Source organism: Ammospiza nelsoni, chromosome 8 (genome assembly GCF_027579445.1).
Source record: "Ammospiza nelsoni isolate bAmmNel1 chromosome 8, bAmmNel1.pri, whole genome shotgun sequence".
NCBI classification, from domain to species: Eukaryota; Metazoa; Chordata; class Aves; order Passeriformes; family Passerellidae; genus Ammospiza; species Ammospiza nelsoni.
Window position 1 is genome coordinate 38,859,870 of NC_080640.1, and position 68,526 is coordinate 38,928,395.

At 49.6% G+C, this 68,526-nt stretch overlaps 4 protein-coding genes and 1 long non-coding RNA gene across 6 annotated transcripts in view; 2 read left to right on the forward strand and 3 right to left on the reverse strand.

Annotated features, from left to right (window-relative positions):
* Nucleotides 1-4,861: 4,861 nt before the first annotated feature.
* LOC132076406 (uncharacterized) lies at nt 4,862-6,529 on the reverse strand. The gene is made up of 3 exons (XR_009418905.1): nt 6,321-6,529; nt 5,341-5,476; nt 4,862-5,015 (listed from the first exon to the last, which is right to left on the reverse strand). It is a non-coding gene; the product is annotated as an uncharacterized LOC132076406 (long non-coding RNA).
* LOC132076405 (core histone macro-H2A.2) lies at nt 6,160-28,934 on the forward strand. 2 transcript variants are annotated; one of them, XM_059477467.1, is made up of 9 exons: nt 6,160-6,235; nt 13,139-13,372; nt 20,025-20,131; nt 21,330-21,527; nt 22,749-22,859; nt 23,217-23,316; nt 24,218-24,307; nt 25,980-26,154; nt 28,228-28,934. In XM_059477467.1, the coding sequence occupies exons 2-9, from the start codon at nt 13,201-13,203 to the stop codon at nt 28,391-28,393; spliced, it is 1,119 nt and encodes a 372-aa protein (XP_059333450.1). In that variant the 5' UTR covers nt 6,160-6,235; nt 13,139-13,200; the 3' UTR covers nt 28,394-28,934. The 2 variants fall into 2 exon arrangements, with proteins under 2 accessions (XP_059333450.1, XP_059333449.1); XM_059477466.1 differs by lacking the exon at nt 6,160-6,235 and adding an exon at nt 6,995-7,320.
* A 408-nt stretch (nt 28,935-29,342) lies between these two features.
* AIFM2 (apoptosis inducing factor mitochondria associated 2) lies at nt 29,343-34,507 on the reverse strand. Its single transcript, XM_059477299.1, has 8 exons — nt 34,333-34,507; nt 33,384-33,499; nt 32,607-32,726; nt 32,179-32,271; nt 31,802-31,910; nt 31,465-31,617; nt 30,955-31,155; nt 29,343-29,797 (listed from the first exon to the last, which is right to left on the reverse strand). Exons 1-8 carry the CDS (start codon nt 34,505-34,507, stop codon nt 29,643-29,645), a joined length of 1,122 nt encoding a protein of 373 aa, XP_059333282.1. The 3' UTR covers nt 29,343-29,642.
* Nucleotides 34,508-42,918: 8,411 nt separating this feature from the next.
* Nucleotides 42,919-45,561, reverse strand: CHST3 (carbohydrate sulfotransferase 3). Its single transcript, XM_059477135.1, has 2 exons — nt 45,334-45,561; nt 42,919-45,188 (listed from the first exon to the last, which is right to left on the reverse strand). The coding sequence occupies exons 1-2, from the start codon at nt 45,468-45,470 to the stop codon at nt 43,955-43,957; spliced, it is 1,371 nt and encodes a 456-aa protein (XP_059333118.1). The 5' UTR covers nt 45,471-45,561; the 3' UTR covers nt 42,919-43,954.
* A 20,338-nt stretch (nt 45,562-65,899) lies between these two features.
* Nucleotides 65,900-68,526, forward strand: part of PSAP (prosaposin) — a 23,366-nt gene continuing 20,739 nt past the window's right edge. Inside the window, exon 1 of the mRNA XM_059477302.1 lies at nt 65,900-65,980. Within this exon, the coding sequence (XP_059333285.1) occupies nt 65,926-65,980 (55 nt within the window). The 5' untranslated portion in view covers nt 65,900-65,925. The remainder of the gene's footprint in view (nt 65,981-68,526) is intronic.

Sequence of the window (68,526 nt, forward strand, 5' to 3'; positions counted from 1 at the left end):
GAAAGGGATTCAGGTAAATGATTTCCATCTCTATGAGTGAAAAATAAGTTAGGAATTTTTGTCAGAACAAGAGCTGAGTTTCAGCTACATTTCCTGATTCCATTAATTAATCCAGTGATTTCTATTAAACCATCCCTGTCCTGGAAACCAGAGATACACTTAAAGAACTCCTGAATCTGCTCCTCAGTAGTAAATAAAGCTGAGTTTTGTAAAAGTAGAGTGTTGCTTAAATGTAGCACCTTCAAAGTATTTCTTTCTTCTTGTAAAAGATGAGAATGTTATCTTTAATCACCGAGTACACATTCATCAGATAAAGAAGCCAGTGCTGATATTATCAGAGGTGCTGGTTTATATTGTGATAACAACTGCTATGCAAAGCTGTATTATTACTGTTTTAAATACCTTACCTTAGCATGGTATTTATATTAATTATCTACATTAGGAGAACAAATATGTGAGATTTTAGGAGGAACTTTGTCTGGGAAATGGGTTTTTGGATAACTAAAAGTGGGCTAAAAAGCCAGGGAGGAGGTTATGAAAAATATCTCTGCCTGGGGAGTGGTTGTAGTGTGACATCACATTTAAAGTGTCATCCTGTTGTTTTCCAAGAGGAATGTGATGAATTCCCCGTGCCTTGTGTTGAAGCTTTACTCCTTTGTGTCAATGTTTTAGTGAGGTTTCTATTTTAATTTATAACTTAAATACATACATAGGTAGCTATTCCAGTACAGTCTGCGTTTGTTCCCTACGATGTACATACTCTCTTCTCCTTTTATAAAAATGCCTGTTTACCTGCACATGGTTTGTGTCTTTTGTAAATGACACCACATGCAAATCACAGCCCATAAATTCACTTACAGGTGAATTCACTTCCCCTTTGGGGTGGTTTTAGGTTCCTGTGCTGAGGCAACCACGCCATCTGCTGTTTGCCAGGCAGGCCGGGAACTGTGGAACTGGTGGGAAATGTCCATGGATTTAGGAGAGAAACCTCAAAAATACTGTTACCACTATAAAATTAGTGTGCTTCACTCCTGACCTCCTCTGGGTACAGACAGTGAGCTTGGAGTGAGGCAGAATCCTCAAGAATGTGGGTGTTTAACAGTGAATGATGCATAAAGTTATATAGGAAAACATGTTTTGATGATCCAACTGGGAATGGAGTCTGTGTTTGAAACTTTGGTTTTTATCTTTCCTTAAGGCTTCAAGGTCACTCTTGTTAATAAAGTGATGGTTCCTGGGTATGTATTGCTCTGCCCTGGGAAAGCAGTGAAATCTTGCACTTGCTTAATAAATAAATGTTCTGGAGGCTTGCTCTGTCCTGCCTCAGACAAACCAAAGGTTGAGACCCAAAGGTTGGCTTGGACACAGCTGAGATTTTTTTTTCCTTTAGGGCTATGCATTTAGCAGAAAAAAACAGCTAATGAGGTAAATTTGTTTTAAATCAAACCCAGGAACAATTATGAAAGCAGACAAACGAGCAAGGCTGTGCTGTCCTTACCTGTGAAGCTGCTCTGAAAAGAACTTGGAGCTTAATGGTCTGAGCCCGGGAGAAAATGAGCTTGTCTGTGTCATCAGAGGAGAAAGGAAAGGTGTCACTGCTCCAAAGGACAGCAGAGGGTGTAACAGCACAGGGACAGACATCCTTATCAGCACAGGAGTGATCAATCAGATCCAGGATCCCTTTGCAGCCGGTGACAAGTGGGAAGTGTGATCTGTTCAGCGCAGATCTGGAGGGATCTGGAGTTGAGTGACTCAGTGCTCAAACAGTCCACAGAGTTCTGCAAATGCCAAACCCAGATCATCACATCAGGAGTCCCCAGGCAAGGACTGTGTCACTTCTGCAGCAGAAAGCTGGCCTATAGTAAATGCACATTGTTGCAAGTAGTTTTCTTAAAGAAATGCACAGGGATAGAGGCTTTTCTGCCTTTTAGCGTGGTTACCACACTGATCTGTGGCCAAAAGCATCACTCACAAATGGATGGTTTTATCCATCCAGCTTTCCTCTAACTCAGAAACTGAAATAGGTATTTTAGTAGTTAATGTAAAAATTGCAGTCCTTGGGAAGCACAGAGCACCAAGCCAAGAGCATCAGAGAGTCCTTTCTCAAGCCACCCTCAGTTTCCTTAGCTACAGGTCTTGACCTGCTCTAATTCTTTGGAGAAGCCATTCTATGCTCATGATTCCCACTATTTTCCCTATCCCCTTATGGCTACTCTTTCTGAGTTGTGGAGAGGGATCCTACCATGTATTCCTCTGAAAGAAAGGTTTGTAAATCTCCATTAGACAAAAAAAAAAAAAGAAAAAAAAAAAAAGAAAAAAAAAGAATTTATGTTGATTGAGATTAAACATTCAATTGGTATTTTTACTTATATGGTTAAGGAATAATTAAGACATAATCTTAGCTGCATTTAAGGATAAGTAAAAAGGATTCAAACCTCCTTTTAAAGGATGAAAAGACATCTTTGATATTTTGCTAAGCTAATAAACTATATTTCACTTTTAGAATCAGTTGGTGTTTGGGGAAGAAAGACCTTTCCCCTTGCTTACACACTTTAGCTAACCTGTGACTGCAGCTAATCAGCCCACGTTAAACAACGTGTCAGAATCTGACACACACAAAGACTTTAAACTCTGAAGTACGTGGGATGAGCTAATTTAAGAAAGCACTATTAAAAGAGAGTTCTCCAGAAAGTTAAGATGTAGGGTTTCTGGCTTCTTTAGCCCATTGTACCCAATATGAAAGATGGAGGAAGGGATTAAAAATGGCTAAAAATGGAAAAAATAATTAATTTTCATTATAGATATATAGATTAGTTGCAGAACTCGGTTGTTACAGGTGTTCACTGTGACCATTGTATAGACACACAGGTTATCCTAATGTCAGGGCAGTGCTTACACTGATTTGATCAAGTTCCCTGGATTACATACACACATAAAATGGCGCTTTTGGAGTACTTGGCCCTGAATGCCTGCCAGCCCCAGTGAGAGCAGAGCCCTTTCTCTGGGTTCTGCAGCTATGAAATATTCATTGCAATGTTTGAGCTGTAACAGCTTCTGCCCCAAAATGAGAGTGCCATAAACAGGCTGCTCCCCCATAGCTGGGGAGGCAGGCAGGCAGCAGGCTAGAAATGATCAGGGAGATGTGTTGTTTATTTTGACAAAGTGACAGATTGTATTTGTGCTTGAAAGGCAACAGGCAGATGGTCTTTGCACAACCTAGAGAGGGCAGGCCCTGCTCCTGCTGAGTGGGAAAGCTCTGCTTGACTCCAACACGGCACAAATGAGGGCTAGGACAGTTCTCCCTTAAATAACTCCATCTAAAGGGCACAAATGAGGGTTAGCAACAGTTCCTCCTTGCACAGCTCCATCTGAATGGCACAAATGAGGGTTAGCAACAGTTCCTCCTTGCACAGCTCCATCTAAAGGGCACAAATGAGGGTTAGGAACAGTTCCTCCTTGCACAGCTCCATCTGAATGGCACAAATGAGGGATAGGAACAGTTCCTCCTTGCACAGCTCCATCTGAATGGCACAAATGAGGGATAGGAACAGTTCCTCCTTGCACAGCTCCATCTGAATGGCACAAATGAGGGTTAGCAACAGTTCCTCCTTGCACAGCTCAATCTAAATGGCACAAATGAGGGTTAGCAACAGTCCCTCCTTGCACAGCTCAATCTGAATGGCACAAACGAGGGTTAGCAACAGTTCCTCCCCAAACAGCTCCATCTGAATGGCACAGATGTGTGTTAGGAACAATTCTTCCTTGAATAGCTCTAAATGGCAGGAACATACAGGTGCTGTGATCAGAAGTCTCTTACCTGCTCTAAAAAGCAGCTGGTTCCAAGGGTGCTGTTACTGCACAACAATTCACACCCAGTAACTGCTCCACTGTTGCCTTGCTCAGATCTGCTCTACTCAAAAATTCTTTATTGTGTCACCAAGTGACCCCCAATTTTCCAGAAATATTTGAAACATAAAATATCCATGCAATACTGTATTAGGTTTAGGATATTAAGGTTTACATTTCATATTTAAGTTAAGGATAGGCTGTATCCACTGGAGAAATAAAGAGTGGAATATGAGTTTATGGTGTGAGACTATTAAAAATCACAACAGCACAAAAACTGTTATTAAAACTCAGACATCTATGACAGACTTAAAAAGTGTTACACTGTGAAAATGTTCAGTGTCCTCTCTCGCACTTCTCCAGCACTCCTGCTTCCTTCAGGAGAATGTTGTTTATAAACAAAAAAAACTTGTTATAAACAGAGGGAGTTCTCCTAATGTTGAAAGTTTGCCTCACACAAAGACATTTTTTTTTTTCCTTGAAAAGACCTCCCACATGCTTGTGTTCTTATCACACAGCAACTATTTGATGTTAAACTCTAACAAACTGGGAATGTTTTCAAAAACTTGGGATGCTTATTTTGCCTCATCTCAAATTATTTTAAATTACAAAGCCACGTACCACATGCATGACTGTAAGTGTTTTTGGATGCAGTTATTTGTATCTGGTAATAAAAAAATGTAAATGCTTTTCTTCCTTTTCACATGAGTTTTACATTGTCATTAATTTTTATGCTTAGTGCTTGAAAACCTTCTTGAGTTTCCTCCTACCCTCCCAATATGGTTCAATACACTGACAAGCCTACAGATATCTTCTTCCTTTGATAAATTCCAGCTCTCAGTGGGCAAGATCAAGGTAAGGCTTCCTCTTACATGCAAAATAAGTCAAATTCATACATGAGTTTTATCTCCTATGGTCTCAAGGCATCTTGACCTTGTTTTCAAAAAGCACTGAGGAAGAGAACAGACCCCAAAGAATTAATCCACACCAATGCATTGAGGCTCTTACTCAATGCTTGAAAAGAGAAAAGATATCTTTATTTCCATTTTAACAACAGTCAAAACACAGCTGTGTAAAGGGAACTGCTTTCCCAAGGTCAGAGGAAAACGCAGGTCCTGAGCTCAGGCCCTCTTTCTTCATGAGATGGTGCGATCCACAATTAACATAACCTGGGGAAATATTCCATTGCTTTTTGACCCACCAAATCCCATCCTGTGCAGACATAAAATTGCTTACTTTGGCAGAGCCAAAACCAAGCTCAAGTGCATCTTTTATGATTTTTTACAGTGGCAAAGAGAATGCTGAATGCATGAATGGTTCTTTCTCTCTGTTGTTCCCAGACTCCCTCCTAAAGTAACCCTGCAAGCAAGCAGGAGTGGCCTGTGTTAATAATGTGCACTACAGTAGCACCCAAATGTCTTTATAGCAAAATCAGCGCAACAAAGTGTTTGTATAGGAACGATGATACAAAGCCAGTTGGATGTAGAAATATACCTGAGAGGAGTTAAAGAGGTGTAGCCCTGCACTCTGCTGTTTGCACCAGCCTCTGCTCACGGATTTGGCGCTGCCAAGACTCAAAGCACAATCGCTTATTGCGTCTCTTGGAGCTCGAGCTCTTCAATCCGTGCGGCTGCAGGGAAGGAAAGAAAAACCCTCAGCTTCCATTCGGAAGGGAACTTTGCAGCCCTCACGGACGTGTTCCAAAGCCTGGGAGCGCCCAGAACGCTCCAAGGCAAGACAACACAAAGAGCTGCCGGCACTCTTTGTTAGGGCCGTTCCAAGCCCACTTGGGGATGCTGCAATATTTGGGTTAGAGCACCATAGCGAGGCGCACAGGCCGCCCTGCCAAAGGCACAGAGCTATGGGTGGCTCTCTCTAACAAAAACCAGGCGCTCCTTGGGCTTTAACCCCATCAGCGATTGCCTTGAAACCTCTCCATCCCCGAACTCCTCCACCCCGGGAAAGGATGGCAAGGCTTTCTGCCTTTATGCTCCCGGCTACCGCAAGCCCACAGGGACTGGGGTCGGGGGGGCCCTTTCTGTGCCGGGCGGGGAGGGGGCTCCTGCCCCCACCGCAGCCCTGGGGCCCGGCCGAGGAGGGCGGCAGCCAGGGGAGGGGGGTTGTAGCGGGCCCGGGCTGCAGTGACTCCTCCTAGAGGCGGTATGTGCCGAGCGGGAGGAAACCCCTGCCGCCCCCCTCAGCAGCAGCCGCCATCGCCATTGAAACATACAATACGGGGAGAGCGGCTGAGGCGGAGCGAGGGCGGGGGGAGCCCAAAAGGGAAAGGGGGAGGAAAGGGGAGGGGGGGCAAGGAGAGGAGGAAAAGAGGGGGAGGAAAAAGAGGAAGGGAAGACAAGAAGGAGGAGGCGGCGGCGGCGGGCGCCGGCAGGTGAGGGGAGCGGCGGCGCGGGGGTTCCGGGGGGCGGCGAGGCCCTGCTCCTCTCCTTCCCTCTCTCCTCGGCCGCACGACCCACCTCCTCCTCCTCCTCCTCCTCCTCCTCCTCCTCTTCCCGGCGCCGCTGCCGTTCTCCGGGAGGGCCCGGCCATGGCCGAGGCCGTGAGGGGAAAGGGCGTGAGGGGGGCGGGTGAGGGGCGGCCATAAAGGGAGGGGGGGCGCGAGGTGGTAACGGCGGCGCGCGCGGGGCCGGCCCCGGCTAAGCGGTGTCTGGGGGGAGGGGGCGGTTCTTCCTCGCTCGCTGCCTCCGCTCGGCCGCCGCAGCGCTTCCCGTTCCGGGGCCGTGCGGCCGCCGCCACAGCCGCCCCTCGGCGGGCAGCGGGCGAAGCCCCCGCGGCGGCGGCGGCGCTGGCTGAGGGCGGTGTGAGGGGGGGCGTCAGGGGGGAGCGTTTGCGCGGGAAAGCCGGCGGCCACACCCCCACACACACACACTGCACTGCGCCTCGGGACGCCTGCGCGGCCCGGCTGCTGCCCCCGCCCCTCTCCTGTCGATCAAGAGGCTCTCAGCCAATCACCGCTCTCTCTGCCCGGCCCGGGCTGCGGCAGCGGCCAGTCAGCGGGGAGAATGGGCGGGGCGGCGGTGTCCAGGCAACGGCGAGGCGTGCGCGGGGCGGGGCGGCGGCGCGGGCCGGGCGGGCCGTGAGGGGGCTCGGGGCGGCTCCGGGGCTGAGCGCGGGGTGCCCGGGCCCGGCTGCTCGCAGCGGCTCCAGAGGCTCCCTGTGGGGCCGCACCAGGCCCGTCCTCTCCGGGTCCGTCCTCCCGGCCCCGCAGGGGTGGCCCGATGTTGTTTGTGAGTGGGAGCTGCCTCAGCAGGGACCCCCGGGGTTGGGGGTGCCCTGGAAGCTTTCGCGGGGGACGCGCTCGGTGTGGGCGGTTGTGGAGAAACCCCACCTGCCCCCTGAACAGCACTATGGTCTTAGCAATTCGGTCAGAGAACGAGCCGCTGCTTCAGGTCTTCCGCGTTATTCTTCACAAATATTTCCTTTATAAGTGAGTGTGCAGCCTAAGCTGGATCTAAGGTATGTCTGTGGATTTCTTGTCAACTCTTTACTGTTCTAATAGATCTTCTGCTGGAGATGAGGGGAGTGCAGCTGCGTGGATAGTCCTGAATGTCCTTTCTTTTAGCATTTGGCTGCTGAGTCCGAGTTCTCTCGGTGTTTGGAAGTCACAGAACCATGGAACAATGAGGTTGGCAGAGACCTCTAAGATCTTCGAGTCCAACCTATGTCCTAAAACCTCAACCATAGCACCAAGTGCCATGTCCAGGCGGGTAGTGACAGGGCGAGGGGGTATGATTTAAATCTAAAAAAAGGAGAGATGTGTGTCAGATGTTATGAAGGATTCCCTTAGTTCTTCCCTGTGAAGGTGGTGAGGTCCTGGCACAGGTGCCCAGAGAAGCTGTGGCTGCCCTGGATCCCTGGAAGTGTCCCAGTCCAGGTTGGATGGGGCTTGGAGCACCCTGGGACAGTGGAAGCTGGACTCTTAGGTATTTTCCCAGGAGGCAGAAGGGAAATGTCACTGGCTGCCTTGGGCTCTGAAGAAGGTAAAACTCAACAGAGGAAAGCCCTGCTTGCAGTCATGTTGTAGAGAGCCCTGTGAGATGCTGTAGCTCCTCAATCCCCCGTAGCAACACAGGGATGTTGGAATCATGGCAGAGTGGGGCGTGCTGTGACCAATTAAGGGGCAGGGAAAAGAATTGCTTCCAGTTGCCCAAGCCTGATGTCAGGCAGGCAGGTACAGACACAGCCCTTGTAGCCCAGTGAGGATGGACTTAGCATGAGTGGCACAGGTTTATTTTTAAATGGAGGCTGATATGGACACAGCCCTTGTAGCCCAGTGAGGATGGACTTAGCACGAGTGGCACAGGTTTATTTTTAAACGGAGGCTGTGGTTCATGAGGAGAAACATAGACATGATGAATCTCTGGCAGAGAGGGAACAAGTGTGGGTAGACTTTTCAACTGATAAGCCCTTGAGGCTTGGCTGTGTCCTCAGCAAAGAACAATTAGGGCAGCAGTGCTCAGCTTGTAGCCCTTTACCTGTTGGTTGCAGGTCAGGTGAGTATGGAGGGCTGAGCTCATGTGCCTCTTCCTGCAAGAAAACCAGATCCCTGTCTATGGGATTTCTTTGTCCAGGTCCACAGGCATTTTCTCTGCATGTTTCTTTGTCCAGATCCTGTTGTGACTATGCCAGAGCTTGGCTTTCTACCCAAAACTGCCTCCTGTAGGAGTCAAAACAAGGCAAGAGCACACTGCTGTGTTTATTGCTCCTCAGTGCACCCTGCTCCATGTAAGTTGCAAGGCAGAGACAGTGTTAGCAGAGTTTTGAAACATCTTGTATTTAGGCTCTCGCAACATTCTGCAAATGTAACCCTCAGTGCATTTGGAAAATATTTTGGGATTCCAAGAGCTGGCTTGGCAGCAGGGGAGTAAATAATGGCAGAGGGCTTCCTGTGAGAGAGAAAGGGAAAATAAAGGAGTAGGCAGGGGTGGAAAGTTCAGTGATTGCAACAGAAGGATGAGCCAAAAGTGAGTAATTAAACATTAATTTCTATAATGCAGCAATTAAACATAAATTTATGTAATGCAGCAGCATGGCCCAGAGCAGTGTGGTTAGTTGTATACAAATATGTTTTGATTTTCTACCGTGGAGATCAAGTGTAACAATGGTATTTTCTGTGGATCCAATCCCTTGATGTTTGCCTTTTTCCACTGGGATTTGTTTCTATAGGAAGGAATATATGAGAGGTTAGGTTAATATAATTTTGATACAGGTAGTGTATTCTTTCAGCATGGCTCTCTGCAGGGGTTCAGTGCTGGCCTGAACACGTGGGTGGTGCAGCTGTCCTGCCAGCATTGCAGGAACCTGTTTGTACCCTGCTGCACACATTTATTAAGTTCCACTTCAGAAAGAGTTATTGTTGCTCTGAAGAGAAGGCTGTCCCAGAAATTGGCTCCTCTGATGGCTAGAAGCCCAATTCCCAGCCTAGGTTTGTTATTTGGATGTCAGTTGTTACAAACTGAAAAGGACGTGTTTTAAGGGCTGTTATTATTATGAAATAGAAAGTTCACAAAGGGTTTGTCACAAATTCAAGTTTCATTAAGGAAGGAAGATGAGCAGGTCCAGCCTCCCGCCCTGAGGCAGATGGAGTGCTGCTGGATTTGTGACATTCATTCTCAGATTGTTCTGAAGATTGTTCTGAAGTTGTCCTGCTGAGGATTCTCCCTGTGTGACCAAGCGCGGTGCTGCTCTCTCATCTGCTGCACAGCTTCTGTCAGGGTCACTGCTGTAGGGAACACCTGCTCTGCACCTTCACAGCTTCTGTCAGGGTCACTGCTGTAGGGAACACCTGCTCTGCACCTTCACAGCCTCTGTCAGGGTCACTGCTGTAGGGAACACCTGCTCTGCACCTTCACAGCTTCTGTCAGGGTCACTGCTGTAGGGAACACCTGCTCTGCACCTTCACAGCTTCTGTCACAGTCACTGCTGTAGGGAACACCTGCTCTGCGCCTTCACAGCTTCTGTAAAGTCACTGCTGTAGGGAACACCTGCTCTGCGCCTTCACAGCTTCTGTAAAGTCACTGGTGTAGGGAACACCTGCTCTGCACCTTCACAGCTTCTGTCACAGTCACTGGTGTAGGGAACACCTGCTCTGCACCTTCACAGCTTCTGTAAAGTCACTGCTTAGGGAAGACCTGCTCTGCGCCTTCACAGCTTCTGTAAAGTCACTGCTGTAGGGAACACCTGCTCTGCACCTTCACAGCTTCTGTCAGAGTCACTGCTGTAGGGAACACCTGCTCTGCACCTTCACAGCTTCTGTCACAGTCACTGCTGTAGGGAACACCTGCTCTGCACCTTCACAGCTTCTGTCAGAGTCACTGCTGTAGGGAACACCTGCTCTGCACCTTCACAGCCTCTGTCACAGTCACTGCTGTAGGGAACACCTGCTCTGCACCTTCACAGCCTCTGTCACAGTCACTGCTGTAGGGAACACCTGCTCTGCACCTTCACAGCCTCTGTCAGGGTCACTGCTGTAGGGAACACCTGCTCTGCACCTTCACAGCTTCTGTAAAGTCACTGCTGTAGGGAACACCTGCTCTGCACCTTCACAGCCTCTGTCAGGGTCACTGCTGTAGGGAACACCTGCTCTGCACCTTCACAGCTTCTGTAAAGTCACTGCTGTAGGGAACACCTGCTCTGCACCTTCACAGCTTCTGTAAAGTCACTGCTTAGGGAACACCTGCTCTGCACCTTCACAGCTTCTGTAAAGTCACTGCTTAGGGAACACCTGCTCTGCACCTTCACAGCTTCTGTCAGGGTCACTGCTGTAGGGAACACCTGCTCTGCACCTTCACAGCTTCTGTAAAGTCACTGCTTAGGGAACACCTGCTCTGCGCCTTCACAGCTTCTGTAAAGTCACTGGTGTAGGGAACACCTGCTCTGCACCTTCACAGCTTCTGTCACAGTCACTGGTGTAGGGAACACCTGCTCTGCACCTTCACAGCTTCTGTAAAGTCACTGCTTAGGGAACACCTGCTCTGCGCCTTCACAGCTTCTGTCAGAGTCACTGCTGTAGGGAACACCTGCTCTGCACCTTCACAGCTTCTGTCACAGTCACTGCTGTAGGGAACACCTGCTCTGCACCTTCACAGCCTCTGTCACAGTCACTGCTGTAGGGAACACCTGCTCTGCACCTTCACAGCCTCTGTCACAGTCACTGCTGTAGGGAACACCTGCTCTGCACCTTCACAGCCTCTGTCAGGGTCACTGCTGTAGGGAACACCTGCTCTGCACCTTCACAGCTTCTGTCAGAGTCACTGCTGTAGGGAACACCTGCTCTGCACCTTCACAGCTTCTGTCACAGTCACTGCTTAGGGAACACCTGCTCTGCACCTTCACAGCTTCTGTAAAGTCACTGCTGTAGGGAACACCTGCTCTGCACCTTCACAGCTTCTGTCAGGGTCACTGCTTAGGGAACACCTGCTCTGCACCTTCACAGCATCTCTAAAGACCAGATCATGCCTCCCCACTTCTTTTCACCTTCCCTTGGAACTCTGTGGTTCCAAGCTGGCAGCTGGCAGGGAATTCAGAGTGGGATGATGAGCAATGCCAATTTTGACATGTCTGTGTCTGATAGGTTTCATCTTTCCCAAATTTTCTTATCATGCCCACATGATACATTGCTCATAGAAAGAAAAAAATTGTCTGGCTGATACACAGGGACATGCCAAGGTTTTACAGCTCTCTGCTGATTTTATACCTTTGATATCATAAGTGAAAATATTATTATAAAATGTAGCAGTATCACCTTGATTCACTTTCCAAAGTGTCTCCCTTGTTGTGTTTCCTTGTTTCACGGAGGTGAATGGATGCTGGCAGTGAGGTGGCTGTGCTTTCCTTGGCAGAAATACCATCTCTGGCAGACCTGCTCTGTGTTTGCTTCTGAGGAGTAACCAGGCTCATAATTATGCCTCCGGGGCAGCTATCAAAATGGAGTTAAAACCAAGTTTTGTAAACAGAGTTAAAGCTTTCCCAAACATTATTTGTCTGAGAGTGAGAACTGGAGGTGTAATTGTGACCACATGCAAGCTTTGGAGTGGAGTGGAGTGGCAGAGGTTTGTTCTCTGTTTATCCCTAATCTTGTGGTTGCCAGAAAAATAAGGAGAATACAAGGTTTGTTTGCTTTGCTGCTGGTGTTGCTACACTGACAGTGCAATTCAAAAGCAAAGCTATAGCAAATATTCCAATTATCCTGTGTGGTGTTTGTGAGGGTCCCCAGGACGAGGTGAGAATCTGACTCCATGTTCAGAAGGCTGATTTATTATCATATCATATCATATCATATCATATCATATCATATCATATCATGCCATACTAAAACTATACTAAAGAAAGAGAAAGGATACAGACAGAAGGCTTAACAAAAATGATGATAAAATGAGAGAGTGTGACAGAGATTCCAACACAAGTGGCTGTGGTTGGTCATGGAATTAAAACAATTCACATGGAGCCAATCAAGCATTCACCTGTTGGTAAACAATGTCCAAGCCACATTCCAAAGCAGCAAACACAGGAGAAGCAATCAGATAATTATTGTTTTCATTCCTCTCTGAGGCTTCTCGGCTTCTCAGCTTCCCAGGAGAAAATCCTGGGCAAAGAGGATTTTTCATAAAATATCACGGTGCCAATTCTGCTTTTAATGAGCAATGCCTCCACTTTAACAGGTGTTGAGGGCAGGTTTGGATTTTTCTTCTGGAACAGCAGCAATGCATGAAGATCACAGATTGACAGAATCATGAGGTTGGGAGAGACCTCTAAGATCATCAAATCCAACCTATGCCCTAATACCTCAACCAGACTATAGCACCAAGTGCCATGTCCAGGCTTTTTTTAAACACACCCAGAGATGGTGATTCTGCCACCTCCCTGGGAAGAGCATTCCAGTACTTTATTGTTCTTTTGGTGAAAAATTGCTTCCTGATATCCATCCTAAACCTTCCCTGATGTAGCTGCAGGCTGTGTCCTCTGGTTCTGTCAGAGACCGACCCCACCTGTCTGCAGCCTCCCTTCAGGAAGGTGTTTGAGCAATGAGGTCACCTCTGAGCCTCCTCTTCTCCAGGCTGAACAGCCCCAGCTCCTTCAAAGGTTCCTCACAGGGTTTGTGTGCCCAGCCCCTCGCCAGCCTTGTGTTTGAGCATCCTTCCCAAACGGAGGGGCCAGAACTGGACACAGCACTGCAGGTGTGGCCTCACCGGTACAGGGGCACAATGCCCTCCCTGCTCCTGCTGGCCACACCGCCCTGTTATTTCTCACCAGCCCTCTTGGTTTTCTCTTGCAGCCCCCAGATTTGGAGCAAGGCACCGAGAAGCACCAGCAAATTGAGAAGCACCAGGCTGCAGGATGTCGGGGCGGAGCGGGAAGAAGAAGATGTCCAAGCTGTCGCGCTCGAGCAGGGCCGGGGTGATCTTCCCCGTGGGCAGGATGATGCGCTACCTGAAGAAAGGCACCTACAAGTACCGCATCGGGGTGGGGGCGCCCGTCTACATGGCTGCTGTCATTGAGTACCTGGCAGGTAAAGGAAAACCTGCTCCTGCAGGGCTGCTCCCTCACAGGAGCCAGGCTTAGCCAGGGGATGGGAGCGTGTGGAGCACTCCTGGAAATCAGGGTTTGTTGAAAACTCTGAGGTTCGTTTGTTTCATGGGGAGGTTTAAGGTGGAAATTCTCTCCTTTAGTGAGCGTGCTTGGTCACTACTGGGAGTGTTATTTTTGTTTTGCAGAGTGAGGAGTCACTTCTGTGTAGTTTTGTGCAGTCATGGAGTACCTGGCAGGTAAAGCAAGAGCCTGCTCCTGGCTGTGCTCCTCACACAGGAACCACCCATCGGATGGGATGTGAGCACTCCTGGAAATCAGGATCTGCTGAAAACTCTAAGGAGGTTCATTTGTTCTCTGAGAGAGAGGCTCAGGGTGGAAATTCTCTCCTTTAGAGGCACCATGCTTGGTCACTAGCTGGAGACTTCTTTTGTATTATTTTGCAGAGTGAGGAGTCACTTTTGTGTAGTTTTTGTCCTACTGAAAAATGGTATTAATTAGGTTTTTTGGTACACCTAATTGTGAATAATAGGAGAAAAAAAAGCAGACCCACCTTGTACTGCTTCTGTGCTTTTTAAGTGAGAAAACTGTTTTGCTGGCTGCATTTCTCCTTGCAGGAGAGTGTCAAAGTGTTGTGAAATATAAAGGTGGGGGGTTTAATTAAAATTAAAATTTAATTTTAAAAACCGTTTTGCTTTGCCTAAGTGTATAAAGATAGTGTTCTAGGGTTTCAATCTTCCCACACACCCTGAGTTTTCTTTTTCCTGCCTTTCTGAAATTGAACTTTGAGGAAGGGGCAGGTGTCCCGTGGTGATACAATACACTGTGATTCTGTACAGAAATATTTCAGAGTGGCTTTTGATCATACCTGCTGAGTTTCTGGTTTAATTATGGAAAATGGCACTTCAGCAAATGGTTAGAATTCAGGGTCCAGGTCACTCAGGGGTTACAGATCAAGACTGAGGTGCATTGGAGAATCTGTGAGAGTCACAGCCTGGATGGAATCAGCTGAGTGAGTTGTGTTTCAGCAGTGTAGTTTATTGCCAGGGTGGCATGAAGAAGCTTGCATGGAGCCTGGTTGTCCATGCAACAGATTTTATGTAAACACTGCTGTCTTTTTCACATGTGAAGCTTGTTCTCACTACCAGACAATAAAAGCATTATTTTCTTTCAAGGGTGTGGAGAAAATCTGAGAGCTCACTAATTAATTTCACTAATTTCACAATTTCATTATTAAAATTAAATTTATCATAAAGCCCAATATTAGATTGCAAAAATGTCCATGTTTGTGGCAGTACATTCCAGATGAGAATCAGTTGTATTTGTTTTTCCCCTGAGGCTACTTCTGGTGCTGGAGTGACAAAGTATTGCTTGTGTTGAAGAAATCACAATAACTTTTATAACATAATGTGATGCATTGTGACTCTGCTGACCTTCTGTCTGCAGAGAAATACTTTTCTTCTTCTCCTACTCCACAGGGAGATATTTCTAGGATAAACATTTGGAGATGCTTGTTCTGAGCTGTGGCAATTTTTACAAGGTGCAGTAATAAATTGTCAGCAGCACATCTGGAGTGTGCAACATTTCAGTGCTGCAGGCTGACTTGTGGTCAGCACTCTTTGCCTATTACCTGAACTAGAGCAATGAAATTCTTGGCTCTGCTCCTGGGTTGTAAGTGCAGTTTAATTTCAATCATTAATCTGATATGAGCAGATTATGTGTGGGCCTACAATTTGCTTTAGGAAAAAAAGAATGTGTAGTCAACCAGGCAAGAAGGTTGCTAAAGGTGTAGGCTGGGAGCCCACATAAATTGTAAGGGAATGCTGTTTTCAGCTGCTTGGTTCAGCAGAGAACTCCTGTATATATTGTGATAGAATGGAGTAACGTTTCTGAGAAAACATTTATTGCTGCTGGATTGTGTGCTTTCCAAACCAAAGTTGCTGTGCTCTGTCCAGGGAATTGTTTGGAAATATTACAAAGTTCAGTTAAAAAAAAAAAAGTGTTGCAGCATCTAATCCTGCTGATCTAGTTATTGCTAATATTACAGGGGTATAAAGTCTTTGGTTTTGGGAAGTCTCTGGAAACAAGATAGGTTTTTCCAAGGATGTTGTCAAAGGGGGTATGATATATCAAACAGCTACATTTTCTTATCATTATCTGATCTTTCTATTACAAATGGCATTCTTTTCTCCTGGACCTGCAGGTGTGAAATGGTGGCTCCTCAGGATGAAAGGCTGCATGCAGGGGAGCTGCTTCAGGCTAAATCTGGGAGAGTGGCAGTATGGGACTGAAACAGAACAGAAGCAGGTTGAACATTTTTTTTTTTTAAAGTTAAAACATTCCTGAAAACTTCTCCTCTAAACCCCTGAGTGCTTCTCTGTGTTTGAGCAGAGATTTAATGCTTTACAAAAGGAGATGGGGGTCTGTGCTACCTCAGAGAAATGTGCTCTCTCTGGCCAGGCTCTAACTTCGATAAAACACAGGTTGCTCATGCTCAGATGAGACTTTTTTGACTTTACAGCTAAAATCCCTGAAGATTTGGTCCTCACTGAACATGTTCCAGCCTCTCTCAGCTCCCAAATCATAACATTGCGGGGAGGCAGTGGTTATGGAAGAAAAATATTGATGTTAGAGACAGGGTAGGGATAGGTCTGGCTACTGGGGAGAGCTGGACTGATGACCAGTAGGCAAATAAACGGTGAGGAGTGTCCAGATATCCTGCCAGGAAGCTGGAGAGCAAGGTGAAAAAATAGGAAATAGGCCAAGGTGATGGAATGAGTGCTGGTAATGAAGAACCTGGGCAGAAATATTGAGCCAGAGTAGACAGGAAAAATGGTGACTGTCCAGGAAAGGTGCTGAGATAGAAATCTTGGTGTGGATTGCCAGGAAAAGGAGAATGGGATGTGGGGAAGCAAGTCATGGCTGGGATAGGAGCAAGGTGGATGAGGCTGGAAGGGTCAAACAGAACCAGAACAGCCTGAGTGCCTGCATTCCTCCAGGGCTGGCATGGAGCAGCAGATCCCTGCGAGTGGCCAGTCCTGCTGGTCACTGCTGCTGGCCCAGAGCACTGAGCTTCAGGGCTGGCATCATCCAGAGGCTGCAGAAACATCTGGAGCACCCTTACTCCCAGTTTAGGGAGTTGGGACTGCTCTTTGCCTTTGGTATGTGTTGTGTGTCACAGAGATACCAGAGCCCTGGCTGTTCCCTTTGTAAGCAAGGTTGGTCATGGCAGCACCTCACAGCCATTATCACCCCCAAATCTGCACTTTGCCTTATCAATCCCATCATTAAAATGCCAGCAATGGTGGTGGAATCTCAGGAAGAGGTACAGTGTGAAGATCTCCTCACTGTTCTAAACCTTTCTTTGTAATCTATCAACGCTGTTTTACATTTTAGGCTTGAAAATCATATTGTAAAACTGAAGCTTAATTCCTATCCAGAAGGTTGTGTTTGCTGAGAATTCCACTGGCTTCAGAGTTAAAATTCTCTGAAAACTTGGCCTGAGTCCCATGTGATTGATGGGTTTTGCAACAGACTCAAGCTCTGAGTGTTCACAGAGCTGACTGCAGGCACAACCACCTAAATCAAACATCAACTGCATATGTCCCACAGGGCATCTTCCCAAAAAGCAGGCAGAGAACACAGAAGCCCCTTGATGAGGAAGCACAAGTCATGTTCAAAGGAACTTGTGGGACATCTCAATGGAAAGCCATCCTCTCTGAATTAGGGCAGAACACACCACCAGCAAAGGCTTCCTCCTTCTCAGGAACCACCTGGAACACTCTTCTGCCTCTTGTGCTCATCTGCTGTGCAGAGACAAATCCAGCACACACCTTTCCACCTGTAAATGGAGGGCAAGGACTCCATCATCAGTAGATTATTGCAGAGTAGAGGTATTGCTGGTAGATTTGATGTGGTAGTGTAACAGGAGCTGACAGAATTTCTCCTGAAGGGGAAGTGGAAAACAAGACAACCTGTATGAAATCTTTTCAATTTTCTATCAGTAATTCTCACAGACCTTTCTTAGCAGTCCACCTTCCTACACCCTTTGGCATGGCTAGCATGCTTCAGTTCCCAGACATTTCAAATCTGCTGATCCATCAGCTAAAGAAACCTCTTTTTCCCTGTATGTCACAGGGTCACAAGAGGTAATCCCATTCAGGTCATAGCTTGGCTGCAGCTTGTCTCTGCTGGAAGAGAGTTATGTGCTTCTGAAGGTGTCTGGATTTGAAGTTAAACTTCTGATGTGGAGGCATCTTTGTGGATTTTGACTCTTGCAGGAAGCAGTAGTATTTGAGATTTCAATCTAATTCTTAATACCTGTGCTTAGAGCACAAAGTAAAACCAATTTAGGGCTGAAAACATCAAGATGCTCAGTTCCAAGAGAGCTTGTTATGGTATAGAACCTATATTCTACTTTCCTATAATCTATATTCCTATTATATTCTATAATACCTATTTATATAGGTATTATAGGGCCTATATTCTCAGAATAGTATTTTTAGAATTTAGGTAACCTCAGCTGTTAAGAAGTTTCTACTTGAAATGTGAAGCAGTTTCTTTAGGGATCTGTTATTGTTAGCAGAGCATGTGATAACTGAAGCCTCCAGTTTTGATATTGTATTTTGTAAATTTTATATTCTTAAGATTATGAGCCTCTGCCTCCACCATTAGAAAAAAATATGCATAAAAACCTTCACTAGAAGGAGGTAAGGCAATGATTTACTATGCAGATGTTTGGCATCCTTAGGTAAGTCATGTGCATATTCCACAATCTGCCATACATCACCTCTGCCTCGGATTCCCTTCTTCCCAGTGGCCTGGGATGGATGGCTGGCTGGCATTTGAGTGTTCTGCCTTTTTTGCTCTTAAATTAGGCAGAGGACTAAGAGTGCACCATCAGGATGCTGCTGGCCAAAGGACCCAAACCTGGGGCACTGGGGTGAGCACACAGGTAGCAGGATGTGCCTGTTGTTGGCACACCTGAAAGAGCTTCAGTTCCCACACAGGTAAGTATCTGCTGGTTTTTGGGTTTATTTTTTTCTCCCTGATGCAATTTTCCTCTGCTGTCAGCACACATCTGCAAACCCCACTGGAGGAGCCTGGGTCTCTTTTCTTGCTCTCTGCTGGTGTGCACAATGATGGGATCTGTTCCTGCTGTCTGCTGCTGTGTTAGCTCTGCTGGCAGAGGTCTGGGAGAGGGTCTGGCACTTCCATGGGGGTGAATACAGCTGGGCTGTGTGGGATCTCTTTGCAGTTTCCTCCTTTAAAATCCAGGACACACTAGGAGATGCTAGGGCTGAGAGGTTCCTGCCCTAACTTTTACAATTCACTGTGAATATGCATATAGTTTTTTAAAAAGGCTTTTACATTTCCAACATTCACTTAAATATGTGTGCTGTGTAGCAGTGAAAACTGGAAGACAAGTTTGTACTTTTGTTATTCTGAGTAGAATTGAAAGCTTGTATTTTCCCCATGATCCAGAGCTAAGCACCATGTTGAAATCATTTGGATTTTAGCCAAACATTATGTACATTTCCACTAGATTTTTCCTGAAAATCCTTCTTTTTATAATATAGTTTTAATGTAGTCTGTAAAAAGGAGTAGGATATCATTAAGACATCAATAAGTTACTAACAGGACACTGATTGGCTGTAATTTTCATATTCCTGTTACTGAGAAACACAAACCCAGAAGACAGGGACACTGTATACTTTTAAAATGAAAAAAAAAATGTGGATATGATTTTTAGGAGTAATTGGAAGGAAAAAATCCTTTCTCCTTCCTTCTCAGTGTTTCAGTAGAGTTCTTATATGAGAAATAACTTCTGAGTAGAGGCCAAACTATGTAAGCTAATGAATTATACTGATTGCTACAGTCCAGATAAGCTCAGGAAGATGTGTCTGTATTTCTGTAATAATTAGGAAAAGCTCAGTGACTTTGGCTACAGTATAGATGTTACTATTTCTCTAACTGGTAGGTAGAGAAACTACCTTTGAAGTGACCTCCTGTACCCAGAGATGTAGAAGGACCCTTCTATCAATATTTCATGCATTGAAGCTCTCATGTTGAATCTGCTTGCATCTGGATCAAACCTTTCATATCTTGTTCTGAAATGAAGCTTCTCACAGGTTTTCAGTAGGGCACTGAAATTCCAGCAGTGCCTGGCTAGTGTGTTGGCTTTCCAAGTATTTCTTCAAATGCACCTCAGTCTTCATCTTCCCTGGTCCTGAGAATCCTTGCTGTTTGTCAGAGCTGTCTGTTCCAGGTTGGGGGTTTCACTGCATGCCTGACTGTTCTGTTGTCACAGGGCTGCTGATACATTTTGGGCTGCTGAGGTACATTTTTAGGGGCTTTTTTTGCCTTTTTGAAAGAGAGTTAAAAGAAATTATGTGAACCAAGCTTAGCATGTTTTCTCCTTTAGGGAATTAGGAAGGACAAATGAATTTATCTAAATGTGCTGATATATTGAGTGGGGTTTGGTTTCTGCCTTGCCCTAGTGAGAACCCTTCATTATATAAATCTGGAAACATCCCTGAGAAGGTGAATGGATATTGAGAAGCAGTGTAAACTGTGTATGCAGCATGTACCTAAGCTGCATTTTTGTTACTGGTTTTTATCTTGATGTATTACAGCTGAAATCCTGGAGCTGGCAGGAAACGCAGCACGGGACAACAAGAAAGGAAGGATTGCCCCCAGACACATCCTCCTGGCAGTTGCAAATGATGAGGAGCTGAATCAGGTGCCTGTTTGCATTTTGGTGCAGGAGTTGTGTGCTTGGGGGAAGCTGCTACCAGGGAAGGTTAGGAACAGCTAGGTCTGAGACAAGAATGAGATTGCAGTTACTGGAGCAGAAGATTGTGCCCTCTTAAATAAAAGGAAACAAAAATGATGGCTCTGAGATACCTCATCTTAAATCTTATGGGCATAAACTTTGGTTCTTCTTAGCCTATGAGTCCTGTTGAAACAAGCAGTCTTGATGCTTCACTTTTCCCTCAGGGACAGTCAGTACTTAAAGAAAATGTGCAAGATCTTTTCCCAAAAGCTGTAGAAATGTGTGTTTTCTATTATACTGGCTGTGAGGCCTGTGTTGGGTAGGGATCTGGCTCACTCTCTGCTCTTGCTGCCTCCCTGTCTGTTTGCCCAAACTGTGGTTTTCAGTGCTCTGACTCCTGGGATCACTTGTGGGATCACTTGTGCTAAACTTGTTGAGTGAGGACAGAGATCACAGCATGGGCTGCAGACTGTGCTATCCAGGGCTGCTGAAAAGGTTCAGTCAGCATCAGAGGGTCTCCTCTGTATGAAGATGGATGATGTCATTCACACTTTGAATACTCCTGCACTTAGTATGACTGCTTTAAATAATGAAAATGTGCTGCCCATGAAGTCATGGGGCTCTGTTTCCAGTCAAGTGGAGTAAAAATTCAAAACAGGCCAGAAGAGAAAGTGTGCTAACACTACCAGCCCTTCCCAGCTCTGTGTTTCTGGTCAGTGCCCTGTGAACTGGGATCCAGATCCAGTGTTGTCTCTTAGGAATTAGCCAGACTTTGTCCTCTACATGGTACCACAGCCCATTCCTGTTGTTTGCCTCTGCAAAGCAGGTCCTTGGAGCTTTTCCTTGCTTTCACTGCTTGTTTCCCTGCCAAAGAGTTCTGCATCCAGCCTTCTTCTGAGCAGGGCTGTGGTGCAGTCCTTTTTTGAAGTACCCCACACACTCTTCTTCTTTTCCCCTGATTCACTGCTTGTGGGTCACCAAGAACAGGTTTGCACTAGGAAGGGGTAGGAATGATTGTACAGGAACAGAATTCTCCAGGATGTGCTGTTTGACTTTGCTGTCACCTGCCAAGTTCCTTGTTTTGTGGATTTTCTCCCTGATGGTTTTTGGTGGTGCAGACTGAGAGGATCTGTAATTTGCTTCCATGCGCTGCTTGTCCTTGCAGCTGCTCAAAGGTGTGACTATTGCAAGTGGAGGTGTCCTGCCCAGAATTCAGCCTGAGCTTCTAGCCAAGAAAAGGGGTGCCAAAGGCAAAACTGAGACCATCCTTTCCCCTGCTCCTGAGAAGAAGGGGAGGAAATCCATGGTGAACAAAAAGAGTGGGAAGAAGGCAAAGTCTACCAAGGCCCGGACGTCCAAAAAGGTGAGAACAGGACAGGTTCAGATTCTGTGTCACCCTCTGCAATAATCTCTTAATAATTGTGTAGATCTCTGACTCTGTGGCAGTGAACCCTTTTAAAATAGAGGAAGCTGTGTTGTAAAACATTTTCTACCAGAGAGATGTCATCCCTTCAACCTTGCTCAGTTACTGGGTTGCTGTTAAAGATTTTTCACTGTCCAGAGAATTTGACATGGAACTTCAATGTCATTGTGACAAGCTCTTTGTTTCATGTGTTCTTAGCTGTGCTGTTGTTAGTGAGCTTTAAAAGAAGAATAAATCAATCAGAACTTGACCACTGCACTTTCCCATCTTCTATCACTATCCAAAATGGATTAATTTGGTAAAGCAGTAACCCAGATCTGTGCTCTTGGTTTGTCATTCCAGAGCATGCTGAGCTTTTCATTGGGTAGAGTTAGATGATATCAAGCTTTGACTTAAACTTTTAAAACTTGAATTAAGCATATTTTTCAAAGTTTTAGGACAGTTCCATAGGTGATAATATGCAGAAACAGCCTTTAAAAAGACAACAGAGTTGCTTAATGGGATGTTTAATTGAATGCCTCTGTGCATTGATCTCAGCTACCCCCTCACTTTGAATTGTGCACATGCAGAGTTTGGATTGTTAGGAGGTGGTAGCTCCTTGACAAACCTTAAAGCAACTATTGAGAGGTGTGAGGAGATGTTCCTTTAGCCCTCTAGGACTGGTAGGTGTGCTGCTCCTGAAACTAAGCTATAGGAAGGCTTTATCACTTAATAACTGAGACTTAAACATTTGTTTTTCAGACCAGAAAGTTGTTTTTTCTTCAAACTGGAGCATTTGACTGGGTTACTAAGTGACTAAGTTTGATTTAATATGAGGTTCTGCTCTATTAGCAACAAAAATAAACTAACACATGCCCACCCATGTAAATACAACCTTAATTGTCAGTAAATGTACAGATGGGTGTGGGTGCCCTGCCTCTGAATGTGACTACAAAAACATGTAAAGCCTCAGATGAACCACTGATTTAGCATTATATAAACAGTGCAGACCTCTGTTGTTACATAACCTTAGGGGATTACAAGGCTATGAGTAATGTATTGATCTGAGAAGATCAGATTTGTAGTAAGTTATTAGCTCTCTCCATTACTGAGTAATGTTAGGTGGTGATTATTTTGTTTCCTTTGAGAAGTCTTGCTTTTTTTTTTTCTCCCATCAAATAGAACAAACAAAAGGACAATGAAAAAGAAGGAGCTTCAAATTCAACAACTGAAGATGGACCTGGGGATGGTTTCACTATCTTGTCCTCCAAGAGCCTTGTGCCAGGACAGAAGGTAACAAAGAACAAAAACAGATTAGCATGAAGGGAAGGATGCTTTTCTCTTAAACCAAAGCATTTCCAAAATCAGCCTTTTTCCCTTCAAATTATGATGTTAGAACATTTGTTTTCTAGCAATAACTTCCTCTGAAGCAGGCTTCCAAGTTGTGGGCATATCACCAAATAATCTGAGTGGTGTGCAAATTAATTCATTAAAAGCTAAAAGTCAGAATCACACATACTGAACAGAATAAAATAGCTGGTCTGTGAAAGACTGAATCCAGCCTTCTTTCACTTCAACTTTTTGGTATGAAATGATTTTGCACTGGGATTACTATTTATTTGTTCCTCCCCTCTCATTGTTATTTTTCAGCTTTCTCTGACACAGAGTGACATCAGCCATATTGGCTCCATGAAAGTAGAAGGAATTGTTCACCCTACAACTGCTGAAATAGACCTCAAGGAGGAAATAGGTGAGGCTCTGTACATGCAGAAAATACCACATCTAGAGCTGGAACAGGAGCTGGTCTACTGGCTGCCTGCTGAGATGCCATCCTGTTTCATCCCAATCTACCCCAGGCCATAAAATATCACTTACAGCTTCTGAAAATCAGGCTGGGTCTGACTAGGTACAACAGGCTAATCACTGATTTGTCTGCTTTTAATGACAAGCAAAACACAGATAATTTGTTGAAGCACATGAGCAGCAAAGGTGTAAATAATTATTATTGAGGTGGTTATTGGCTTGTTTTTACATTTGCATTTGAAAATTGCATTGCAAAATTATATGTTATTAACACTTCTAACTATAACTTTCATTGTAGGATGTTACATAATATAGAAATACTCATGTACAAAGCCTTATACTGCTTGTGCAAAATAAGGAAATACTGTTATTACCAATACGGAAATTTAAGCAGGAGGGAGGTAAAAAGCTGTTCAGCCAGTCCCATAGGGGGCACAGAATCTAGTAGCAAGCTTTGGGTCATTGTTTTTTAGTCATCAAGACCTTCACTGGCATCCCAGCTATGTTTGTTTCAGTAAGTAGTAGGGTTTGGACGTTGGGTTCATTTTGGAGGCTGAAATCCTGAGTCCTGAAAGTCCCACTCCACATTATTTTAGCCCTGAGTCAGAGTAAAGAGCATTCTTACAGATATTTATATTAAAGTAATTTCCAATAACAGCATACAAGGCTCTTTAAAACCATAAAAAGTAAACTTTATCTGCGTCTAAGCAGAGTGGTAGACATAAAAATCAGCTGCTGCTGATAGAGGGAGACAGGATGGTGTGTGTACAGTGTTTTTTAAATAATGTGGACTTGTTTTTCCACACTGATACCCCGAAGCCAAGGCCTTTTGCTCTGTGTCCCTGCAGGCAAGGCGCTGGAAAAGGCTGGAGGCAAAGAGTTCTTGGAAACAGTGAAAGAGCTTCGCAAATCCCAAGGACCTTTGGAAGTTGCTGAAGGTGAGAAGGATTCTCTGCTCTCTTTTGGACATGGCTCGTTTTATATGTTCTTTTCTCTGGACATTGTGATCTGTTCCTGTTGTTATGTGTCTTTGTGATGTAAATGTTTCTTCAAAGCTGATGCTGGGAGGGGGAAAAAAGGAAGAACAGGACACCTGTGGGCTGTGCGCATTCTGTCCTGAGACTGATCAATTTGTCTGAGACAATTTCTGTCCATGGGAGTCCAAAATTTAAGGAAATCTTGTGCAATCTTTTCTGCCCTGTTTTTAGTGCAGCCTTAGTGAGAATCAGAAACAGCTCTCAGCCTAACATATAGGCTGAGGAAAAATTAGGCATAGGAAAAAATAGTGATGCTTCATAAATTATTCTTCTTTATGCATATTAGATGAATGTATATAACCCACATAATTGCTTTACTTTGAGCAGAAATGAAGATGTGATATGATCTGCAGAACTGGCACGTTTTTTGGAACTGCAGCTGCTTTATTAGAGGAGCTCCCTTCAAGGGTTAACACATTTGTAGCAGGGAATAGTTTGGGACCTCAGATTGTGCTTCCCTTGTGGACAGATTAAACCAATTGAAGGTGTCTGGAACACAGATGGAGAAAAGTTACAATATGCCTTATTTGGCTTAGTATCTCTATATTTAAAAAATTGCTTTAAATAGTTTGGGAAAATTCCTAATTGAGTAGCCTAGTTTTATCATCTGAAATGATAGAGAAATTTTTATAGAAGATAATTTGCTTGACTTTCATATCAAATCAAACTAATATGCCGTAAAATCAAAGTAAACTACTTTTCTCTGTCAGCATCACTACCTAACTAGAAGATAGATTCCTTTTATACTATTAAGACAAGAACTCCTTTTATACCATTAAGACAGCTGGTTAAAATTTAAGTAGCACAGAATTCCTCTATGCCTGCAACACAATCCCTCTGTGAAGGAGAACAAGTGAATAGATCCAGGATTTTCATCCTTGGGCTAATTCCATCCTGCACAGCTGATTTCAGAGTGTTTAACCTGAGATTACCAAGACACCCAGACTTTCAGTAGTGCTGATGGTGACAAATTGCAACAAAAGTAAACTGGTGCCATGCTGTAAGCTCTGCAGCTCCTGGAGAAATCTTACACTTTCTGAAAAATTAATCTGGGACTCCTAATTGGACATAACTGGTGGGGACTTTCAACAAACAACTTTGATTTTCATGTCCTTGTCTGAAATTACCCAGCTGTAAAGTGAGTCTACATATTAATCCTCAGCTCTCTGGAATTGTAAAGATGATGGTGATGATGAGGATGATGATGATGGAGGATGTTTGTACAAAGCACTCAGTGACAGCTCTGCAGAAATGCTGTGTTTAGGGCAAGGTTTTTGTGCTTTGCATAAAACAAACCCAGAGGCCGTGCTGAATGAGAGAGCTAAAAGCCATTATTGAGTAGCTGTGTGCTAACCAAATGAGCCCTGGGTTCTTTGGTCTCCAAAGAAGTAACAATTGATCACAGAAGGAATGGTGAGACAGGTTATTATTGCAAGTGAGCCCCTGTGGTGTATTTTAATCCCAAATGCATTTCTTTGGAGAGGTGAGGTAATTAAGAAGTTACTTTGGGTTGAGAGGTCGTTGCAGGGCGGTTTCTGTTCCAAACTAAATGTTATGTTTTCATTTGTGTTAGCTGCACTCACTCAGTCTAGCGGCCTAGCAGCAAAGTTTGTCATCCACTGTCACATCCCACAGTGGGGCTCGGACAAGTGTGAGGAGCAGCTCGAGGAGACTGTCAAGAACTGCTTAACAGCTGCAGAAGACAAGAAGTTGAAGTCTGTGGCTTTCCCCCCGTTTCCCAGTGGCAGGTGGGAATCCCTGTGTGGGGAGCAGAGGTGGAATGGGCTGTCAGAGCTGCTGCTGTGACACAGAGGTGCCCTCTGCTCTGTGAGCCGGCCTCTGCTGATCCATGTGACCCAGAGCTGCTCCAGAGGAATGCGCTGAAGTGCGGTGTTTGCATGAAACTGCCAGAGAGCCTTTGTAAAGGGAAATTAGCCAGCCCACAGGAGAGCTGAGTGGGCTTGCTGTGTTTTCTATTGCTAGGCAGTCATTTGCATTCCTCTGCACCACCTCGGGTTTTGTGTCCCTTCATTTTGCTGTGGGGAGTCTTATTAAAACACACATTTGTACTAATGAGATTATAGCAGCATAATTCTGCAGGCAGGTTGCAGTGATGCCACCTGAGCCACGTGGATGTGGGGTGTTCATTAAGCCCTCCTGATAACAGATATTGCAAAGACTTGTCACACAAAACCTTTCAGAAGAAAAGAAAATCTGTTTCTCAAATGTAGGTCTGCTTTCAAAAGTGTGAACCATTAAACCAAGCGTGAAGCCACACATTTCTTTCTTAATAACTAGCAAGTAGAATGTGCTTGACTAAGAAATCTGAAGTTTTTTTCTTTTTTTTTCTTTCAAATTACTTTAAAAATCGACAGTTTGTTGATCTCTGATGACAAGAGATCTTACTGCTAACTGCAGTAGTTATTTTGTGTGACTTCACGTGCTTATATTTATTTGTAAATAGAATAGAATAGAATAGAATAGAATAGAATAGAATAGAATAGAATAGAATAGAATAGAATAGAAATAGAAATGGAAATGTATCTATTGATTTTGGTAGTAGTGCCCAAAGAGTAGAGTACATAGTACAGTCCTCTAGTGTTGGCCTGACAGTGAATAAAATGAAAGTAAAACTGCATTTAATCAGTGAAATCACCACACATCACTGAGTACACATGAGGTGAAAATGCCATTTTTATACAGATGCTTTTCACAGAAAAATATAACTTTATGGATCAGGACAAAAGATTAAATAGAGGGGCAGTGCAATTTTTAGTCATTTTTTTAATATACAGATCTTTTTGTTTATGGTTTTCAGTGCAAGCAAAATGTGATACATTACTTTAACAGTCTTTAATATAAAAAATTTACTATAGCTTTTAATGCAAATAGACATAACTTCTAGACTTCGTGTCTTCTAAGAGCAAAAATAAGAATAATCCATTCTTGGACCATTAGTCTTAGTGCAGATCCTTCTGCTGCTTTGTTCCATTTTACTCTGTTGCTCTTACAATTACTCCTCCTAACAGAAATAGAGAGACTGACCAGGTGCTGCTGGTTTACACTTCATTTATCCAAGTACCTCAGAATTTCCTGAAAAAAGGCAGTTTTTCAAATAGGACTTTCTGGTTTTTCTGTCATTTTACTCTATCTCCATGTCTGCACCCGAAATGCTGGTTTTGTGGGTAGATAAAGAATTATACTTTATCAGTTATGTGAATCTCCATTTTCCTCTGTCCCATCTTAGGGACTGTTCACAGTAACTGATGTACCATTGGGATACTTCAGTTGTGCCAGATCTTTTTGATGGCTTTCAATATAAATATGATTGTAGGTTAGAGAATATTACCATCAAGAGGAGTGAATGAATGCATCTCAACCTAAATATGTCTTGGAGTTGTAATTTCAATTATTTTCACAGGAATCCCAAGCAAAGTATTTTAATGACAGAGTGAGGAAGTCAGCTAAGTAGGTGATGTTTTGGGTTTGGTTTGTTTTTAGTTCTCAGTTAAAAAAAAAATAATCATCCTTGGAAATTTTTAGCCTGCAAGGCAAAAGGGCAAGCTAAAAAAATTTAAATTATTATAAATTAAAAAATTAAAAATAAGTATGAATAAAAATTTGTAAATAAAAAAATTTGGTTATAAGAAGTAGAAGCAGCTGAAAACAGAAATTAAGGAAATGAATTCAGCAGCAGGTGAATATTGCTATCAAATCCTTGGGGTTTGCCAAACTGCAAGTGGCACTGGAGGAGCCCTGGCTGCTTCTCTCAGCATCCCTGCCCCACACTGACCTGCTCTCTTTTCTCCCTGACCACACAGAAACTGCTTCCCAAAGCAGACAGCAGCCCAGGTGACCCTCAGAGCCATTTCCAGCCACTTTGATGGCAGCAGCTCTTCCTCCCTGAAGAACATTTACTTTCTGCTCTTCGACAGTGAAAGCATTGGCATCTACGTGCAAGAAATGGCCAAGCTGGACACGAAGTAGCAACGGCAGCCAAATGAAACTTTATTTTTCAACAAACTTGAGTAGCATTCAAAGCATTAGAGGTGGGTTTTATTTTTTCAATGTGACGATGAGGGGGAGTGGTAGTAGTGTGACGTGCTGTGACTTGATGGAGAGCTGTGATTAGAGATGAGAGGGGTTTAGTCTGATTTCTTCATGCCATTTTTATCACCTTAAGCAATTGAGTTATCATCTGGCTTCAGGAGTTTAGTGTCCTTTGTTACTTTAGTTTAGAGGTTTTTAAAGAGTGGCCTCATTTTAGATTTGTAGTGATGATTTCTTCACACACACACACATGCCACTTTCAAGAAAGCTCTTAAAAATGTCCTGCTTCTTTTTCCCCTCCCTTGAGGGTAGATTGTAAACTCCTGCCTTCAACCCACAGAGAGGTGAAAAGGGTTTTAGAAGTGATGCATGAGGAGCTTCTGTTTTGCTTTTAACTCACAATAACCTCTGTAATTACTGAGAATATTTCATGGTGATTTTGTTTGTTTTATAAGAAAAAAAGAAAAAGATGTGTCAAGTGTGGTTATTATTATAAGCCCTAATTTTGCTCTGGGGATTTCTCACCCTAAAAAGAAAAAAAAAAGGAAAAGAGAAGAAAGAAAAAGCAGCAGCATCTGTAATTCAGTGCTTGCCATATCACAACCAGCAGCTTTTCTGGCTGAAGTTTGGTGCTACAAGTGATGTAATCAAAGCTGCTGAGGAGATTTTGACACAAAGCTGGATTATATTCTGTTGAATTCCAGGCTTCCAATATCCCCTTCCAGGTTTTACACAGGCATTACCCTGGCAGCACCGTGAGCCATTCTCCCTGCAAGCTGCAGAGCAGATGCCAGATCTGTAAGAATCAGGTCCTTCTTAGAAGAGCAAGAATAGACAAAGCCAGGGAAAAAAAAACCCAACCTACATAACAAACAAACCACAGAGATTCTGAAAAGCACAGTGTTTATTGTTACAAATCAAGGTAAGCCAAGCTTATTGCCCAGAGCTCTCTCAGCAGGGGGAGTAAAAGAAACATTTCTTCCCTGGCTTTTATCATGGGAACTTCTGTGCAGCTCATTTGGGAAGTGCCTCCTTCCCCTTCACAGCAAGGCAGGCACCCCTTTTATGTGTCACAGTGACAGGTGGCCTGAGGAGGTGCTGCAGAGGACACTATCAGCCAGTCCAAGCAATAGAAGTGCACTCTCAGCCTGTTCCAGCTGCTGTTCTCCTTGCTGGATTGTTCCTCTCAGGAGGGCATTGTCTGCCCCATGTTCTTCCAGCTCTTGGACACAAACAGATCCCTGCTCTTGGCAATGGTCACCAGGAGCCGTCCCACATAGTAACCATTCACCTGGCCCACACCATCATCCCTGCCCATGGACAGCAGGAATGTCAGTGACCCTGCAAAGGAGAGGTGGAGGTGTAAAACAACTCCCCTGCATCCACAGGGAACAGCACTCAGCATAGTTCTGCTAAGCTCATGAAGAAGAAGGCCCATTACCCAGCTAGATTTTTGAGACCAGATTGTTCACTTTGTGTTTGTTGTAGTTTAAGGGAGAAAGAAGGAAAAGGGAGTCATCTTGCTCCTGACATTTAATTGGACAGTGAGCAATTTCAAGAAAATAATTTTCATAAATAGCAGACTCCCACCAGTAGATTTATCAAGACATTCACCTGGCCCACACCATCATTCCTGCTCATGGAAAGCAGGAATGTCAGTGACCCTGCAAAGGACATGTAGAGGTGTAAGTGAAGCAACTGTTGTCTAGCTCCCCTGCATCCACGTGGAACAGCATCCAGCATAGTTCTGGTAAGTTTACATCAGTGCTCATGAAGAAGAAGGCCCATTACCCAGCTAGATTTTTGAGACCAGATTGTTCACTTTGTGTTTGTTGTAGTTTAAGGGGAGAAAGAAGGAAAAGGGAAGTCATCTTGCTCCTTAGATTTAATTGGACAATGAGCAATTTTAAGAAAAGAAAAGGAGTTTCATGAGTAGCAGACTACCACCAGTAGATTTATCAAGACCCTGGCCCACACCATCATTCCTGCCCATGGAGAGCAGGAATGTTGGTGATCCTGCAAAGGACATGTAGAGGTGTAAAACAACTGTTGTGTCCAGCTCCCCTGCATCCATGTGGAACAGCATTCAGCATAGTTCTGGTAAGTTTACATCAGTGCCCATTACCCAGCTAGATTTTTGAGACCAGATTGTTCAGTTTGTGTGTTTACTGTAGTTTAAGGGGAGAAAGAAGGAAAAGGGAAGTCATCTTGCTCCTGAGATTTAATTGGACAGTGAGCAATTTTAAGAAAAGAAAATAAGTTTCATGAATAGCAGACTCCCACCAGTATCAAGACATAAGTGAAGAAAGAACACATTGTGTGGCAGACTGACACAGGTAATTAATATCTACACTGTGTCTTTGGCAAGGACTAATGTGAAGCTGAGCTATAAGCTGATATTACCCCAGTTTTGAGTTCCTTCAGAGTGAATTCAGGGAGTTCAGAGTCTCATGAGAGTTGGGACAGCTGTTCCTTGCAGCTGACCTCCCTGACCTTACCTGGCTCATAGGTTTTGAGAGGCTTCTGTGTCAGGCTGTTGATGATATTTGTCACTGCGATGTTGGCATGGAGCCCAGCATGGTAGGCCATCTTGGGCTCCTTGAGATCTGCACAGTCCCCAATGGCATAGATGTTCTCGTAGCCTTCCACCTGGAGGTGCTTGTTAACTTTCAAAGCACCATTACTTGCCATTTTGTCACCTGTTTTGCCAAACAGAGGTTTTTAGAAGCAGCTCTGTGTTGCTTCTTGTGGCCTGAGACGCCAAAATGCTGCAGATGTAATTGACACAAAGTGAGGGATTGTTTTTCACCCTCTTTTCTATGTGTCAGGGTGCTTTTTGCCTTGCTGTAGTTAATCACTGCAGTCTCATGCAATGCACCCTTTGATATTTGGGTGGAATCACCCCTGCAGGTTGTACACAGTCCGTTCCCCACCTCACACCCTTCAGGCACCACACGCTGAAGAGCTGCTGCTTCTCCCCACGCCATGGTTTGGGTTTTTCCACTTACCAAATGCAGCAGCATATGCAGAAGAGTTAATCTTTATCCCTGTGCACAGCACCACCATGTCAACAACCACCTCAGTGCCCCTCTCTGTCCTCACTACCATGTCCTTCTGGAACTGGTTTGGCCTGAGGTTTTCTATGTCGCTGACCTTTTCACCTGTTGCAACAGAGAGCCCTGGGTCACAAACCTTTGCCAGGCTGTGGTTTCCAGCTAACCCAGAGGAACAGGAATTCAGGGAAGCCATGTGTAACCAAAAAAAGTCAGAAAGAGGACATCAGGAGATGCTTTGGCTAAAGGAAGAGCAGCCTGTAGGTGTTCAGAGGCATTGTTAAGGACATACCTAACAGCAGCCGGACTCCTTTCCTGAGGAGAATCTCTTTCACCACCTGACGGACACTGGGCAGCAGCTCCACGTCAGCCAGTGCAGTTTTTGAGTGAATGAGAGTGACCTGTTGGGGACAAAACAGCAAATGGGGACACGGGAACAGAAGAGGACTCCCGTGTGCAAGGTGGGAGCAGCTACAGCTCGCCTCCCTCCATCCTAACTGATCCCTGCAAGAACAAGGCAGGAAGGGGCACCCAGTGCCACAGTCCTGGCTGGTGGCTGGCTACAGGCTCAGCAACCAGGTGTGCAGTCATCTCAGGTGCCTCCAGCAGCAGCACCACGCAACAGTAGCAGAACCAGGATGCAATTAATTGTGATGGAGATGTTCCCACCTCTTTGTCTGGGTACTCGGTTTTGATCTCGGCAGCCATCTCCACTCCAGCAGCACCACCTCCCACCACCAGGATGCGCTGAGATTTCTCAACCTTCAAGAGAAAATTTGTGTTACAAGAGAACTGCAAAGGGCAGGAGGCAGACACCTTCAGTCACTCCATGAACATTCTGGGACACAGCACAGGCCCAACAGCAATAAACCTCTTAGCCCATGAAGAGGCAACAACAGAGGAGTGCCCTGTGCTCTCTTCCTGCCTACCCCTTTCAGGTTTCCCCTTCTGCTGGAGACGCCAGGATGAGCTCCTTGTCCTGGCTGCTCCCTGTTCCCTTTCTCTTAGACACAGGTGGCTCCAGATAGCCACAGTGGTATCTGGGACAGGGAGGCTGAACAAAGGCAGGCAGCATTTCCTAAGAGTGGATTCCTCACCTCTTTCACCATGTCCTCATAGGTCTGGATGGCACTTTCCATGCCAATGACTTGGTTGAACTTCCCAGGGAATGGCCCATCACTGCCTGTTGCAAGAATGAGATGGGAGTAGTGAAGCTCCTGGCAGGGCAGAAGGTAGAATGGGATATTAGACCTCTTAAAAACAGAGCCTAGAACGCAGTGCTGGCCTCCTAGGTGTTAGTCACTCATTCCCTCATCTCCATCCCTTGCTGGTAACCAGGCAAGTACTTGTCACTGTCGGGAAGTGACTTTAGGAAGAGACACAGGCCAGGTCACACCATGTAACTGTTCCTCAAGGTCTGAGCTAAGCACCATTCAGGTGAGTTGAGAGCTTTAAAGAAATTACCCCAAATTTACAGGGAATAACCTGATATTTATGGTGGACACTCACAGCTGGTTCCAGAGAATAACTTCTCTCCTGAACAGAGGTGAGATGCTCTGGCTGAAAAGTGTGATTGATGCTGCTGCTCTTGGCTCTTCCTGCAGTTAAATAAGGATCTGAGCCCCAGGTTTAATTGTTGAGCTCTAAATCCAGCTCTAATAATAAAAGCTCAGCTGAGCAGGAGAAGGGGTTGGGTATTTACTGCACACCCACATCCCAGCACAGCTGAAGGCCACTTAGCTCGGCTGGAAGGGACGGGGCTGTGCAGGAAAAGATGCCAAGTTGTGCAGGAGGATGGAACACACCCTGCTGAGGGCTGGCTGCCCGCACTAGCAGGTGACCCCGTGAGGCAGCCAGGGCATTGCAACACTCACCTCACCATCACTGAGCACCACTTGCTGCCTCTCGGGGTCTACGGCCACCACCTTGCCTTGTCGGAAGCTGTCCCCAAAGGTGACCGAGTAGGAGATGAAAGTCTTCTTGGCAAAGCCTGTGGGAAGAGGACACAATGGGAGAGCTCTCCTTCTCTGGGTGCTAACCACCCCCTCTTCTCTTCTCCCATCATGCTGTCCTTGCTCAGACAAAAGCATGGCAAATATCTGGGACTGTGGGCTGAGCTTCTGCTGGGTGTTATCTCTGCCCAGCAAGGAGCTTCAGGACTTGGCCTCAGATCAGATGATACTCTTGGCTAGATTGCTTTGTCTCTGCTCCTCATATCTCCTGTACTGGTTCACCAATTACTGTTTCTGTGGTCCTGGCAGTTTCTGGCTCAGTGTCAGAGGCTTTTTTCATGCAATCTGCCTCTCAGACCAAACTTTTGCTGTCGTTTTGATGCTTGTTCCAGCCTCAAACGTGTTACTTTATCCCTGAATTCCCCAGTGACTGGACTAATGGGGAGGGCCCAGGCAAGCCTGAGCACCTCTCTGCAGGGTTTTATCATCCAGGGCCTCACTGCTCCACATTTCAAGGGCCAGGGACAGAAAGCGATTGACTCACTCCTTCCAGCAGCTCTTGCTTTTAGCTTAGTCACCTTCTAAACTCTTGAAATAAAAAATAAAATAAAGGGGGATGGGGAGAGGAAGGGCAGGGAGGAAGAGAGATGGTCTGAGCAGTTTTTAGTCAGTTTTCCCAGCTGATGTGCAATTAGCTTAACCACAGACGGGCTGTGGGTCCTCCCGGTGCCAAGCATTTGTTTTCCAGATGGAAAACATCAGCTCTTTCACCATCGCAGGGCGGAGGAGGCGGTGCGAGCCCGCGCTCCCTGCCGCTCCCCGCGTCCCTGCGCAGGTGCCGGTGGGACAGGGGGGCTGCCCGAGCCCTTACCGCTCTCCACGGCGGCCCGGAGCGCGGCCACGTTGTGATGGAAAGCATCTCTCACGTCCACCAGCACGAAGGGGACGGCCCAGGACTGGAGCAGGCTGGCGGCCGCCGTCCCTCCGAAGCCGCCCCCGACCACCACGACCCGCACGGACTCGTCCAGGGACAGGCGGGCGCCCATGGCCAGCGCGGCTCCGGCGGGGCAGGCAAGGGGGCCGGGCCGGGCCGGCTCGGCCTCCCCGGGCGGGGCCGCGGGCGGAGCCGGGCTCTGGGCGCTGAGCCGGGGAGCTGGCAGAGCTATGAGCCCGGCACCCCCGGCTGGCAGAGCCCTGAGCCCGGCACCCGGGGCTTGCTGAGGCCGGCACTCGGGGCTGGCTGAGCCCGGCACCCACGGCTTGCAGAGCCCTGAGCCGTGAGGCCAGGGCTGGCGGGGCCCGGCAGCCGGGGCTTGGAGAGCCCTAAGCCGGGTATCCGGGGCTGGCGGTGCCCTGAGCCGGGCACCTGGGGCTGGCAGGGCCCGGAGCCCGGAGCTGGCAGAGCCCTGAGGCCAGGGCTTGCAGAGCCTTAAGCCCGGCACCCGGGGCTGGCAGGGCCCTGAGGCCGGGGATTGCGGGGCCCGGAGCCCGGGGCTGGCAGGGCCCGGAGCTGGCAGGGCCCTGAGGCCGGGGATTGCGGGGCCCGGAGCCCGGGGCTGGCAGGGCCCTGAGGCCGGGGCTTGCAGAGCCTTAAGCCCGGCACCCGGGGCTGGCAGAGCCCTGAGGCCGGGGCTTGCGGGGCCCGGAGCCCGGGGCTGGCAGGGCCCTGAGGCCGGGGCTTGCAGAGCCTTAAACCCGGCACCCGGGGCTGTCAGAGCCCTGAGGCCGGGGCTTGCGGGGCCCGGAGCCCGGGGCTTGCAGAGCCTTAAACCCGGCACCCGGGGCTGTCAGAGCCCTGAGGCCGGAGCTGGCAGGGTCCTGAGGCCGGGGCTTGCAGAGCCTTAAGCCCGGCACCCAGGGCTGTCAGAGCCCCGAGGCCGGGGCTTGCGGGGCCCGGAGCCCGGGGCTGGCAGGGCCCGGCAGGCAGGAGAGCCACGGGCAGGGAATGGTTCCTGCCAGGCAAGCAGCGTGTCCCGAGCGCAGAGCGCTTCACCTGCCCTAAGCCCCCCCGCCTGCATCCCCCACGAGAAGGGACTCAGGGTTTTACACACTGAGGGCTCTGCTCTGAACTTCACAAGGCTGGGAGATGGAGAATGGCCCACTCCACCCGAAGAAACAACCTTTTGGAGAGAGAAATTAAGATTACATAATTACAGAAACAATTAGGAAAATAACTCTGAGATCATCGAATCCAACCTATGAGCAAACCAGCATCATGTTAAGCAGACCAGGCACTCAGTCTTTCCTTAAACACCTCCAGGAATGGTGAATCCGCCACTTCTCTGGGCAGTTAATTCCAATGTCTAATCACCCTAACTGTAAGGAAATTCCTCCTGATGTTCAACTTAAACACAGAAAACATGTATCTGCTCTGAGTGGAGCAGGAAAGGGAGCCCAGACATGGCTGTGCAGGAGAGATCACAAAATCTGTGAAAGGTTTGGGTAGGATGAGACCTTAGAGGCCATCTGGTTCTGACCTTCCCACCACGGGCAGGGACATCAGCACTGTGGAGACAGTGGAACATAAAGAGGGAAGGGCTGAGGAGGTGGCAAAGGGCCCAGGAGAAGGGGAGTACGGGGTGCAGGAAACGAGCAGTTCCATTTGTTTTTTAAAGGACATCCAGATCGTGTTCTTCCCCTGCACAGAAGCTGCCCTGAAGATGTTCAGCTCCTGTGGCATTCTGGATAAATATAGCTGCTGGCTGGCCCTGTGGATAAAAATGGATAAAAATAGCTGCTGCACACACTGCTGTGTGCTGTGAGCTGGCAGGCTGCTCCCACACTCCCTGCCCCCGCCCTGCTCCTCAGAGGTGCCAAAACTCCCTCCCAGCACAACACCCTCCAGCCTCGGGGGTGGCCGACGAGAAGGAGTTTTCCGGGAAAAGCAGGGCCTGGGCTCAGGATTGCCGCCAGAGGGTGCAGCCAGCTCGGCCGTGGGGACACAAACCCTGTGAGGAACGTTGGAAGGAGCTGGGCTGTTCAGCCTGGAGAAGAGGAGGCTCAGAGGTGACTTTGCTCTCTACAACTCGCTGAAGGGAGGCTGCAGACGGGTGGGGTACACAGGCATACCCCCAGGGTAGCAGTGCTCCAGGTCTGCCTGTGTCTTTCCTCCTGGAGCTGGCATGGTACCTGTGTGAGGAGGCTGCTGGAAGAGCCTGGCAATGGCTGGTTTTGGGAAAGCACACTTCAGTGCAAAAATTGTGAAAAACCAAACCCACCTCCATTTCTAAAGGGATGAACTCTGCAATTTAAACCTGGGGTTTAAACTCTTCTGTAAAATTACATGGTCAGGCTTGCTTGGCACCCCTTGTGTGTGAAACCATCCTGGTTGGGGCAGGGTTCTCCTTACCTGCATAACTTCCTTGTGGTTTCATCTTCCCAGAGCAGAGCTGGATCAAAGGCCCATTCCTAGCAGATGAGGATGCTGAGGATGAGTTGCCACTTCCCAAAGTCTGCTTTCCTGTCCCCTTTCCTCTGCACCTTTGTGCCCAGCTGTGTCTTTTCCAGAGGCAGTTTTGGGCTTTTCATGAAAGGAATTTTCCTGTATTTTACAGCACATATCCACTGCTGGGAGCAATCCATTGCTCCAGGAGTGCTCTGTAAATTTCCCCTGTCACCTGATGTTTTTCCCCTCCAGGTGTACATGAGGGCTACCTTCAGGTGAACCCAGTAGGATAACAGAACATCAGGGCGGCCTTTCAAAAAAAGGAGGAAAAATCTTCTGGGCCAGTGAGTTGGAAATGCACCAACAAGCAAGAAAATGTCACTGGCAAAAAGAGTGCCCAAAGCAAACAGGGAGGGTAAAAGGGGCCTTTGTGAAAACCTCACTCCCAACTCCAGGCAAGCAGGAAGGAACTCAGAATGCCCAAAGCTGAGGCCAGTGGGAGCACTCAGCGTGCAGGTCAGGGCTCAGGTTTGGCAGGTGGGATGTTTGGATGATACTTCTCCATCTGGGTGCACACAGGTGCTGGAAAGTTCAGCAGCCTCAGAGAGAGGCTTTTTCTCCTGCTGGTGGTTGGTGGGGCAGGGATTGCCCTGTCCTGTCCTGTTTCAGGCTCCCTGGACTTTTCCTCACAGCTGCCCCAAGGACCAAATGCTCCCTGCAGGATGGCAGGGGGAGAAGGTGCAGAGAAGGGGCTCTGGGAGATGGTCTTGCCCCAGTTTGCCACTCTGAGACAGGCAGCATGGGGAAATGTGCCTGTCTGTGAGTCCTCTTCTCACCAGGTGTAATCCATCATCCAGAGCTGAGACATCCCTCTGAGGGTGGTTAGTCCATGGATGGGTAGAACAGTGCTGTGTGGGGAGACTTTAGGATGCCACAAGTGCGCCTGCTCTGCACTGGCCCAAATCCCTGTGAGCCTCTGCATCTTTGTCCTGCCCTCCCTGTCCATCAGGGCAGTTTGGCCTCCCTGGCTTTGCAATAACCTGGAAAAGGGATAACATTCCTCCCTTCACCCTCCTCTAGGGAGCAGCTCTCCACCTGGGCCAGGCTGAAGGGCCCATCCTCCCCTGCCAAGCCTGAGCTGCTGGAGACCCTTTCTGGCTCACAGCCATCTCTGCAAAGCCCCAAACCTCTCCTGTATCAGCAGCCTCACACAGCACATTCCCTCTGCCCACAGACGTGTCCTGCACAGCGTCCTGTGACAGCCCCAGTGGCACCAGGGTGGCTGCAGCTCCCTGGCTGTGCCCCTGGGGGCTTTGCTGCAGGGAAAGGAGGATTTTGAGTCTCCCAGGGGTGAGGGATTGCTCTGAACAAACTGCCTGGTCCATCCCTGCCCCACAGCTTCCCATTTTGCCTGGGTGAGCTGGCTGCCCCCCGTGCCTCAGGGAGCTCTGCTTCAACCAAGCTGAATTGTGTCTGTTCAGGGCAAGGAATCACCTGGAAAAACCAATTCAGACAGTTCCTGGCTGCTTTTAAAACATCAACACCGGCTATTTTATGCCTTATACATAAAAATCTACTTTTAGCAGAAATCAACAAGGTTCCACTTACATTTATTCTCTCCCTGACAAACCTCATTTTTCACTTTCAGTTTTTCAATGCCTTGAGGAGACAAGCTGCTTCCCATGGATAGCAGCACCAAAATCACCCTGTTTTGGTCAGGCTGGACCAGTGATGTGTATTTATAGGCAGCATCTTTGTACATGCCAGCCCATAAATTGGTCACAGATCCCAGCCAGAAAAGGGTGGGAAAACCCCAAGGGTGAAATGCAAGGGTCTCTGCAATGACATGGTCTTTGTGTCCATGAGAAGAGCCATGGGGAGCTGTGATCTCCCTCCATCCCACCCCAGGATAGGGTTGCACAAAGCTGTTCTCCTTTTTCCTGGGATCACAGCGTGCTCTGTGCCAAGGTGCTGCCCAGCTCCTCTTTTCCTGCCCAATACAGCAGGATGAGTTTTCCAGGCTCAGGGTGCTGTGGTGCCATCACACCTACAAATCTGGGCTCAACCCAAGTCAGCTTTTGGGGAAATGGGGGTGGCCAGGCTCAGGGTGCTGTGATGCCATCACCACCTACAAATGTGGGCTCAAACCAAGGCAGCTTTTGGGGAGATGGGGTGGCCAGGCTTATGTCAGCCCCTGGCATGGGGTGAGCAGGGAGCAAACAAGTCCTTCCCCTTGGAGGGAACCCCGGCTCAGACAGCTCCTGCCTTTGGGTTTTGTGCCATGCTGATCTTTCCTACCCCTCCAGAGCCAAACATGTAGCAGACGTTGGGAATTTTACAGGAATGCCATTTTGTGGGAATTCATCCCTTTTTGTGATGTGATCCAGGCAGGTGCCAACAAGAAACTTTATCAGCTTTATTCATGTCAGCTGCCTGGCTCTAAGGATTTCAGGGAGCTCCTTGGAAATTCTCTGGCTTCTCCAACACAGCCCAGAGATTGACAGTGTGGTGGTAACTCTCTTTTATGGGATAACATGGTTTGTGGTATTAATCCCTGTGGGGTGGCAGAGAAGCATAAAGGATGTCAGTGGCTGGGGTTTATTTGGGAAAAAGGAGAAGGCTTGTGCATGCTCCTTTGCTCTTGGAGCAGCTTTTGAGAAAGAACAGCTTTCACTCCTGATGTCGGGAGTTTTCTTCCCCTTGCCCCCCAGATTTCATTACAGTGAAAGCAGAGCATAGAATAAAACTGTGTCCTGAAAAAAATGGGCCTCACAGACAGACAGCCTTTGTCCAAAGGTGTAATTACAGGATAAATATGGGATGCAGACCAAGAAATGCAGTCTGGTCAGGCGTGCAGTCTCTTAGAAAAACACAACAGAAAACAAGGTTGTCATTTAATGCTGAAAGGTCCACACGTGCTGCAGCCCTTGTGGCCTCTCACTGGCCCGTGGATCTCCCCTCTGACCTGGTGTTTGGATGGTGCAGCTGGAGCCATGCACCAGCTCCCTGCAAGGACCACACCAAGCCCCACGATGGAGGGAAGGAAAGGGTTGATTTGGCCTCCAGCAGAAGCCTGTGAGGGTTGGTGAGGGCATTGCTGGTGTGATGGATTTCCTTGGCTCCAGCCCCTGTGCAGAAATCCCCTCCGACAGGGCTGTGAGGAGACGGGGGATTAGCTCATCCTATCCCATTAAATGGAGCTGCAACAAGTGAGGAGAAGGCTATGGGAGGTCAGCACAGCCAGCACAGCAGCCACCACTCCTGCTGTTTGGGAGAAACCTCATGTCAGGCTGGAAAAAGGCCTTTTTGTGGATTTCTATGGACCTGCCTGGTGCCTTGGCCCCAGCAGGGCCACCTGGGTGTTAAACTGCAGGGCATCTAAGGTGGCATTTCAGAGACTTCACCGCTCCCTTACTTGGCTTACCAAGAGCTTCTGCCTCAAGGAGTGCCTCTCCAAGGCAACCCCAGCCATGCCAGCATGGCCCCAGGCAGCTCTGAGAGGGAAGCAGAGAAGCAGCAGGATGTACCTGCTGTCCAAAGTCAACTCCAGATTAGCCCAGTGACAGGGAATTATTTCCCAAAAAGATCCCACTGAGAGGGGAACAGGACATCCATTATTTGTTAAAGCTGTCACCGGTGCTACATTATCTGCAGTGACCCCAAGGAGCAGCAGCTGTGGCTGGTGGCCCTGTCCCACGGGACACATGTCCCCTCACTGTTCTGGGCTTGTGGAAAAGGTCTCTCTGGTGCTAATTAGCATCACCCCGATGTTCCCAAATTCCCCCCAAAGCACAGCTGCAGCAGGCTGAGAGGTGAGCCTGGAGGCAGTACAGCTGCAGGTGAGGTTTGTCTTATTTCCATATTTTAAACCAAGCTTTAGTACTGCTTTATTTCAGAAAGCTTAGATCTTTTGAAAAGAGGATTGTTTGTTTTTTGGTGGGTTTTTTGGCACTGTTGTCTGTGAGAAAGGGTGAGGCTGCATCCATTGCAGCTCCTGTTGTGGCCTTCCTGCATGGTGTGTCTGGATGCAGGTATGTCCTTGCTCCAAGGCAGTCTCTTACTATGACTTTCCCAATCCGTGCCTTCCCTCCCAAATCGTCCAAAGAGCCGGGCAAGGCTGAGCCAGAGCAGGCTGAGCAGGAGGCCCCTCTTTGTGAGGGGGCACAAAGCTCCCCAGCAGCTCAGGGGGAGTTCAGCTGCTCCAGCCTCGGAGGAGCCGCGTCCCCTGCGGCTTCCCGATGCGCCTGGAGCCGGGGGTTTAATGGCAGCAATTAGCCCCGCGGAAATCTGCATGCTTCGGGAGCATGTTTTCATGTTTTCTCTCTGTCCTGTGACGGCTCTGACGGGAAGCTGGAGGGCGGCCAGGAACAATTGCTTATGCTTGGCTGGCGGTGAGGGCTGGAGCAGAGGGGCGCAGACAGCGCAGGTAAAAACGGGCGGCAGTCACCGTCCCCTCCGGAATGGTGTGGCCAGCAGGAGCAGCGAGGGCATTCTTCCATTCTTCCATTCTTCCATTCTTCCATTCTTCCCCTGTACCTGGCACTGCTGAGGCCACACCTCAAGTGCTGTGTCCAGTTCTGGCCCCTCAGTTTGGGATGCACCTTGGGATGCTCGAGCACATCCAGAGGAGGCAACGAGGCTGGAGAGGGGTTTGGAACACAAGTGAGGAACCACTGAGACAATTGGGGGTGTTTAGGCTGGAGAAAAGGAGACTCAGAGGTGACCTTACCACTCTCTACAGCTCCCTGAAAGGTGCCTGTGCTCAGGTGGGGCTGGGCTCTTTCTCAGGCAGCACTGACAGAAACAAAGCACACAGACTCAAGCCGCACCAAGGGAAATATAGGTTGGATATTAGGAAAAAGGTTTTTACAGAAAAAGTGATAAAGTTCTGGAATGGTGTGACCAGGAAGATGGTGGAGTCACCATCCCTGGGTGTGTTAAAAAAAAGACTGGATGTGGCACTGGTTTAGTTGAGGTGTTGGGGCTGGGTTGCACTCGATTTTGGAGCTCTCTTCCAACCCAGTCTATCTGTTCTTACCTGTTCTTATCTGTTCTTGTCTGTTCTGTTCTCTGGCCTTGGCTCAGCCCAGCTCCTGCTTCCCTCACCACTTGTTTTCCATGCTCCTGGATTTGCCTGTCCTTTCCCCCGGACCCCCTCTCCGAGCCCCCAAGCACCATCACCCACGGTGGGATGGGAGGGGGATGCTGGCCACTCTCCAATGTCCCCTCTTCGGCTGTGGCAGCTCAGTAGCTACCCACCCCTCCTGCTGTTTCACAGACAATTACCCTAAAATGATTTTCTCTGCAAAAGCCAACCCAATGGTGCTTTCCCAGAGGCATTTACAGGACCAAGCGCGTTCCCCCTGATGCTGGCTGAGCTCTGTGGGCTTTTCCCAGCGCGCAGCTGCGGAATATCCATCTGCCCTCCGTGACCCTGCTGCTTTCCCAGCAGGAAGCCTCCAAACAAAACCCGATTCACTCAGCAGCCCCAGGGCTGCTTGTGATGCTGAGAGCTGCGTGTGAGGCGGGGAGGAGGCTGGTGCTTTCCATCGCCTGTGAGCGATGAGGGTATGCCAAAAATCTCCACTTTTGTGGACACTGTTGTGTCCTTTCCCCATCCAGCTGGCACCGAGCGCTCTGAAATCACACCTTGAAGCCTGGTGCTGCCCTGCCCTGCTCGGAAAAGCTCCCCGGGTGGATGGATGGCTGCCCGGGGCTCCGGTGCTGCGCTCCCCGCCGGCCGGCCCCGCGCTCCTCAATGCCGCCTCTGTTCTCCCTCTTGGGTCAAAAACGCGGCTTTTGTGAGCTCAGCCCAGCCCAGCCCTGCTCCGGAGCCCCAGCACGTTCCTCCCGGCCGGCAAAGCTCAGCCCAGCTGTGGCCGGCTGCCGCCTCCTTTCATTTATTTATTTTTGCTTTTGGCCAACAGCTCTAGTTGGGGAGAAGGGGACGTGCGGCTGCTGGGACCCCTCAGGGCTCGCTGGCAAGCCACTCTCCACCAAAATGTTTCACTTCTCCCTCAGGTGGCTGCCATTACCCAAAATATCAGGGGGAGAAAAAGAATGAGATACAAAGAGGGCTAAAAATAGGCATTTTAATTCATGAAATGTGAACTGGAGGGAGCAGCTTGGCGCTGGGTCAACATCTGCAAACGGCAAACACCCTGGAACTCCCTGGGCCTCTACCTGGTTTGGCCACCCATCAGTGCTGTTAGCACTTGTTTTTGGGGCTCCCCTGGGCAGGGGACACCCACAAATACTGAGGAGACAGGGGACTCTGTGCTGTGGCTTTGTTTTTGATCAGATAAGTCTGGCCGTCTTTCAGCACCCCCTCAGAAGTTTGCAATCGCTGCCACACGGGGGCTGGGAGGGTTACAGCCAGTCAGTGTCCGGGGCTCTCCCGAGATCATACAGAAGGACACGTGGTGGTCTCCAGCTAAAAGGTGACCTCTGTTCTGGGTGTCTCCCTTTGTGGCACCTTGTGCTGCTCTGATTTTTGGGCTTAGCTCCTTCACCAGCTTCCCCCTCCTTTTCACATTATAATAAATAAATAAATTCACCCAGTATGCAAATATACAGAGAAAAAAGGAAATAAACCCAAACCTCCAAAACCAAGTTTGAAGAGCACCAAACCATAGTCACCTCATTTTGTCGTAGCCCAAGCGCCATCCAGGGCTCTGTGGGCAGTTTCCAGTCTCTGCTGGTGAATGAAGGCACTAAACCAAGAAGGTCTCTGGGCGCTTGCTGACACCATAGGGATTTTTGTCCTTGCCCGGTCCCAGCTGGCAATGGGGGGTGGCAAGGCAGAGGTGCTTGGTCCTGTCCCCCTCTGCTTGCCATCACCCTCCTCCTCCTCAGTGCAGCTCCCGAGCTGGGCAGGTGGCCCTGCTGCCGACCCCACCTCCCCTCACCCTCACCATTTCCCCATTCCCGGAGAAACTGAGCAATTCAGGCTCTGCAGGACCCCGGGGCCAGCTCTGCCAAGACGCTCCGGCTCCTGGGGCTTCCACCTGGAGCATTTTTGGGAGCAGGGACTCCCAGGTCGCCTCCGGACCGGCCGGGAGCACGGCCGCCGCCCCTCGTTCCGCCCCGCCACCGTGACCCTGTCCTGCTACGTGACCCACGCGGGCTGTGCCTCCTCCAGCAGGCTGAAGGAGCGGTTGGCCAGCGCCGCGGGGCTGCTGGCCAGCTTGTAGCCAAAGAGCCGCATGGCCGGGCCGCAGGCGTCCTGCACCACCTGCGCCAGCTTGAAGGGCATGCCGAAGCGCCACTTGTCGAACTGCTCCGAGGAGTTCTTGCACGTGGAGTAGACACCGTTGCCGTCGGGGGGAGCCTGCGTGTTCCTGCCGATCCACTCCTCCACCTGGCGGGTGAGCGGCAGCCCGGCGAAGCGGAACATCTCCCGCGCCTTCTGCAGCGGCGCCCGCGCCACGTCCTCGTAGCGCACCAGCATGTAGCGGCCCCGCAGCCAGCGCGGCCGCCGCAGCCCCAGCTCCGCCGACACGCGGATGCTCTCGCAGTTGCCCCGCAGCCGCTGCACCTCCTCCTCGCGCAGCGGGGCCTCCCCTTCCGACGCCCACTTCTTCCAGGTCTCGTACTTGCCCGAGAAGGCCACCATGCGCGAGGCCAGGACGGCGCGGGGGTCGCGCACCAGCTGGATGATGCGCAGGTCCAGCCGGGGGTCCTCCACCAGCGGCTGCAGGAACTCCAGCTGCCGGATGCGCACCGTCTTCAGCGCCACGTGCTGCTTGCGCCGGCACGCCTCGGCCGCCAGCGTGATGTTGAGGGGGCCGCAGCGGCGGTTCTTGCAGTAGTACTTCTCAAAGACCTTCTTGGTGCTGGGCGTGCAGACGGGCTCCTCGCACAGCGAGTGGCTGGAGCCCCGTCGGAACAAAAAAGGCGTCAGGTGGCCCTCAGGAACCGGGGAGATGAAGTTCTCTAGGATGTAGAGGTCGCAGAGGAGGAGCTGCTTGAGCACGTCTCGGTAAACCAAGGCCGAGCCCACCGCGCTGGCCCCCCCTGGCAGGAAGTTCACCGTCTTCTCGACGTGCCAGAGGGGCTCAAAGAGGTAGAAGATGCTGCCCTGCTGGTTGAAGAACTCGCCGACAAAGGAGGAGCCAGTGCGGGTGGTGGCCATCAGCAGGACGTGCCGCCGTGGCCCGGGGTCCCCGGGGTCACCTGCCAGCTGCCGGGTGATGTTGTACAGGTGGGACCTCAGCTGGGAGAAGGCAGCATCCAGCTCCTGCAGCGAGGCCAGCGAGCCGTTCTTGGCTGCTGCTGGGCTGAGCTCCGTGCTGTTGGCCTCTGCCAGAGCCTGCGGGGACTGCTTCAGCCTGTCCGACACCCTGTGGGGAGAGCCAGCCCAGCCTGGAGGACAGCAGCACCACCCTGCATCCCACCAGGGGACTTGGGGGGCTCCTCTGCATGGGAGCTCAGGACTGGGAGAGAGGGGCTGCACACCTTGGCGTGGCTCAGATGCCCACTGCCTACCTGGAGATGAAGTTGTTCTCCTTCTCGATGATGACGAGGCTGATGACGAAGACCAGCAGGATGGCGTACTTGCTCTTCATCTTCAAGTAGTTCAGCAGCTCCCGGACGTCCTGGGGCAAAGCGCGTCGGATCTCCATGGGGAGCGCACACAGCTCCCTCCTGCACGCCAGGAAGGTGTCCTGGGCCAGCCCTGCCGGTGGGGAGAAGAAGGCTCAGCATGGCGAGGGTCAGAGGCTGACAGAGGCTGGACAAGAGTGGTAAAAAAGTGGAAGCTCCTCCCTGCTGCTCCACCCCACCCCCGGATGAGGAGCAGCTGCCTGAATGCCCCATCGGCTGCTCCTCCTCCTTCCCAAAATATATCTGCCCGACAGGATCCCTTCCCACGCTCCCACCAGCTCCCCCTGCCCACCCTGAAACCCAATCCCTGCCACCCGACAGCTGCCTGCTTCCCGCTGGCAAAAACCTGCTGCTGCCAGCGAGGGAGCCCCTGGATCATCCGGATCTTCTGCACATTGTGGCTCCCGACCTCTGGAAAGGGGAGGCCTGGAGGCTCCACCGCAGGGCCCCAGCGTGGGGCTGAGCAGCTTCCGCCTCCCCCCAGCATGGCAGCAGCAGCTGCTGAGCCTCGAAAATGAAACCCAGAGAGTTTTCAGGGACGACGGCGGGCCGGAAAATGCTGCTGCTGCTGCTGCCAGTCCCCCTTGGGGAGTAGAATGCTCCGGGGAAGGCTTTTGCCAAAAAAGGGAAGAAGAAAAAAAAAAACCCAAATGATGGTGCAGCTGCTTGGTGTGGGATGCAAAGCCAGGAGACTTGGCAGAAAAATCCCGCCCCCCCCAGCGTCTCCTTCAGCGCCCAAATCGGGGCGTTGCTGGAAATGCTCTGAGTGGCACCAAACCCACCCCCCAGCTGGAGATTTGGGGGTCACAGCCGCTGCTTCAGGCTCTGGGGCAGGTCCCCAGTGTGCAGATTTGCACCCCTAGGCCTTGTTGGCACCTGCCACCTGCCCTGGGTGACGCTGTTTGCCTGTCCCACTTTCTTGCCCAGACTTTCAGTGACTCAGGGAAAGTCTATTTAGCCTTGGCTGGGCTCCACAGGGGGCAGCCCATCCCAGCCCTGCTTTTGGGGTGAAGGAGGGGAGCCAGGCAGAGCCTCATCCTTTGGGGGGACCCGGGGTTTGCTGGAGGGGGGATGCCCTGGCCAAGCCTTGGCATCTGCAGCTCCATCAGAGTGTGGAGTGAGGAAGCCCTGCCAGGCATTGCATCACGTCGCAGCCTCTTCCGCATCGTGCTCGGCCAAAATGTGCATTTTTAGGCCAAAATGTGCATTTCTTAGGCCAAAATGTGCATTTTTTAGCGTTGCTCGCTGAATGCCCCTCCGGCTGGGAAGGAGGGACCACGGGCAGGAGGGGTGGGATGTGTCCCGTGGCCAGGGCAGCACCCAGCCTGTCAGATTCCCAGTCCTCTCCGTGCGAGGACCAGGAATTTCCCAGCTTGAGCAAAGCACTCAGCTCCCGGGGCTTGGCTTCCAGCCATCTCCTTTCCAGCAAAACCTTCTAAAAAGAGACATCCACACCCACGCACCCAGGAAACTCAGGATTTAGTGGGATGCAGGGACTCTGGAGAGCCCTGGCAGCCCCGGAGCCCTCCCGCAGTGGTCCCCCCTTTCAGCAAGCAGCACCGAGATCCCCGGCACACGTGTGTGTGTGTGCTCGTGTGTGCGTGTGTTTTTAACAGCCCTGTTAGTTTAGTTTGTCATCACACCGCTCCTGGGGGACGGGCCAGCAGCCAGGGCAGGTGCCTTTCAGCAGCCACCCCTCACATCCCCCCTCCTCGGTCGTGCCCCCTCGATGACAGCATTTGTCGGAGTGTTTGGGCAACCGAGAGAAAAAAAATCAAGTACACAAAGTCCTGGGCGTGCGGTGGCATCCCAGGGGGCGGTGATCTGCGTCCCTGCCCTGGCCTGGGGCTGGGGACAGTCCCCTCGCACAGGGGATGCCATCAGCCGCTTCCTCAGACAGATCCACGGGCAAAGCCAGCCCTTGGTTCTCGCCCTGTAATGCCCCCAGCTGCCTGACCACAAATGAGCCCCAGAGCAGGAATCATTCACAGGGGTGACACGGAGATCCGTGTCCGGCAGCGCTGGCACCGCCCTCATTCACAGCCCCGGGGCAGACACCATTCCTTAAACAAATAACGCTGCAAATCCCTCCTGGGACCCGCGGGGCCCTGTCAGGGCTGAGCTCAGGGGCTGGGGACACGAGGGTGACCTGGGGAGGCTGCCTGGCTCAGCCTAAAGCTCAGCCTAAAGCTCCTCCTCGCTGGGGCCCCGTGGCTCAGCCCTGCTGGGGCTCTGGGCCAGCCACAAGTGCCCCTTTGTGAGGGGAACAGAGGGGCTCTGTGTCCCTGCACGCCCCCCTCCAGGGCTCTGCTGCGATGGGATGGATCAGGAGAGCCACTGGGATGCTGCTGCTGCCGCCCCAGGGCGCCCTGCCAGTGTCTGCCCCTGGAAATGCACCTGTGTGAGCAGACAGACAGATGGACATCACCCCTGGAGATGGCAGGCAGCCTCATCTTGCTCTCCACGTCCCAAAGCAAAGCAGGATAATTTCCAGGAATGCTAAACTGAGATGCTGGGGAAGGCAGCACCCACAGCTCAGGTGCTGCTCCCCTCAGGCTGGAAGTGCTTTTCAGTTCAGCAGGGACGGCGGTGATTCCCATTGCAGAAATTTATGGATTTCTCAGAAAAGGAGCTTTTTTTACGCGATGTTGGGGATTTTGTTGCCATGCAAATCTGCCCAGGTGGGATCCATCACTACCAGCAAGTTAACTTAACCTTGCCACAGCAAGAGGGAAGGACTTGGACAGTAATGGAGACACCAAACCATTCCAGTCCACTGGAGCACGTTGGTTCGTGGGATGGATGCTCTGGTGGTGCAGGAGGGGTGAGAGGAGCAGAGACCCTGTGGGAGGAAGGAGGGAAGGGATGCTCTGTCACCCTCCTGCAGGGCATGCCACAGGACTGACTGGCAGAGCAGAGCAGGGGTTTCAGCTCTGTTTTGGGAAAGGGAAGGTCTTACACAAAGCCTTGGGGCTCTCCATCCCCATCTCTGGCTGCCCTGAGCCCCCACCAGGTGAGATCCAGAGAGGAAAGATGCCTGTGGCTGCCAGGGGCAGCCAGCTGGGGCTGAGACTGGATGGAGTCACTTTTTCCTCTGGTGACTCAACAGGCAACAACTGAGCTCTGGGCACAGACAGGCAATGAAACACCCACGTGCAAGAGTTCCTGAGATCCTTCTGACCATCCTGCCCCCATCCACTCCCATCCATCCCTCCATGGAAGCCCACAGTGACCTGCAGCTGAGCTCGCTGCCCCTGGAGCTGCTGCTGCTGCTGCTGCTCTGAGTAATTCCCTCCACAGTCCTTTGCTTCATCAGACTCCATCAGACACTGGATCAGCAAAACACAGGAGTGGAACAACAAAGAGAAAAGGAGCACGGGCTTATCTGCTCTCCGTGCTGCTCTTTGTCTGCAACCTGGGAAAAAAAAAAACCTGTCTGTATTTACTCTTTCAACTATTTCCGCTCCCAGCTTCCTCCCCAGGCTGGCCTTGGGAAACGTGCCACCAGAGCTTCCCACTTTGCTTTCATCTCCCAGCAATTTTCATCCTGGTCCTGGCTGTCCTCCAAGGCATGGCACGAGCACAGCGCTGCTTCGGTTTGCCCTGCAGCACAGCTAAGGAGCCTGTCCAGGCAGGTATTCTTGGGTTAAAAACATGTCTAGTCAAGCTAAAAAAAAGAGAGGGGAAAAAAGTCATCTCCTACAATGTTTATAAAGTTGCTGAGAATAGTTACAATCCTCATCAAATTGAAGCCTGCAAACTGCCCGTTGGAGGAGAAAGTTGGGAATGGAAAGTCCTTGTGACTCAGAGGTTACACTCAGGAGCAGCAGCAGGAATAGGGTTGGTACAAACAGGCACCACTGGAACGACTTTGTTTTCATTGCACGAGCTCTCAAACTCCAGTGCATGAGGTCCTGTCCACTCTTCCCTGTCCCACCTGCTCTCTGATGACCCAGATGAGCTGTGCTCGTGTCCCACTGTGCAGAAGGGGTGCAGAGGCTGCTGAGAGCACAGTGATGCTGGTGACAGCACCAGCACAGGCTCCATGGCCAGGACAGAGTGCCCTTTTCTCTCCCTCACCTTGGTGGTGTCCAAAGACACACCAAGAGTTTTCTCCTGACCCAGCAGAGAGGAGAGCTGCTGCTCTGCTCCTGCCCCTGCTGAACCCCTTGGGGCTCAGAGACATGAGTGCTGGGTGTGGGGATAAAACACTGCATCTGCCAGGCAGGGAACAGCCTCAGAGACATCAGTGCTGGGTGTGGGGATAAAACACTGCATCTGCCAGGCAGGGAGCAGCCTCTGGAGTGGATCTGGACCAGGACCCAGCTAAAACACCTCCAACCTTTAAACCAACCCGCCGGCAGCCACAGGCACGGCCGGGGTGGGGTTTGCAGCACCACCTGCAGCAAAGGTGAGCAGCTGAAGGCGCCGAAGTGCTGGGCAGCGAGGGGGGCTGCAGAGCAGAGCAGACCACCAGGAGGGTGAGAGGGAGGAGGTTCGCTCGGCGCCGGGGGCACAATGCCGGCTGCTGTGCGTGCCGGAGGCCCCCGGCCACGCCGGGAACCGCAGATGCCCGACCCCGCTTCAATGAGCCCTTTCTTTGGGGCGCGGAGCCCGCGGTCCCTCCCACCGCCCCACGCTCCTTCCCTCGCTGCTCCACGGCAGCTCCTCGGCCAGACCCACCCCAGGAGCAGGGATACGGCGCTCCCTGTGGCCGCCTCTGCTCCCCTGCCAGCCCCAGCCAGGCGCCTGCAGCGCTCCAGGGATGCAGAAGGGACTGGTGGCAGGAGATGCTGGCGAGGGGACAGTGACCTGTGCTCGAGTCAGCACGGGGAGACTGGGGGTGTGGAATCGAGCTGAAGCAACATGGCAGATGTGGAAAAATCGCAGAGTTAAATGCCTGTCCTGGTGTAGGGCTGTAAATCGTTGGCTGTGGAAAAGGAGACGCTTTGCTCCAGGCACCAAGGCAGGCTCGGTGCGGAGGCAGCGGGGCGTGGGCAGCTCTGCCCAGTGCGGCGGGGAGCAGCTGCTGAGACCCCGGCAGGCGTGAGGGCGGACTCTGCCTTTCCCCAGGGTACCCCGTGCCGTCCGGGGCCCGTGTCACAGTCCCGCTCCCGCAGAAATGTCCCCGGCTCCCGGGTGCCGGCCCACGGCCAGCGTGCCCCGGTGGCTCCGGGACAGGAGGGGAAAGGGTGAGAACAACTTTCCAGTGCTCCCTGCTCGGGGCTGACAGGACGGATGATGCAACTGCGGGATGGCTGTGAGAAACTCTCCTTTCCCAAAGTCTCCTTCTGCCGCCCCAAACGCGCTCCGCTCCGGACGGAGGCTCGGCGCTGCAGTGGATCCCATTCCATTGATTTTTTTCCCCGAAAAAAAGGCACGGGGAGAGCTCTGAGCAGTCATGCGCCGGGAGGACTGTGGGCAGCGGGGAGCTGCGATGGGGCTGGGATGAGGGGAGGAAGGGAGGCTCGGCCGGCGCTGCCCCGCTGCGGGAGCGGCCCGCGGGGCCCCGCACCGAGACAAAGGAGCGGCCGAGGCCGGAGGGCGCACAAAGGAGCCGGCGGAGCCGGGGCCGCCCCGCGGGGGGACGCGGCCGCCGAGCCCCGCGATCCCCGCCGGCCCCGCCGCCCTGCCCGGCCCGGGCCGAGCTCGGGGCCGCGGCCCCTCCCGCACGCCCAACTTCCCGCAAGTCCCGCCGGCCGTGCCGGGAGAGAGCCGAGCCCGCCGCCATCCTCCCCCGCCCCGGGGCTCTCGCTGCCCATCGCGCCCGTCCCGGCCCCGCTGCGCTCCGGCCCGACCCCGCTGCACGTACCCGGCGGCGAGCGAGCGAGCCCGGTCCTGCCGTGCCGGAGGAGAGAGAGCAGCGGGTCCCCTGCTTTTCTTCACGGCGCTGTCATCCTCCCTCCCTCCCTGATTCCCTCCCTCCCCTCTTCCCTCCCTCCCTCCCTGATTCCCTCCCTGATTCCCTCCCTCCCTCCTTCCTTCCTTCCTCCCAGCCGGGGCAGCGGCGGGGGGAGCGGGGCCGGGCAGGGTCCCCGGGCCGAGGCCCCGCTGTATCCCCCGGCAGCTGCCGGGCCCCGCTCGGGATCGCCGCCCGGGTGGGGAAAGGGGCGAAGCGGGGTCCTGGGAGCCCGCAGACACCCTGCGACATTGTCCCGTCTGGGCCAGGGTGAGTCCCCTCCCGATTTGGGCTTTGGGCTTCCTGCCCAAAGCAGGGTCACACTGCGGCGGTCAGGGCTTCATCCTGCAAACCTCCAAGGATGGAGCCGGTACAACCTCTCTTTGCTCACTGCCGTACTGGAGAAATTGTTTCTTCTTCCATCCGCTCCAAACCTCTCCTGCCCCAGCTCTCACCACCCCGTCATGTGAGGAACCTGGCTCCGTCTCTGTGACCACCTCGTGGCAAGGTTCCTCTTTGTTCTCCTCAGCCAAAACTGGCTTCAAGAGCAGCACCTTTCTCCCCAAACTCCACTTTGTCCCCACACAGGAGCTGTGGAGGGTCGGTGGCACCGTGCTGTGCTGTGCTGGTGGGGTCACATCCCTGTGCTCCAAGAGGGCAGGGAGTGAGAGCATCCCACTGGGAGCAGCCCAGGAGCACTGGGGACACCGCTGTCACTGTCCCTGCAGGGCAGGCTCAGGGTCTGGAGCATCAAACCATACAGAAACGGCTGTTTTGGCCGAATGCACAAATTCACCCAGCTCCCTCAGAGCTCTGTAATGATAGACACCGAGGAGCTGAAAGACATCTGGCTCTGCAAGCAGAGAGAGATCCAAAAAACCAGTCCCCATAAAAACTTTCAGCCTTCTTCCACATTCCTGGCATAGTTTTTCTGCTACGCATGTGGCACAGACAACAAAATGCAAGTTTTCTTGGCATTGAAGTGTGATCATCAACGCTGTTCATCGCTCCTCAGTGGCTTCCTGTGAGCCAAGGTGATGGGGACGGGTTTGCATGGAGAGTGCCAGCAGCTGGTATGCAGGAAAGCCTGGCTGTGATGTCCTTCCTTCCTTCCTTCCTTCCTTCCTTCCTTCCTTCCTTCCTTCCTTCCTTCCTTCCTTCCTTCCTTCCTTCCTTCCTTCCTTCCTTCCTTCCTTCCTTCCTTCCTTCCTTCCTTCCTTCCTTCCTTCCTTCCTTCCTTCCTTCCTTCCTTCCTTCCTTCCTTCCTTCCTTCCTTCCTTCCTTCCTTCCTTCCTTCCTTCCTTCCTTCCTTCCTTCCTTCCTTCCTTCCTTCCTTCCTTCCTTCCTTCCTTCCTTCCTTCCTTCCTTCCTTCCTTCCTTCCTTCCTTCCTTCCTTCCTTCCTTCCTTCCTTCCTTCCTTCCTTCCTTCCTTCCTTCCTTCCTTCCTTCCTTCCTTCCTTCCTTCCTTCCTTCCTTCCTTCCTTCCTTCCTTCCTTCCTTCCTTCCTTCCTTCCTTCCTTCCTTCCTTCCTTCCTTCCTTCCTTCCTTCCTTCCTTCCTTCCTTCCTTCCTTCCTTCCTTCCTTCCTTCCTTCCTTCCTTCCTTCCTTCCTTCCTTCCTTCCTTCCTTCCTTCCTTCCTTCCTTCCTTCCTTCCTTCCTTCCTTCCTTCCTTCCTTCCTTCCTTCCTTCCTTCCTTCCTTCCTTCCTTCCTTCCTTCCTTCCTTCCTTCCTTCCTTCCTTCCTCAATTTAAAAACGTGCACTGGTTTTCCCTGTCAGCACCAGCGCAGCATCTCGTTTTTATCACTGGCATTGTCCCATCTCGCAGGAGCTGCTTCAACAATTTGGGTATAAAACAGAGGCAATCAGTTGGGTTTTGGGTGGTAAAATCTACTTAAACTGTAGGAGACAAAATGTTGTGGAAATTCAAGTTAGTCTGCAGGGAAGAGAATGATTTGAGGTAAAAATGAGGTAATCAACAGGTAGGAAAAATTGTCTATAAAACTTTAGGTGATCTGTAAGGCACAGTGAATATTTTGGGGGTAAGATGTGAGATGATCTGTAGGGGGCAGAATTACATTTTTTGCAATAATCTAGAGGTAATCAGCAGGGTTTTTTTTAGTGGTAAAATGTAGGCAATCTGTTGGGGAAAGAATGAACATTTTGGAGATAAGACAGAGGTAGTCAGAGGGTTCTTTTGATTGTAAAATCTGGGCTAATCTGTAGAGGACAAAGTGAACTTGTGAGGGCTAAATGTGAGTTAATCTCCAGGGAACTCAGTCTTCATCACAGATTATTGCACAATATCGTCTTCCGTTTGAAAAACATCTCACTCAATGAGCAGCAGGACTGATCCATGTCCCAAACCACTTCCACCTTTGTTAAACACCAGAGGCTTCATCTGCTGGGAGCAGAAAGTGGAAAATCATGCAAAATAAATGCAGGGAGATATCAGGGAGTTGCAGATTGGTTTAGGTTGGAAAAAACCTAAAAGATCACCTAGTTCCAACCATGAAATCTGTTTTCCCCACTGTATTATCTAAAGCCCTTTGAGACGGCAGGAGTTAAAAGCAAATCTCCTGATCTTCAGGGAGCAGGCTAACTTGTACTTTCCTTTGGCATAATAAAGCATTGCTATTTCTGCACCTTTTTGAGTCTCCAAAGCTTCTTCAAAACAAACTGCCCCATGTGGATGCTGAGTGTGAGAATAGAAAACCCCAAAGGACGCAATGCATTGGCAGAAGACTTTACAATTCCTCCTCTTTTCCTTTTCCCAAAGGAAATGGAACAATTACCAGCAATTTCCCCCACCCTCTGAAGGGTGGGGGCTCCAGTTTCCCATAACCTGCAGCAGGCCTTCCCAAGAAAAGCATTTTCACTAAAGAAATGCATTTTCACTAAAGACTCCCTGGCCATGGGCTGGTACCAGGAGGGTGACAGTGTGAAAATCCTAATTATCCTCAAAGGGCTGAATGCCATTTAAAATCACTGATCTACCTGTCCTTGGAGTTTTCCTCCCAAACCTTCCCACACAAACCTCACCGGGGAGCTTCCATCCTGTGTGCCAAGGCTGCCCTGCTTTTCCTGTGGAATGCAGAGCCAGAGCCGAGAGCTGGAACTCTTCTAGGTTTTTTTTTTTGTTTGCTTGGGTTTTTTTTTTTTGTTTGTTTGTTTTCCGGTTGTTTTGTTCGGTTGGTTTTGGGGTTTGTTTGCTTGCTTGAGTTCTTGGGGTTTGTATTTTTGGCTTGTTTTTATGTTTGCACGAATAACTAAACACTTGTGCTCCCTCCTGCTGGGAAACCTCTCTCCTGGTACCACCCTCTCTGCGGCGATGGGTTTGGTGTCACGGAAGGCTGCGGGGGAGCCAAGCTCGGGGACTCCGCGTTTCCCGGCAGTTTTCGGAGCCCCGCGCTCCTGCCGCCACCTGCCGACCGCCCCCGGTGCCACCCGGTCCCGGTACAACCTCGGCAGCCCTCGCTGGAGCCCTGGCTTTGGGGGGGATTCCTGTGAAAAACGCCGATCACTTGTTTTTAAAATTTTTAAAAGTTTAATAGTAATGAAATAGTTATATAAAAACAGTAACGCGATTAGGGTAATGACAATTCGGACAAATTGAATTAGGGCAATAAGAGACAATAATAAAAACAAGGAGTTACGGACGTCTGGGTACCTCTTTCTGGGCAGCACGAGCCCGAAAAAGGACCCCCGGTAACAAAGGATTGACCCTTAAGAACAACAGCCCGTTGCATAGTCATACACTTCATACATGATGCATAAATTCCATTTAAATACAGGATTCTGTCTGGTCTTCATCAACTTCTTCCCTCTAATCCTAACAGCACCTTCGAGGCAGGAAGAAGTTAATTTCTTCTGATAAGAGAGCAATAAATTCCCTTTCTCTGAAAGATTCAGGTGTCCTGTGGCTGCTATCTCGCTGCAAGTCCTTTCTTTTAAACAAACCATCTTACATAGCATAGTTTCTATTTTAACAATTTTTATAACATAAAACTATATTTAACACAGTACTTAAGAAAATGAATACAGCATTGCTTTCTAACACAACACATATAATATTCATTTGAATATTTGCGAAAAGCCAATCATGAAATACACGCATTTTTCACTGTTCCTCTCCCTGGAGCCCAGCTCCCCCCGTGCTCCTGGCCCGGCAGGTTGGAGGGGGAGAGCGAGCGCTGCCAGAGCCCACATCTGCTTTTTCTGTTCCTCCTTCCCCATCCCTTCCAGCGCCAGAAAGCTCCTGTTTGCTCCCTTGTCTGTTCCTGTCTCAGCACCCTGCTGCCCCTGACCCCGTGGTGCCACAGGGACGGTGTTGCCATCAGGAACAAAAAGCAGATTGCCCACCAAGCCCAGGCAGGGGCCCTGGTGACAGGAGCCGGGGCTGGGGGAGGTGACAGCCAGCAAACAGCATGGGAAGGGCTGTCCCTGAGCCAGCAGGGTTTGCTGTCTGCTCGTTCCCCGAGGAAGGAGCTCTGCTCTCCGTGGAGAGCTGATTCTGGGCCGGTTTGCACCCAGGACCCGTGGATGGGGCTGATGCCTCATGTCTGCTTTCCTGGCTGGTGCAGCCCAGCACATCCCGTCAGCTGAGCTCTCCAGAGACAGCCACGTGCAGTGGATTTCCCCCCACTTGCACAGCAGGTGCAATTAAAACCCTTCCTAATGAGGGTGGGAGCTCCGTGGGAACCGAGGTGCTGACAGCTGATGTGTTTTGCACTGAGCCCCACTCGCCCCACCCTCGCTGCCTCCTTCAGCCCCCCACAAACATGTGCACAATCTTCAAATGACCCCGCACCTCATTTTCTGTTCCTTTTTCAATTCCTCTTCTCTAAAACTGCTGAGGGAGAAATAAAGAAGTTGGTTTATTTTCAATCATTGCAAACGCTTTCCAAACCTGCAACGCAAAAAAATTCACTTTTGACACGATGAGAGCAGCTGAGCCAGGGGGATTTCTGTCGAGAAGAGAGGCTGGCAAGCCTTAAAGCAGTGACACCAGTAGGAAAAGGCTCTGATGTCCCCCATCCCAGCAAGGCCAGTCTGCGGCTCCCCCAGGTGAGCAGGAAGCCTTGTGCTTTCTGGTTTGGTGTTTGAAGCTTCTGCCACGGAGGAAAAAAGGCAAGTGAGAAGGGAGGGGGATCACATGCAGGCTGCAAGAGCATTTGTACCAGTGTCACTGGCTCTGGAGCAGCCCTGCAGTGAAAAAATGCCCTCATGTGGCTGTCAGCATCTCAGCAAGGTCAGCAGCATCCTCAGCTGGCTAAAATCCCTGTCTCCCTGTGCTGGGAGGGTCCCCAGGACGAGGTGAGGGATGAGAATTGACTCCAAGTCCTCAGAAGGCTGATTTATTGTTATATGATATGATATGATATGATATGATATGATATGATATGATATGATATGATATGATATGACATTATATGCTAAAACTATACTAAAGAAAGAGAAAGGAGCCATCAGAAGGCTAGAAAAGAATGAATAATAAAAACCTGTGACAGACCAGGTCCTGACACAGCTGGACTGGGATTGGTCATTAAGTTAAAACAATTCACATGCTGGGTAAACAATTGTCCAAATCACATTCCAGAGGAGCAAAACATGGAGAAGCTGAGGCTTCTCATCTTGCCAGGAGAAGAAATCCTGGCAAAGGGATTTTTCAGAAAATGTCACGGTGACATCCCTGCTCTCTACACACATGGAAACTCCCCATCCCCAAGGCCAACCCCCTTTCCCAACACACCATTCAAGGAAGGGAACTGTATTTAGTGTGGCTCCTTTTCTTTCTGCCCAGCCTGTGAGTGAAGAGAAACCCCCAGCAAAAAGGAGCTGACCGTGCTAAATGGCAGCAGTTACCCACTCTGGGCCTCAGTGGGAGAGGAAATGTCTGCAAAGCGGTGACTTGTCTCATTTTTGACCTCCAAACAGAAGGAAGTGAGAACCACTTTGGAGTGGAAGGGTCTGAGCACCCAGAAAACGCGAGGAGTGACTCAGGTTTTGGGGTGCCCGGGGGTTTTACCTGGGAAGCACCACAGGGGCCACAGGCACAGACCAAGCGCGGTCCCTGCTGCAGGCTGTGCCCTTCTGCTCCTCACACAGAACATCACCAGCCTTCGGAGCGTGGAAAGAAATTCTGGCAACACTGACTTGTTAATAATCTGAGCCAAACCCCTGGTGTCAAGGTGTTTATGAAATGGTGTGGTTTTACCAAGGTGTTCTCAAATGTTGATGAAACCTTCAAGAAGCCCCAGGTTGGAAGAGGTTCCTCATGCTGAATGCTTTCATCAGTGAGGTTTATTGGTACAGCTTATTTCCTTGCCCTAATTTGTTATTTGTATCCCATCTTTTTGTTGCCCTACCATTCCATGGGGTGCTGAAATCCACCTAATGCAGGGGAATTCTGATTTCCTTGCCCTAATTGTGAAAAATGCATGTATTTTATGATTGGCTTTTCACAAATATTAAAATGAATATTATATGTCTGGTGTTAGAAAGTAATGCTGTACTAATTCTCTTAAGTAGTGTGTTAAATAGAGTTTTAGGTTATAAAACATGTTAAAATAGAAACTATGCTATGTAGGATACTTTTTTAAAAGAAAGCAGCGAGATAGCAGCCACAGGACATCTAAATCTTTCAGAGAAAAAGAATTTACTGCCCTCTTATCAGAAGAAATGAACTTCTTCCCGCCTCGAAGGCGCTGTCAGGATTAGAAGGAAGAAGCTGAGGATGACCAGACAGAATCCTGTGTTTGAATGGAATTTATGCATCATGTATGAGGTGTATGAATATGCAACAGGCTGTTGTTTTTAAGGGTTAATCCTCTGTTAATGTGGGGCCTTTTTTGGGCTCGTGCTGCCCGGAAAAAGGTAGAATAATAATACAATAGAGTCATAATAATTTGGACTATTCAAATTGCCCAAATTGTTATTACTCTAATTGTATTACTGTTTTTATAACCATTTTTATTACTATTAAACTTTTAAAATTTTAAAAACAAGTGACTGGCGTTTTTCACTCTAATGGGTTATTTGTTTCTCATCTTTTTGTTGCCCTGCCATTCTGTGGGGTGCTGAAATCCACCTCGTGCAGGGGAAGGACCATCTGTGCTCTCTTTCTGTCCCTGCCACATGTTCCCGTGCCTCCCTTTGTGAGACCTGCAGTAAAGTGAGCCTGTAATCTTATCTTTTATTGCCTTTCCTTTGCAGGAGGAGTTTAGAGTTGGATCCTCCTGATGTAGCTGGATCAGGAGCTGACAACATCTAAGCCTGGGCAGGGAAACAGCAGGAGCACGAGGCCAGGGGGTGATGGGTGGCAGGGAAAACCCTTTCCAGCAGCAGCTCTGCCTGGAGACCTTTCTGGCTCGGTGATAACCAAATCCTCCCTGCTTTGCACACAATGAGGACACCAGGACCTTTGGAGCCTTGCTCATAACAGAGAAGGGCCTTTCCAAAAAAAAAAGGGATCTGAAACAAAGTACCTGAGCAGATAAGGGACAGAGAAGCATCATCTGCCCAGAAGCCTGGGGAGCTCACTGGGATGTCCATGGGGCCAGCCAAGCCCTGCAGCTGGACAGGATGAGCCCACCAAGATCTCCTGCTTTGTGCGGACAGCTGCAGGAGGAGCCACTGCTGCCACTGGAACCAGACACTTTTACTAGAAATCACTACAAATTCCATGTGTCTTCATGTTCCTGTCACACAAACCTGTTTGCTTTCTAAGCTTTCCTGTGAAAGGGAGCAGCACAAACCTGATAATCCTCATTCTTATGGAAAAACCAGTTTCCACATCTCTTGGTGTTAATTAAGTCTCATTTGCAGACGGGCTAGCAGGGACAGAATGGTTCTGGACCCTGTCCCACTGAAGGAGCACAGACAGAGACCAGCTGCAGCTGAGCAGGGGAATCACAAACCTGAGGGGAAGCAGCTGCTGGGGAAGTTTTAAAGGCAGTTGCAGTGGCTCAGTGAGGGATTTGGGGATGGTTATTTCTCAGCAGGGTTGGGGTAGGTGCCTTGGGCTGGTTTTTGTCCCTCCACAAGTGCTGGGTGTGACCGAGCGTGTTAAGCCAGGAATACCATTTGCTGCTCTAGACACTGTGGGGTTTTTGTGCCTTTTTCTTCCTCCCCTGTCTTCCACGGGCTCAGCTTTTGTTCTGCAGCTGACTGGGTGCAGTGGCCAAGGTTGAATGCTGACTCCTACGCCTCTCTGCCCTTCCCTGGGGAAGGATAAGGAGGGTTTTGTTCCTCTCTGACGTTCACCATGGCAAACACAGCTCAGCAGAATGGTGAGTTTTGCTCCAGCTATTTCCTGGCAGTAGCTCAGCTTGTGTGGGTACCTGATGCTGACTTTCTTAGGGCCAAGATTAACAAACTGAGGGTGAAAATAAGCTTGTATTGATTTTTTTTTTTTTCTGTGAAGAGCAGGTGGAAACACACATATGAGGTGATAATCATGGAAACTGTGACTGCCGTGGAAAACCAGGCTGCTGGCTGCCACTGTGACTGCCGTGGAAAACCAGGCTGCCAATGCTTCATTAGTCAGCACTGCCCATGGAATTCATAAAGCATCTCTGCTTCCTGTTTTGAGGAGACGCTCCAAGGTTTCCCCAGCTGCTGTTGGGTGAGCAGTGGGAAGCACACAGGAAAGGAGGAGGGATTCCTCTCGTGAAATCCAAAGGCATTGAATCGCAGCTGTTTGCCCTCCTTGTGCCACAATCCTGGTGCATTTCCCCCTGGAGTGAAACATGCTTTTGCTTTGTGGAACTGGAAGGTGAAGGAACCCTGGAAGAGGCTCAGGGAGTTTGCTGTGGGATGCCTGCCAGACTTGGAGCAAGCAAGGGATGGACACCACTCTGGGCCATTGCTCCAAACTGTTAAAATGCCAGGCTCAGCTGGGACAGTGGAAGAGAGACATTGAGTCTCTGGCTGTATTTTTACCCTTTTGTGCAAGAGGGCAGAGGGCAGCTGTTCAGATGCCCACGACTCTGGGTGTGGGTTGCGTTCACTGATGAATAGGATGAAGAAAAACCTCGTGGTGGGAGCCACGGCAGCTGCACTTGCCACTTCCCCCCGTGTGACTTTGATTAATCCCAACCCGTGCCACTTCTGGCCACAGTGACTGGCTGCTGCTGCTGCAAATTCACTGAAACCCTCAGCCTGCCCTGAAATCCTGGGCTGTGAGTGTGCTGAGGTGAGATCACACGTGAGGAGCTGCTGCCTGGGGCTTTTTGTGACCTACCAAAAGAAACGTAGACCTTGCAATAGCTCAGAATCCAGTGAGCAGGAAAGGGGCAATCCCTGCCTGGCTTATCAGGCTGTTTATTAAGATATTAAACTGCATGATCTTCCTGTTCTATTCCTTTTCTCTTAGCTCATCCAAGGTTTTGGATTTCCAATTTGAGGACGGCTTACTTGGGCTTTTTTTTTCCAGTCCAAACTCTTTGGTTTTGTACCTTCTTCCTCAATATTTAGTGCCTTCCTTTTTGCTTTGGGTAATAAGGGAAGAGAAAGCAAGTGTTTCAACAGAGAATGAAACTGTGTGAAGAAAGTTGGGGTGGTGTGTGTGTTTCATCAGCCCAGTTCCTCACAGCAGCCTTCGTAGCTGTTCTCTGCCAACTCTGATTTTCCCTGCAGAATCTGTGATTCTTTGTGCTTTTCCTTAAAGCCGCAGCTCCTGGAGTCCCATGATTTTCTAATCACTTCTGTGTGAGCCCAAGTGAGTCGCAGCAGATGGAAAACACTGGATGGCAATGACCACCACTGCTGAAAAAGCTCTAAGTGTAAAAAGGAAAAGCTTCTAAGTGTAATCCTCAAAAACCTGCAAAGCAGGGACCTAATGAAAGGAGCTCAGGCATCTATTTTCTAGATTTTTTTTTTGTTTTATATATGTGTATTGAAATACATTTTAAAATGTATTACATTATTATTTATGTATGATTTTGTTTGTTTTCTTCCTGGATAACCTAGATGTATGGTTCTAAATTTTTTGGGGGGTTGGGTTAAATAGGATTTAGAGAAACATATTACTTTACACTTATAAAAAGAAACCCTGCTTCAAAGGTTGTGGCAGAGATTTACCTGGCTAACATCTTACCGCTTATGACCCTGACAAGATGACACAATGGGAGCAGAATTCTGCATTTTGGTGTATATCCTTTAAAACATTGATGAGCTGCTGCTGCACTGTTGATTCCCTTGTATTTGGGAGGAATCATCTGCCTTTCTGGCAACTCTGATCCAGCCAAGAACCATCAGTTTCTGTGGGCCAGGGATGGTTTTTTGGTTTTGTGTGTGTGTGCCAGGAGGAGTGGGTCAGGTCCTGCATGCCCTGGCTGCTGCAGGTAGGAGAGCTATTTCAGCAGGCAGCACCTGGCCAACTTGGAAATTATTCTTTTGCAACCTTTGCAGTTACCTGGGACGATTTTCTGGGCCAGTAGAGGTGCTTTTACTGTCCCAGCTCATCCAGTTCTCTGCTCTCTTTAATTTCATTGTGATCGCTTGTACCCACACACACTGCTTCTCTTGCCATCTTGCGTTGCTGAGCTGCAGCTCTGCCCTTGGATGCAGCCCCTGCAGCGCTGCCATCGCATTTGGAACGTGCTCTGGGCAGAGTGTCAGAGCAGAGCTGTTTCTCTGCAGCCCAGCGGTGAGGAAGGGTGGCTGTGTGGGGGTGTCTGTCTCCGCTCCAGCAGGACCCACCAGCCAAACCCTTTGGTGAATCGCAGGGAGGCTGGAATAAACTTCAAACGTGCTCAAGGCTCTGCATGAGGCTGTCAGGCTGTAATTTGTGGCTGGCTTTGCTTCCTCTCCTCATCCTGCTGCAGCCTGAGTGGAAATGCAAAAGAGTCTGAACGGCAGGCCACTGTGGAAAATGCCTCTCTTTAGTTATTTGGCTTGTTTTGGGTTATTTTTCTTTGCAAAGAGAACACTCCTCCTGCAGAGCTGGCGTGGCTGCAAAAGCAGAGCCTGCAGGGGCCTCTGGCTGGCCTCCAGGGGTTGCCAAACTGGGATTCCTCACGCGCCCCACTTGTGCAAAGCACAGAACGGGGTGACGTGGAAGGAATTTGTGCGCTGTAGGCGAGACAAAAGTGAGCATCAAAACCAGCCCTGGTGCCGGCCCAGCCCAACTGGGCGGTAGGGAGGCAGCTGCCAAGTGAGTCATGCGCGCAGCAAAGTCCCTCGCTGGGCTCCTCCTGCTCGCTTTCTCCACTCCGAGCACATGGCTCCCAGAAAATGGGGCTGAAAACCAAGTTTAGGCTGGGCAAGGCCTGCTTCTCCTCAGCTGCAGCCAAGTGACTCAGCTGTGTGGCACTGCAGGCAACGATCCCTCCTGAGAAGCCTTATCTGGGAGGTTTATCTGCAGGAAAACCCCAAATCTCAGCAAAAGCAGAAGGTGGAAGGCAGACAGTGGCTGCAGCTCGTGCCCTCAGTGCCAGTGTCACATCTGCTCCCAACAGGCTGAGATATCCTTTGGAGTTTCCCTCTCCTCCAAACATTCACAGTAGCCAGCTGCTGCTTGAACTCTTGATGCCACTTTATTGATTCCATTTTTAAATGAGGAAACTAGCAGGCAGTATGGCAAGACCAGGAAAGCTGTGTCATGGAGACAATTTGTTAATGCCAGATATTGAGAGAGGGGGGAAAAAAAAGGGTCCCAAATCAATGGGAATTGGCAAATCTCCAGGAAAACCTGGGCTAGCCTGAAATGCTGACAGACTGGGGGTAGAACCTGCTGGCTCCGAGCTACTCCTTCCTTCCTTCCGCCTGTCCTTCAGCTCCCAGAAGAAAAACACCCTGCCTGCTGAAACAGCTCTCGTGTTCCAGACAGTCTTACTTAACCTCCTGTTAAATATCCTTCACAAAGCTCCTTTTTTCTGGTGTGTGCTTTCCCAGGTTAGGAGCTGGTTGGAAGGTGGAGGTGCCTCATCAACACTTTGTGTGCACTCCTGAGATAAGGGCAGCACACTGAGCCCTGCCTGGGCAGGGTGGCTTTAGAGCTGGGTAAAGGTTGCTTGTTTAGTCTGGCCAAAATTGGGGGTGGCTTTCTGCCCCGCTGATTCAGTCCGGGTGCACCTGGCTCCAGTTTGGGAATTACCCAAGAACCTGATGGTGTGATAGCAGAGACTCTGGAGGCTTCAAAAGAAACTCCTGTGGAGGGGCAAAGGCTCTGTGCAAGCATCAAGTTCCCCTGATGTGGTTTGTGAAGAAAATCATGGGAACTGGGGCTCCTTAGCCGGCCTTTTAAAAGGGTCTTATAAGGAAAGGAGAAATGTGTGTTAGCAGGAAAAAGTGAAACAGAACAGATCCACTTCCTCCTCTTCCCTGTGCTGCAAGTAAACCTTAAATATTATACACAAGAGTGAGACTTGAAAAATGAACATGTAGGTAAGGCCCTAATAAGGTAAAAATGTGTGTCCTCAGATGAAGGGCGGCACCTGGAAGGTGCCCACAGGTGAGCTGGGCACAGACCAAGCTCCTTAGATGGGAGAAGTTTGTGGGAAGCTGAGCTGGTTCAGTTTGCTGAACAATGCTTGGTTTTTTTCTTTTTCCTCTGGGTTAGTTTGTTTTTTTTCAGTTAGCTGCATCAGTGTGTGAAAAATGCATATTTTCTGATTGGCTTTTCACAAAAATTAAAATGAATTTTGTATGTGTTGTGTTAGAAAGTAATGCTGTATTAATTCTCTTAAGTAGTGTGTTAGATATAGTTTTAGGTTATAACAAAATGTTAAAATAGAAACTGTGCTATGTAAGGTGCTTTTTTCCCTAAAGAAAGGACTTGCAGTGAGATAGCAGCCACAGCACACTCAAATCTTTCAGAGAAAGAGAATTTATTGCTCCATTATCAGGAGAAATGAACTTCTTCCCACCTCAAAGGCACTGTCAGGATTCAGAGGAAGAAGCTGACACTGACCAGACAGAATCCTGTGTTTGAATGGAATTTATGCATCGTGTATGAATATGCAACAGGCTATTACTTTTAAGGGTCCAAATTATTACTACTCTAATTGTATTACTGTTTTATTAACCATTTTATTACTATTAAACTTTTAGAAACAAGTGATTGGCTTTTTTCACAAGTGTAAGAGGCAAGGCAGGAGCAAGAGGCTGGGAGACAGCAAGTGAATGCAGGCTGTTCTTAATTAATTTAATTGCTGCTCATTTGGAGCACAGGGACGCCTGGCTGCCCTGTGACAAGGAAAAAGCAGCATTGCCGTTGTGTCCCGAGCCAGGTGGGAACCCCATGAGGGGAAGCACTGGGGTGGCACACACCCACTGTGACGTTTGGTTCTGCAGAGACCTCACAGCACATCCCGCTTATCTGAAGGAGGTGTGGAAAATGCCAGTCGCTTGTTTTTAAAATTTTTTAAAAGTTTAATAGCAATAAAGTGGTTATAAAAACAGTAATTAGAGTAGTAATAATTTGGACAATTTGAATTAGGACAATATGAGACAATAGAAACAAAGAGTTATGGACGTCCAGGTACCTCTTTCTGGGCAAAATAGGCCCAAAAAAGGCCCCACGTTAACAGAGGATTAGCCCTTAAAAGCAACAGCCTGTTGCATATTCATACACCTCATCCATGATGCATAAATTCCATTCCAACACAGGATTCTGTCTGGTCATCACCAACTTCTTCCTCTGAATCCTAACAGCACCTTCAAGGCAGGAAGAAGTTTGTTTCTCCTGATAATGGAGCAATAAATTTTCTTTCTCTGAAAGATTTGGGTGTCCTGTGGCTGCTGTCTCACTGCGAGTCCTTTCTTTAGAAAAAAAGTATCCTACATAGCATAGTTTCTATTTTAACATTTTGTTATAACCTAAAACTATATATAACACACTACTTAAGGAAATTAATACAGCATTACTTTCTAACACAACACATATAATATTAATTTTAATATTTGCAAAAATTTTTCACAGAGGCCACAGGGAAGCAGGAGAGGGATTCTTCGCCAGCAGTGGTACAATTTGAAGGAGAGATAATTTAGGCTGGATATCAGGAGGAAACGTTTATTACTGGGAGGGGGTTGAGGCACTGGCACACGCTGGCACAGGGAGGTTTGTGGATGCACGATCATGGAGCTGTTCAAAGCCAGGTGGGAGACAGTGGGAAGTGCATGGTATTGGATCGGAAAAGGCGCATTCCAACCCCTTAACTCTGTGTCTCCATGTTGGTGCGTGCCTCAATCACGCGCTGCCAGCCTGGCTGGTCTGCGGGGGGAACTCCCGCCTTTGGGACTCCCACTGCCTCAGGGCAGCAGAGGCAAAAATCGCCTTGAAGGCTTTATTTCTTCCCGGCTAGACACCGCTGTTAGCACCGGCGGGGGCCGCAGGCGGCTTGGGGAGCAGCAAGGGGCTTGGGGAGCCGCAGCTCCGGCCTCCCACCGCAAGCGCCCGGCCGCCATTTCCCGTTCCCTCAGCGGCCCCGGCCCCTCACAGCCCCCGGTCCCGCCACTGCGCGTGCGCGGGGGGCGGGGCAGCGCGCGCGCGTGCGCGCCCCGCCCCTATATAAGGGCGGGCGCGGGCGGTGCCGGCGGCGCCGCATTGCAGACGGGCACGGCGGGGGAAGCGATGGCGCGGCCGCTGATCCTCGGGCTGCTCAGCCTCCTCGGGCTCCTGGCCGCGGGTAAGCGCTGCCCTCCGCCTGCCGAGCCCCTTCCCCATCCAGCTGAGCCTCGCTGGGCTCGGGGAGGGCGCCCAGCGTGCTCGGGACGAGGGGCGAAGGCCGGCCCTGAGGCTGTTTATAAGGGAGCAGCGATGAGGGAGCGTGAGGGCAGTGCGGGTTTCTAGGGCGCCTTCGGGGTGGCTGTGATGGAAAAACTGTCTTTGGAGGGGGCAGAGTCGCCCAAAAATAGCCCTAGGGCAGGGAGAGGGGGGAGTCCCCGTGAGGATCCGGCCGTTCCCGCTGCTGGTGGGGAAATAAATGCTTTCCCCATGGAAGCGTGCTGGTTGTGCCCTCTCGTCCCACAGAGCCCAGGCTGCTGGCGACATTGGGAGGGATTTTGTTGTTTCCCTGCCAGCAGCGCTGTTTATCTCCGCCACTTCGGGGATAGATGGCTGCTAATCCTCTTGCGGATGGCGGGAGGCTGCCTTGGCTGTGCTGTTTCTGCGTTAGGATCTCCTGCTCCCCATGGAAAATTCCGCTGGTTTTGCTGCTCGCCGTCTCCTTACCTGTTGTTGCTGAGGGTGAAAGTGGTGGGGGATGGATTATGGTCTCCCTTTAGCTGTAGGATTCGAGGTTACAACATTGCAGAAGCTTGACAGAAGTGATTCATAGTCTGGGGAGCAATAATACGCCTTTAGGCTGTGGGATGCAATAGCTAGAAAGCCCAAAATGTAAGGATTTATGCAGTGATGTCCACATTTACTTGCAGAATTTTCTTCTAAATTAGACCATTTAATATTAAAACTTATTTGCTCACGAGCTTAACCTGCACCATTTCAAAAGTAAAAAAAAAAAAAAAAAAAGAAGCCCAACTGGCTGTTTAAAGGCCGTAGGAGTAACCAGCTGGCACAGTACAGTAAATAATCATGTGAAATTTTCCATGATTGTACGTGAGTTTTGTCCTTTATTGTAGTTGTAATGTTATAAAATCGTAGGATGGCCTGCTTTGCGAGGGACCTTAAAGGTCATTTAGTTCCAACCCTCTGCCTAGGACAAGGGACACTTTCCCCTAGATATACTGATAATATTTAATATGCTGATATGTGGACAGTTTAATGGGTTACCTCAGAATTTTCATGCAGGAAGCAAGAGAGCAACTCTCAGCTTTCCCTCTGCGTGTTTATGTGCTTTCACAGTGTCCTCTGAGTCTGCTCTGCGCTGAATTAGCTGCCATCACTTGCCACTCCTTCTGGGACCGCTTCCAGGTGGCTGAAACCATTGCAGTTTCTTGGGCTCTGAAAGTGAAAAGGCTTCACCTTGAAGTACCCACCAGCTTTCCCATTAGTGTGTGCAGGGAAATTGTAATGAGAAACCAGTTCAGCAATGAGGGTTGGCTTGGCCTACCTGCTAAAGGCATGTCATGCAGCTGAGGGCAGCAGCAGACCAGTCAGGCCTGTTTGTCCTCAGAAGCCACTGTTTTTACACAAATAAACAGCTGTCTTTTCTCACCAGGGCTCTGGGCACTCATTGCCTCACCTGCCGTGCAGATTTCCCCGAAGATTTTTTGCTGCAAACACCGGTCTGTCTGCCCAGCTGGCTAATCAGCTGTGCAAACATCCAGCCACCCTTGTCAGATCCTAATGGAGTCGCTTGGCTGCCCGACGGGCCGTGAGGGTTTTTGGTTGACCTACTTACAGGGCTTCTGTGCATCTTCCCTTGAAGGGAGGCATTAAAGCAGGGTGTACAGGTCCTGGCATCTCCGGACTACTGATGTGCACTCTGATTGTTTCTTGTCTTTGAGGCCAGGCAGGGTGTGCTCTTAAAGCAGGACTCAGTTTCTCTTTGAGTATTTCCTCCCCTACCCTTTTTGCTAAATTAAAAGTTAGGCTGGGAGTGGAAAGTAAAAACTTGGAGGATATGATTTTTTTCACATCCCTCCTCCCCTAAAATAGCAGACTTAAAACCTTGTAAGGAAGGCAGATCCAAGTTAATGTGTAATTCCTCTAGGAAACGCTGGTCAGATTATATGGGGGGGGGGGCAGGAAATTTGTGAGCTGAATTAGCCTGGCTTGAAACTTTCTTGAGGATATGGATGAAGCAGGTAACTGGGCTGCCCTGTAGTTTGCAGGCTTGTTCTGCTGTGAATGTGGTTTCTAACAAAAAAAAGCAGCCCAGTGGTGCAGATTAAATTAGGAGAAGAGGGGAAGGTGTCTTGTGCCCACTGCAGGAAGGACACTGAGGTGCTGGGGCACATCCAGAGAAGGGAATGGAGCTGAGGAAGGCTCTGGAGGGTAAGTCCAGGTTGGGAATCAGGAGAAATTCCTTCTCAGAATGGGCTGCCCGGGGAAGGCTCTGGAGGGTAAGTCCAGGTTGGGAATCAGGAGAAATTCCTTCTCAGAAAGGGCTGCCCCGGGAAGGGTCTGGAGGGCAAGTCCAGGTTGGGAATCAGGAGAAATTCCTTCTCAGAAAGGGCTGCCCTGGGAAGGCTCTGGAGGGTAAGTCCAGGTAGGGAATCAGGAGAAATTCCTTCTCAGAAAGGGCTGCCCAGGGAAGGGTCTGGAGGGCAA

Bases quoted from the DNA above. Each gene is read 5' to 3' on its own strand.
- LOC132076405 (XM_059477467.1), top strand. From the start codon at position 13,201: ATGTCGGGGCGGAGCGGGAAGAAGAAGATGTCCAAGCTGTCGCGCTCG. The intron at 21,528-22,748 runs GTGAGAACAGGA...CCCATCAAATAG, and splicing joins AGGCCCGGACGTCCAAAAAG to AACAAACAAAAGGACAATGA. The intron at 23,317-24,217 runs GTGAGGCTCTGT...GTGTCCCTGCAG, and splicing joins AGACCTCAAGGAGGAAATAG to GCAAGGCGCTGGAAAAGGCT.
- AIFM2 (XM_059477299.1), bottom strand. From the start codon at position 34,507: ATGGGCGCCCGCCTGTCCCTGGACGAGTCCGTGCGGGTCGTGGTGGTC. The intron at 33,500-34,332 runs GTAAGGGCTCGG...CTCTTCCCACAG, and splicing joins CCGGGCCGCCGTGGAGAGCG to GCTTTGCCAAGAAGACTTTC. The intron at 31,618-31,801 runs GTATGTCCTTAA...CTGTTGCAACAG, and splicing joins AGGAGTCCGGCTGCTGTTAG to GTGAAAAGGTCAGCGACATA.
- CHST3 (XM_059477135.1), bottom strand. From the start codon at position 45,470: ATGGAGATCCGACGCGCTTTGCCCCAGGACGTCCGGGAGCTGCTGAAC. The intron at 45,189-45,333 runs GTAGGCAGTGGG...CTCTCCCCACAG, and splicing joins GAGAACAACTTCATCTCCAG to GGTGTCGGACAGGCTGAAGC.